The sequence below is a fragment of the Podarcis liolepis genome (genome assembly GCF_965112155.1).
Source record: "Podarcis liolepis genome assembly, chromosome: 10".
NCBI lineage: Eukaryota > Metazoa > Chordata > Lepidosauria > Squamata > Lacertidae > Podarcis > Podarcis liolepis.
In genome coordinates, this window is record NC_139562.1 from 54,196,324 (window position 1) to 54,257,271 (window position 60,948).

Sequence of the window (60,948 nt, forward strand, 5' to 3'; positions counted from 1 at the left end):
AAGCAACCTGAGCAGAGACCTAGGGTATCACTCCATGGCAAGGTGACCTATTGACATCAGCTTGTGCTTTATGATTGTCAAGCCACTGACAAAGAGTTATACTTTTTAGGTAAGGTCTTAGTCAGGCCTTTAAGAGACTTGCTATAATTGTGTTGAAAAACCTGTGATGTAGGCATTTTGCTGGCATTTTTTTGTATATACCAGTGAGGCACAATTTGAATGATGTGCAAACATTTACAAATTAATGCTGAATTAATCACGTTGCCCTGTCTCCCTCCATCTATTTTTAAAGCCTGTAAATTCTCAACTAATATAAATCACTGTAGCTCAACCAAAGTTAACAAGCCTGCTCAGATTTACTCCAGCACAGGCTGGGTCCATAAAGTTTAGAACGGGAACAAACAAGGCTGTAGTGTGCTGGATATGCTTTGCCTTTTCTGGTCTTCACCCAGCCTGAAAAAAATTGGCCAAGATGTGCAGGGATTCCAAAGGCCAAGCAAATGATTGTTATGACAAGCATTCTTTGATAAGAAGTTGACAGAGATAGATTTTCATTCCGTTCCCCATAGGTGCTCAACAAATAAATGAACACACACAGCTTGCACCTGAATTACAGGATCCAAAAGACAATGAGCCTGCAGGAAGCCATGGCTTAATTCTGCCTTCTCTCCATTGTTTGGGGTGGTTTTTTCTGCACAGGAAGCAAATTATTCATATTACTGATGGAGACAAGTGAACATTCAGAGCTCTCAGAGGAGAGACAGGCAATGAGGAGCATTTTTGTAAAGACTCGGAAACATGGGAGGGGCTGTAATCAGGCTTGCAGCACAGTCCGGCCAAGAAACTTCAAAGACTGGGGAGCAGTTCAAGGCTCACAGCTAGATTTGAACCTATGTGCTAGGAACACAGAGAGGTTAGGATTTGGAAGAAAGCTAGAACAGTCATCTTCGGGTGGGTGCTTATATGAAGAATTGCCGACAGCAGCACCTAGGTGGTGATGAACAGAGTCGCCAGCCCAGTCACTGAGACAAGTGGAACTGAAGCAGAGAAACTAGTTCTGTTAATCCCTGCAAATGGATTGTGCTAATAAAAGTGGGGGAGCAGGGATGAACTAGATTTGCCAGTATATTTACTGGCAGAGAGATCTTGCGCCTTTACCATGAGTGGGCAAACAACTGCAGTATTTTTCGCTCTATAAGACGCACTTTTTCCCCTCCAAAAATTAAGGGGAAATGTGTGTGCGTTTTATGGCGCGAATGTAGGCTCCATGGCTTCAGCGATAGCAACGCAAAGCCTCCGAAGAACAGTGGGAGCGCTCCTGCCTCGCTCTGGAGGCTTCGCGTTGCTTTTGCTGAAGCCTGGTGAGCGAGAGGGGTCGGTGCGCACCGACCCCTATCGCTCTCCTGGCTTTGCTTCGCTGGAGAGGCGCTATGCAGAGAGGGAGAGATTTTTTTTTTCTTGTTCTCCCCCTCTAAAACAAGGTGCGTCCTATGGTCGAGTGCATCCTATAGAGCGAAAAATACGGTAAGTAGGGTTAATATGTGCTTTCCACAACAAGCACATGAACTGGGCTAGCTGTGTGCTCTGTGTTAGTGAAAAACCTACTTGTGCTATGCTATCACCCCAAATGCTTTCTGAATGCAAGAGTTTTTCCTGGCATGGGCATTATCTGACTCCCAGATGACATCCAATTTAAATGTTTTACAAGCGTGCTAGATATGCTGGCTATGTCAGTCAAGACCCTGATAAACCTCTTAATTTTTTTTGCTGCCCACCTAGGACTACTAAACAAACAAACAAACAAAAACAGGGCCAGTCAAGCACCTGGAAGCTGGATTCAAATACATGCCTGATAGGCTACACCCAACTGAACAATAATAAATCTGAAGACCTATCTAGTTTAAAATGTATTATTATGCAAGGCTGCCATCTTTGCTTACTGGGAAATAAATCCCAGGAGCTTACTTTTAAGAAGTGATGCATAAGCTGTAAGAGACTAACTGAATTCCTCTAGGAAGCCTACAACAGGCCATTAATTCAACACATTTTTCTGCTGTTTCCCAGCAACTGGTATCCAGTGGCTGTACTGCCTCTGAACCCAGGGGTGCTAAACTACAAGTTGATGGGAATTGCTTGTGGGAAGAGTGCTGTTGTGTTCATGTGCAGCTTACAGGCTTCCCATAGGCATCTGTTTGGCCACTATGAAGACAGGGTGCTGGACTAGATAAGTCTTTGGCATGATCTAGCAGGCTCTTCTTACATTATAATATGGCCACCGAGACTAATAGTTTCAGCTGCTGCTGTCTTTTCTCCTGTATCTTGTGCATCTTCCCCTCTATTGTGTTAAGAAAACTCAATGCGTCCAAGCAGTGCTTTCCCCCCTAGAAAAATAGGTGCCAGTACTCACCATGAAGTCGTTACAGTAAGTGGCACACTTTTTAACAACAACATAAAGAGGTGCTGGTACTGCGTACCATTGAGTTCCCCCTGATAGACAGAAAAAGCACTGCATCCAAGAAACATGCCACTTTATGTACAGAAACCACTGCTAGCATCTGCAGGTTGGGTGGAGTTTCTATGCCACCTTTCTTCAAAAGAGGGTTGCCTCAAGCAAGTATTTTGTTGTCAAAGATTACATAAATGTTACTGGAAAGACAAGCTATGTCTTGTTTCTGAAATCTGTGCATGTACAAAACTAGCCCAGATACATACAGTCACCCCACACATACTCACAAGTTCCAGTCTCCAGAAAGGGCAAAATGCCCTTGGGGAACACAATACAGACACCTCTTACTGGGGTAGGGGACAACCTTTGAGTGTGCAAAAAGACAGCTGGAGGAGAAAGAACTTTCCTACTAGTCCTCTATTCAATACTGCAGTGTCCTGGTGTTGCTTTTGCTAAGTGACTGCCAGGGCAATCCTAAACAAGACTTCTCAGAAATAAGTATCACTGAGTTCAATAAAGTTTATTCCTAGGTAAGAGCATCTAGAGTTGTAGCCTGCATACCATGACTAGTTTGGTCTATCATCTTCTTGCCTTCCAACAGATGCTTATCAACTTATTCAGGGCTGCATGTGAAATACTGGAGCCATGTATGGATGCAGGCAATTTCACACACATACACACAGCACACACACACACACCTTGCAGGAGACTTTGGTACATATGGGACGGGACATCTATGAATCCTGTTTCCACATGGATCCCTCTTGCTAGGTTGCAAACTGATATTAGGAGAGATCAGGAAGTGAAGTATCTTACTGCTCTTACTAGATAAAGCTTCTGCTTTGGGTTTACAAGCACTGAATTTGCATGTATGGATCTGCCCCACCCTTAATTTTAATGTGAAAATTGCCTAGTTGCTTTTTTTTGTGGGGGTGATTTATAAATTCAATAAGAGATGAATAAATAATTGAACCAATGCTCCATCAAGCTAATAGACTCTCTGGTAAATGTCTTTATTAGCTCTGTGATTATGTGCCCCACTTTACAGTATTATTTATGGTCTCTTTGAAGGACTACCTTTATTTGAAAGGCTGCATTGGTCTCCAAGTATGGTTTAAAGGTGAAGAGAGGAGAGCAGAAGAGGCCTCAAAGTTGCCCATTAGCAATAAGCATTTTTGCGTGAAAAAGAAAATGAAACAATGAGACATGGATTTGGGGAATGAAGACAATGTTTATATAAAGTGGTTTTGTTGGGGTGGATTAAGTGACTATTGTTTATATAAAGTGGACAGATAAAAAATCAGAATGTCTTTAACTTATATGTTTTATCTTTTCTATTCTCTCTTTTGTTTTCTATCTCTTTCTTATCATTTTCTCTCATTTTCTCTTCTTTTCCTTTCTCCTCCCTACCTTTTGCTTTTCCTTTTTTCCTCTATGTTTTTATTTTATATAGATTAATATTGGATATATATATATATATGGTATTATGTTTTATATCTCTCTTTATAAACTCTAATAAAATTAGATAATAATAAGCACCTGGACAGCAGAATAACCAAGCATGAAGCTCACCTGGTCATAGGTTTCTCAACTACGGTGAGATGTATTGTATTTCTGTTTATATCATAAATAATATATTATTACTTTTACATTATATTTAATTGTTTCTACATTTCTACAGCTTGGAAGACAAAACTCTGTTTTCAACAGAAAATAAAAGAAAGAAAAATTACAACCCTTGTTTGCAGAATGAGAGCATTCTGGAAATCTGATTTTGTTCCAGGAATGTACTTTGAAAACAAACAACTTGAAAATTCCTGAGCCCTACCCATTGGCTTATTACCCTGGTTCTCCCTCTGCTCAGGCAGACCTGAAGACCCTTTGCTGACATTTAACATCAAACCTTCCTAATCCCAATTTAATGAGTTGAGTCCATTGCTAACTGACAGGTATCGTGAAGAGAAGGCCACACAAAGGATGCATGAGCAAGAACTTCAGTAAAAATGGTTCATGGAGGGAAAGCCATGCGGCAGGCTGCTGCTAGGAATATATAATTGAAGCTAAAAGCACAGTGCCTGAAAGCTGTCAGCAGAGTCACAACACTACACTACACTCCTAGAGGGTTACTAGCACCAGCAAGGGTACACATACCCCTAAACATTTTGTGAATCTAAGTTTGGCCTCATGGAGGAACAGTATTTCAATATGTGTAAGAAAATGAGAATACCCCTAAACATATTTTTTTTTGGGGGGGGGGAGGAGCACTGACTAGCACTGTACTTCAGGAAGTCAAGTGGCAAATTTTCAATTTTGGATTTGTTTTGGCTTGAGAAGCTATAGCACATACAAACACTGTCTTCTAAATAATATTGTTTTCTTAATTTAATATATATGTAAGCCATGCATGCCTTCCCTGCGTTGCATATTTGCAAAAGGCACATTTGGTTTTCCAGATTTTTCTGCATTTCATACTCGGGAAATACTAGTAATGATGTATGTGAGAGAGAGTGGTGGGTGGAGACTGTGCATGTGTAGTGTTCTGGAATCTCTACAGTGCATCAGACATATTATCGCAATAATGCCCTGTGAGGTAGAGGTAAAGGGACCCCTGACCGTTAGGTCCAGTCACGAACGACTCTGAGGTTGCGGCGCTCATCTCGCTTTACTGGCTGAGGAAGCCAGTGTACAGCTTCCAGGCCATGTGGCCAGCATGACTAAGTCGCTTCTGGCGAACCAGAGCAGCACATGGAAACACCATTTACCTTCCCGCCGGAGCAGTACCTATTTATCTACTTGCACTTTGACGTGCTTTCGAACTGTTAGGTTGGCAGGAACAGGGACCGAACAACGGGAGCTCACCCCATTGCAGGAATTCGAACCACTGACCTTCCGATCAGTAAGCCCTAGGCTCTGTTGTTTAGACCACAGCGCCACCCACGTCCCATGCCCTGTGAGATAGGTCAGCATTATTATTTGCATATTGCTGCTTGGAGGCTGAGCCAGTGACATTTCAAAATCAATATAATAGCATGTTCACAGCTGAGGCAAAAATTGAACTAGGGACATGGTACTGTTGTAAGTTGTCATCTGAACAAGTAAAAAAAAAATGAAGCATAAATGGAGTTTTGCCAGTATAGAATATGTCCATTTTAAAGCACTGACATCAGTCAACTTTGCCAGGTTTAGGGCTAATTTACATTACTATTGTTGTTATTAAAAATTATAAATTGCTTGCTCAAGAAATTCTCCAAGAGATGTACAGAAGTAGGTGTGTTGGCTGCATTCTCCATCCATATTCCCTGCAACTGACTGCCAGCCTCTGGGATGAGTTTGCTGCATGTTTTGAGATCTGTATCTCCTTCCTCTTTGCCCCGCAGGGAACAGTTGTGTAAAACAGCAGCAAATGCTCTTGCTACTATGAAGTGTGGATCAACCCTTAGGTAGTTTTTGCACCTGAAGCAGAAAGTCAAAATGATACATCCATTGTTAATGGCAAGCTGAGTCAGAGGCAAGAGACTGGAAAATGTCTGGAATCTGTGTAGCTTACAACCCTCTCTCTTATACGCAAAATCCACACACCAAGCATGACCACCCTGAATGTTGGGAATGTTTAGAGGCAACTATAGATTTTGAAATCACTTATCTCAGGAGCGCTGTTTTGTTTTGTGATACCTGTCTCATCTCGTCTTACCACACCCAATTAATTGCCTGTGGAGGTAAATAAATGCTTTCCACCCTCTTTCACCATTGTGTTGGTCAATTCTATGCAGTTTTTAAAAGATTTATATTACACGGCACCTTGTCATTCCCACTCTACCACCATCCCAGGCAATGCAGAATAAGAAAAAGAAATGCAATTAACAAGTATTGGATTAATAGTCACAGCGTTAGCCAAAGGTTTTGGTTTTCACATTGCTCTGCTGGTTCTCTTTCAGACTCCAGCAGGGAGCTTGAGGGGATTAAAGTACACAGTAATTTCATTAATCTATCAAGTAACCAGCGGAAACACCACCACACAATTAGTGCACACAAACACACACCCCACTGTGTGCATGTTCAGCACATGCCAGAAGTGGCGCTACATGCATTCTGAAATATGCATATATAGCTCCTGCACAAGAGAGCGGGACCTTGGCTAGTCAGGTATGAGCACTACACAGGTATAGCAGTATACATTCAGATCCCCTTCTGACACACACTAAATGCACAGGCAGCAGGGGGCCAGGGCTAACTCAAGCGTCCTCACAACCTCCCCCAAGGAACCCCCTTCTTCCTTTGACATCATGAGATCTTGGCTGTGTACATGCCATATCTTTAAAGCTTGATCGAAACACATTCATTCCCTCCAGGAATTCTGGGCACTGTAGTTTGCCCCTCACAGAGTTAAAACTCCCAGCAACCCCTAACGAACTACAGTGCCCAGAATTCTTTGAGGGAATGAATGTGCTTCAAACGTGCTTTGAAGGTATAGTGTGTTTACTCACCCTATTTCTGTCCACATTTCTGTAAGGATCACAGCTACTGGGTGATGTTTCTAGGCTAGGAGTTAGGCCACAAACTTGAATATGCTTATAGCAGAATATGCTTACTTATACAAACAATTTTTTGTTGACCTTGTGGTTGACCAAGCTCAAAGTATGGCTTTCCCATAGTCTATGGATATGTGTACACAATCAATTTTGTTGTGAGAATTATCTAACTAAGAGATTGAGGTTTTCTGTGCTGAATCTCCACTGAGATGGACTGGAGTAAATTCCGTAATCTAGGTCCAGAATTGCAAAACATCTCCTTGCCTTTATCTGCTGATTGTAAAAGCTGCAGCTTTCTGCAGCCTTGTTTCACTCACCTTCTTCATCAGTTGGAAAGAAGTTGTGTGACAACAGGATGTGGTGCGGCCAAGTTTTACATATTGATTAACATTAACTAACCAGCTCCTTGGGTTTAGGTTTCTGGTGAATTTTACATAAGGTGTCAGTTGATGTAAAAATGTACATTCCACATAAACCAGGGGTGACCAATATGCTAAGATGTTGTTGGGTCCCATCAGTCCCAACCAACATGACCAGTCATAGAACTGTACAGTTGGAAGGAACTCCAAGAATCAAGAAGTCTAGCTCCCTGCAATTCAGGAATCTCAACTAAAGCATCCATGACAGATGGCTATCCAAGCTCTGCTTTAAAAGGAAAGCCCACAACCTCCCTAGGGAGCCCATTCTTACTGCCAGAAAGTTCACCCCGATGTTTAGTTATAAATTGCTTTCTTGTAACTTGAATCCATTGGTTTTAGTCCTACCCTCTGGAGCAGGAGAACACAAGCTTGTAGTCCAGCAACATCTGAATGGCACCATGTTGGCTACACCTGACCTGAAGTACATATATTGCACCTTGCTTCAGAAATAAAGTTAGCAAGTATTTTTAAAGTTTGGAGAAATGCAAACCTAGCAGATGGCTGTGGAACTGGCTTATAACCAGCCTTCTCTTGGAGAGGAGCCTTCCTAATAAAAACAAATGTAATCCTAAACCTTTCAACCAGCTGAGCAGTATGTAGAATCCTTTTTATGTTCAGGGAAGATAGCTGCTTTTTGTATATAAAATACAACAACAGCCTGTGGCTTGCAGATTAAACAGGAACATCCTCTACTTACGGATCAAAGGATAAACGAACTTGACCATTTTTCAATGTGGTTGTGCATTGTTTGGCACCTGACCGGCTCTGACTTGCCCATTTTTCACCAGTTAGGAATTCAGAAATACGACATACAGGTCAAATGAGGGGAATTGGAGGTTGTGAATTCCTGTGTTTTTGTCCCTTAACTTTCCCCACTGGTAAATTAAAGAAGTTGAGATCAAGTGCCAACATACCACTACTGGTTTTAATTGGTCTTCACCACAGAAAGCAAGCAAGCAGCATGACGCAGCCCCACCCCCTCAAATTTCCAAAGCAAATTGCATTAGGATGTAAATTCAGAATTTTGCCTTTAGGTGTGGTTATTCCTCATGCTCCAGAAAAGATCATAGGTGAGATCAGAAGTTGTTATAATTATGAAAATGACAACAAATCTGCTACTGATGCTTGCATTATGTTTCTGCATGAGCTCATACAGAGAAACAAACTCCTTTTTAGTGACTGAACAGGTATTTTACATTGAGAGATTTGCACTCCACACATGCTCAGAATCAGTATGTCATATTTTATAGGGTTGAGGACTACAACTATTATTACCGCTAAATCAAGGGCTAGACACTTTACAGGTCAGAAACATTTATTTCTGCTTAATAAATGCACTTTTAAGTCCTTAGCACTCTTTACAGTAGTTCACACTGAGAGAGGACTTTAGTTGAGGACATAAACTTTGTAACTGTTGCAGAAGATTTAATAGGAAAGTAATCAGACTTGCTTGTTTAGGGGCTGTTTGAATTTGACTGAACATGGAGTCTGATAGATTTCCTCTGAACCAGGAGACAGGGCTAAAATAGCATGCATGTCTGTAGTAAGTTTAGTAAAGTTTAGGTCTACAGACAACTCAGGTAACTGTCAAGCAATCCTATACATGTCTACTCAGAAGTCCCATTGAGCTCAACAAGGTGTACTCCCAGAAAAGTGAGTACAACCTGAATGGAATCAAGTAAGACAAAACTCCCAAATGCATAACTGGGTGATACCTAGAACCAAAATGTTAGTTGGCAAACTCTGGTTGACATCCTAGGGGCCAGGATCCCCATACTTTTGTGTGTGTAGCCACAGAGACTACCAGTGGCAAGGCTAGACCACACAGCCCCACAACCCTTGCGCGCGCCCCGCCATCAGTAACAGGGTGCAAATTCTTTTTTAAAAGGGTACACAACCGTACCCCTGCAGTGCTCGTTCATTTAAATATAATAGAAGTTCAGTCCTCTACATTCTTCTGTCTTCCTAAGAGAATGTCCCCTACAATGCTTCTGTTCTCTACAATGTCCTCTACAATGCTTCTGTCTGCCTCAGAGAATGTACAGTAAAAGAGAGCCTAGAAAATGTTTCTGTCCTTTGTTTTTATACTTGTAGGCTGCTTCGAAACCTATTTTGGCATTGGGCGGTATATAAATTAATAAATAATAATAAAGGGTGGGGGTGACAATACTGAACATGGTTCTCTGGGTATGCGGAGGGACAAGATTATGAAATCCTATTCATAAATGTGCGCAGACAGCGCAAAAAGTAAGTCAGACCCTCTTAAGCAATTCTTAGAGAAGCACTAGCAGATTTTAGTTATTTTTTATGAACACAGAGCCAGATAAGTGAAAAACAGGGTCCTATCTCAGAAGGCTAGCAGTTCTCAGAAGGAAGATAAGGAAGAGATAGGTGCGGAGCCAGAATCGATACAAAAGTCATGTTGATGAAGCAGCGGAGGGTAAGCTGAGGTGAGGTTAAGGAAAAACATTGCTGCTGAAGATAGAAGTTTTAAGGAAAGACTTGAAAGGGAAGCACTAGCAAAGCAGTAGAAACAAGATTGGGGCCTAATCCCCATGCATCTTCACGAGGCTGCTTTTATTTCCATCTGCATCACCTTCATAACTTCCACCTGTTTCAGGCACGTCAAGAAAAAAATTAAGCAGCTGCACAAACTGAGGCCATGAAGACAGAAGAGTAATGCACTTCTAAAGACATTTACTTCTTAAAAGTAAATTCATACAAAGATTTGTTGCCACTCACTTTCAAGTAGGTGCCAGTGGCGTAGGAAGGGGGGTGCGGTGGGTGTGGGTCTGCCCAGGTGTCATCGCTGAGGGGGGGTGACAAAATGGCAAAAATATGTGTTTTTAAAATAAATAAATAAAAAATGGGCTCACGACACTTGTTTTTTAAAAAATAACTCCTACACTCAGCGCACCCCTATTCCTATGCCACTGGTAGCTAGGTGAGGCGGGGGGCACTGGGTGCCTGCAGTGTGCCTGAGCCATGTGTTCCTCCTGAGGGGGAGGCAGTGGGCAGACAGCCTGCAAAGCTCCGCGCTGCTTTTTCAAGCAGCACGGGGTTTGTGTCTGCTCACCGCCTCAGCCACCCTACAGCTGAAGGGGAGGCTGCAGAGGGGCTCCACGCAGTGTGCCCTGCCTTGGCTCACCCCGCCCCCATGGGTGGCTCGCTCCGCCCCCGGCTGCAGGACACGCACATCGCACCAGGCACCAGCTATGCCACTGGTAATTGCAGGGCTTCATATGAGCTGGAGTCTGCCAAAGGTAAGCTGCTGGGCCTGTTTTCAGTGCCGCAGCTCAGCCTCGAACCTAAGAAATAATAAGAGTGCCTCTGAGCACATTTAGAGTGTTTTCCTTACAGCATTTACTAATACAGTCATACCTCGGGTTACAGACGCTTCAGGTTGCACGTTTTCGGGATGCACACCGCGCCGAACCCGGAAGTACTGGAATGGGTTACTTCCAGGTTTTGGCGCTCGTCCATGCGCAAAAGTGCTAAATCGCGCTTTGAGCATGCGCAGAAGTGCCGAATCGTGACTCATGCGTGCGCAGGTGCTGCGCTGCAGGTTGCGAATGTGCCTCCTGCACGGATCATGTTCGCAACCCGAGCGTCCACTGTATATATGTGATAAGAAGCATTTACACTCCCCTGACACTCCCTTTCAGTTTCTTTTCCCGTGAGCCAATGAAGAATAACATGTCGTGCATCTGATGCTGTGGGCTTTAGTCCATGGGAGTTATTTATTTTGTTTAAATGATTTTGGTGCTGCCTTTCAGGATCATAAGATCTTGCCACAGAGAAGCATAGATTTAAAAATTCTGTAAAACCACTACAGCTGACCCCTTGTTCCCAACACATGAGTTTTGGGTGTTGTTGTCGTTGTACTTACCAGGTGTAGTGGTACAGCTGCTGTTTAATCCAATATTTTTAAGAGTGAATCTGTAGCTGATTATCTGCATCTTTGGTCACACATTGCCACAATTAGAGAGTGGGTGTAAGGTTTTCTTTTCCATAGTAATGGTGGGTTATGTCCAAATTGAGAAAAGTACCATAGCTGTAGACATGTAGCCACCTGTTCCTTCAGCCAGTAAATGTTTGAGTTATAACCATGCACAAGGGAATACCCTTTTTGCATATTATTATTATTATTATTATTATTATTATTATTATTATTAGCCTAGTATTCCAGAATTCTAATCTTGCGGGGCTATAGACTAGAAAAGGAACTACGCATTGGCCTGAGTTATGGCAAACCTGGCTATTGTTATGAAACTTTGCTTGCAACTAATGATTACTGCCATGGGCAGTACTTTGACTTGATACTTTGACTTGGGAGTGGGTGGCGCTGTGGTCTAAGCCACTGAGCCTCTTGAGTTTGCAGATCAGAAGGTTGGCAGTTCGAATCTGTGCGACGAGGTGAGCTCCCATTGCTCTGACCCAGCTCCGGCCAAGCTAGCAGTTTGAAAGCACACCTGTGCAAGTAGATAAATAGGTACCGCTGCAGTGGGAAGGTAAACGGAGTTTCCATGCGCTCTTGCTTCCGTCACGGTGATCCGTTGTGCCAGAAGCAGTTTAGTCCTGCTGGCCACATGGCCTGGAAAGCTGTCAGTGGACAAACGCTGGCTCCTTCGGCTTGAAAGTGAGATGAGCGCCACAACCCATTTGACTGGACTTAACTGTTCAGGGGTCCTTTACCTTTACCTTTTACCTGACTTGGTACCATCATCTCAACCTGCCATAGCTCTCCTCCCAAGCTAGACTTACACACTGACAGCTTGCACCGGTCAGAGGGAAGTGCTGAGATGTCCAGAAAAAGCAACAGAGTTGGCACTCTGCCTTATGTCTTCCACCAGAGTGACCAAAGCTGTTTCCGACCCATGGCCAGGTACAGGGCTTTGTTTTTTTCAGCTTGCCAGAGCTCAGTTCCGGCACCTCTCAGGTGGGCTCCATTGCCATTGTAAGAGAAGGAGGTGTTCATGGTGAGTTCCGGCACCTCTTTTTCTAGAAAAATGGCGCTGGGCTGGCCCAGGTGAAATGCCAGTCTGCAATGCACCCGATTGACCAGTACCTTTGAAAAATGCTGGACGTTGCCGTCACTGCCCCCACTACCTCCAGTGGTGACATGGGGTGTGTGACACACACACACCCCCCAAAAAACCCCACATTTTCTCTGAGGTAAGCCCCATTGATTCTGATGGAGTTAACGTCAAAAGAAGCATTGCTTGATATTTCAGCCTGGTTTAAAATTCCCCGTGTGTGTCTAATTTGTCTGCGAAAAAGAAATGTGCTTTCCCTCAGGGGTAACCACAGGGGTCCAGCGATGAAAAGAGGGAATCTGCTTTTGGCGGGAAGCGAAAGAGCGTGCGCAGTCGCCCCTTTAGCGCTGGCCAAGTCTCCCTTTGCAAACGAGGCCCCGAGAAAGGTCGCTCGAGGTGGCCTCCTGGCTTCTCCCAAATGTTGCCTCAGAGGAGAGCGTCGGGTCTGAGCATGCGCGGGAGCCAGGCGGGCACCATCGGGCGCTTTCCAGTGTCTGCCGCTAAGCGCTGCTTTTTTTTCCCACTCCAGCCTCGCTGGTGGCTTACGGGAGCGGCGGCGCAGCTTGCGGTGGGTTTCTCCGGGGCGTGGTCTCGGGCTTTGCCCACTCCACCCAGCGACGCGATCCACGAGCACCCAAGGGTGGGGGAAAGAGGGGGACGTGGAGAGGTGGGGAGGAGGGGGGAGCTCCCCAGCCGCAGCCCAGGAAGACCTTCGGGACCCAGGCTGCCCCAGCGACGATGGGGCTGGAGAAAGAGAAAGCGGACACCAAGATCTTCATGGATGAATACGGCTTCAACCGAAGCAGCAGCCCCGCTCTGTCGGACGCGGAGAAGAGCCTGGAGAAAACCCCGGACAGGGACCCGCGCGGGATTAACACGCATCTGAAGGTGAGCGAGGCCGCCTGACTCGGGTTTGCGTTCCGCATCCACACGTTACCGTGTCCCTCCTCCACCTGTTTCTGCCGCTGCTTTGCATTGCAGCGATCGGGGCTCCCTCCCTGGGCCATGGACTGTTGATTCCATTTAAGGCGATTTCAACCCAGCCAAAGAGTTACAAGTCACCGTATTTTTTATTTTCTCTTTCCGGAGGTTGGAGGGGTAGCATGTCTTGTGGTGGTCCTACTACTACTACTATTATTATTCGTTGGTACTTGTGCCGATCGACTTAAAATGGATCGGAATTGCATTTCCACGTTCTCTGCGGTGCATTAAAAAAAAAACCAACTAGATCCATTTCAGAACATTTGAGTCGAAAGCGTGTGCCTGTTTGATTCAGCAGGATTCTTTCAGAACTGTAACAAAAGCAGCAGTTTAGCTTTGTGTTGGTTGCCCACTCGTCTCCCCCTCCCTTTGCATAACTGTCCTTGTTGCGTTTCAAAACAGAGGCTTATGTCGCTGCTTGCTTGTTGTGTCTCTCGTTCCAGCTGGGATTTGCGGATGTGATTGCGGAGCCGGCGTCCACGCACTCCTTCGACAAAGTCTGGATCTGCAGCCACGCACTCTTCGAGCTCAGCAAATACCTGATCTATAAGATCCTGACGCTCTTCCTTGCGGTCCCCTTGGCCTTTGTGGCAGGGATCCTCTTTGCTGTGCTCAGCTGTCTGCACATCTGGTAAGAACCCAGCTTCCTCTGTCTGCTGACATTTTTGACATTATCCCCTGTATGCCATATAGAAATAACACGGTGGACTTTGGGAATTATGAGGAGCCATCTTTCATGCTTCTCCTAGGAGTCCTACCCCTCACCACCTCTTCAGCTGGTAATTTTAGGGCCACTATTAATTATTTTATGTTAGTTTTGGGTAGCAGTCTGACAGCTTCTGGATCCAATGGGAACTTACTTAAATGTGTGCAAAAGATTGCATTTTTAAAGTCCTCCTTTCCTTTGCACCACAATTGGAGTTGACCTTGCTCAGAAGTAAGACCAGGCCCATCCATTCCCATTGTTTTATTTCTGCACCTGACAGCAGAAATGTGCAGGCTTGACCCACTAAAAAGCATTGCTTTTGATGTGACAGCGGGTGACATGTTCTATCTTTGATGGCCATTTGCACATACAGATTGTTTCAGCTGCAGCCATCAGGTGGTGAGCAGGCACATGTGAGCCAGCCCTGTGTCCTTGCACATAATGGGATGTCAGCGGAATTCTGCATCCTACAGCACATGCCTAATCGTTGCATCACAGTACCTCTCTTAAGAAGGTCACTGTTCTTCCCATTTTACAGATGGGCTTCTGAGGCAAAGAGATAACTTGCCTGGAGCCGTCAGGTAAAGTTGATTCTGACGCAGGCCCGACAGGTTGGGATGCTACAGTGCTTGTTATGCATGTGAGCCCCAATCCTGCAAATAGATATGTATATGTGAGGCAGTAATATGCACATTAAGAGCACCAGCCTCTCCATTCTGGCTTGGAGTGGCTAGGAGCCTGCCCACCTGTCCCCACGCTTCCTGGGCTGCTCCTCCACTGCTCTGGGTGGCAGGGAGGGTGGAACGCTGATACATCTCCTTGCCGTGGGCACAAGGGAGCTTAAGTGTGTGTCTGTGCCAGTCTCACCAATAACTGAAGTGCCAGGAAAAACCGGAGGTGAAACAGGAAGTACTTCATATGAAGAGGCATTATGAGAGTTCCAGGACACATTCCAGCCAGGCAAAAATGCTCAGTTCTGAGTGCCATGTGAAGAGACCCATGGCTGTGTCAGATTCCTGCATCTGAGGCTCCCCACCACCTCTGTGCTAGGTATTTGTCATTCCAGATTTTTGAGCTGCTGTCTCAAGATTTGTGCTGTGCTTCCCGTCTTGATCCCATGAGTCCATTTTAGCTTGCAGCATCCATTGCAGGGTGATACCTGAGCTGACTCAGCGTGTCTGGTACCTGCAAAAGCACCACAATAGCTAAAGAAAACTGAGAGCATCCTGTGTGTTTCTGGCTGAGCTGTGGCCTGTCCCATGCTGACCTAGTTCCTTGCTTGATTATTTGCTCGTTGAAATGTATCGTTTCTTACTTTGATTTGATTTTATGGACCTTGTGGACACATTAAATGGGATTACACTGAATCAAAGTGCTCGGCCCATTGAGCCCTCTGTTGTCTACTCTGGCTGGCAACCGCTGCCCAGGGTCTCAGGCAGCCCTCAATCCCATCATGTTCCACCTGATCCTTTCGCACTGCAATGGGGAACCTGTGGCCCACTGGCAGCATTTGCCATAATTTTGCACAGCTCAAAGAGATGGGGTGGCACAGAGATAGATTGGGGGGTAGAGGGAAAAGAGGAAGAGAGAGTTAGACAATGCTGCAATGCTGCTGACTCCACCCACTTTTGGCTATGGCTCCACCCACCATGAGTTGACTTTTCCCATGGCTCAACAGCCCTTTGTAGGAAAGGATTCCCCGGCCTGCTTTCACTGGAGAAGCTGGAAATGAACATTGGGGACTTTTGCAAGTAATGTGTGTGCTCTACCACTGAAGTACAGCCCCCGCTCCACATAATTGGGACTGCATTTTCTAGTTGTAACCCTCTTTGAAATCGATCACTGTTTTATGTGTCTCCCCACACTGAGAAAGGAATCAAGAGTGCAATATTACAACTGGGGAGATTCATAAATTCATACTGATGCTCTTGTTCACAGTAATCAACATTTGACAGAAAGAATTCGGAGGCACATATTGTCCATATTTTGTAAGAGAGAGGCTTTGGGTCAGGGTTAACAACTATCAGAAATGAAAGCATTGAGCAAAATCGTATGAAAGGGCATCTGTTGCTTATGCCAAGTATTTGCTAAATGAAAACCTATACCCTTGAGAGAAACACCATGTCATTGCTGATGCCCCATCACTTTGGTGCTACCGAAGAGACAATTGAAACAAAATATTTTAAAAGAGCATATTTGAAATCTTATTCAGTTTCATTTCAAAAGGTCACATCCCTCCCACCCAGCCATAACTGTGTACCCAACTATATTGACTATGTTGGAGAAGTTTGGTAATCACTTTGGATGAATGTGTCAACACAACCTTGGTCAAATGGCAGTGTTTAACCCAACTTGCATGCTTGAAACTCCCCCTGCCCATTTTATTCTAACAACAACCCAGTGAGGTAGATTAGGCTGAGAGGCAGTGACTGGCTCAAGGTCGCCCAGGGAACTTGGTGGCTGAGAAGAGGGGACTTGAAACCCTTGGCTTGTCCACACCAGAGTTTACTGTGTGATTGCCACTATTCATCTTCCCATTTAATTTGCATCGTCCCCATGACATTACCCTCAAAACACCACCAATGATTACACTTCCCCCCTGTGAATTTGGGTTTATCCAATAGGGGGATCATCCAATAAATGGGAGGAAATTGGGCTGCACTCAGGGTCACAGGCAATTTGTTTCAGTGTTTTAGGGTGAGTGGCTTTCTGCTTCTCTTTTGATCCCCAAAAACTGTGCAAGGGCTGACATGTGGATGAGACGCTACTTGCTCTTTCCACCGACCACTCCACGTTGGATGATGCTCTGAAGGAGGAGTACGGGCCATACTTGTACTTCTCTGCAGAATCAGGAGCCCTGAAGACACAAGGCCCAACCTTTGCCTAATATGTGGAGCTAGAGGTGTGTGTGGATTGGTGCAGGGTGAGGCCAGGAGGCAATTCCCACCCCCCACCCCTACAGAAGGCTAATATCGGCTGAGAGCAATTTATTAAAAAATGTTTGCTTCAATGTAGTAATTAGTAATAGGCCCAAATTGCTTGCCAGGATCAAATTTGGCTTTTATTACAAAGTACAAAAATTAAGCAAGCATTATTTCATTTTATTGTTAAACACCTTAAAATACATTGAAAAACCTTTCAGGTGGCTTGTGTATGGATCAATCATCCTGATTTGAGAATGGTGGCTATTTACTGATGTGCTGATTTGCTTGAGGGGAGGTTACCCCACACTTTCCAGGGTGTGTTCCCATCACTTTCCTTATTGCAAAAAGTCTGATCTTCTGGGGAAGCAGGTGTGTTGCACAAGGCCTGCCAATCAACTATTGTTGTGCAACCCAAATTTGGTGGTATGCGATTGACTCCTGCTCCCAAATAGCAACAGGCTTGAAGCGCCCTGGAAGAATCCTTGCCTGGTGCCAAAATGAGGTTGGTGCCAGCAAGGTCTCCCTAAGGAGGAAATTCCACAGGTGGAGGGGCCACTACCGAGAAGGCTCTGTCTGTGGTTGCCACTAGATGTGGGAACACTAGGACAAAAGCTTCTGAAGATGACTTGGATACACAGGCAAATTGGGATACATTTGATTGGGGTTCTTTGGTGCATTTGATATACAATTCAAACATCTGAAAAGCTAAAAGAGAAAAGACTTAGATCAATTTATTATTTTTTTCATAACAATGTCACTTAATGTCTTCCTGGTTTTCACCCTACAACGCCCCTGAAGAATGTACTCTCATTTTAGCTGTGCTTGTAAAAAAGAAAAAAAAAATCCTAAAGGTGGAGTCAGGTGGGTGGAAATATTGGGCCATTGTTCTTTTTTCCTGTGGAATCCCTTTGGTTTGGGAGCATGTAATTCTTGCTTGTTTTGAGGGCAGGGTAGTGAATTCCTCTCGAACACTCCCAGTGCCCTTTGGGAAAGAGCCAAAGCAACTCCACTGTGGGGGAGATTGCTAGATACCCTGGGCTTGGCCAGTTCCACAAGAGGCAGTTAATTCCAGCCACAATATTTTGTTTCTTCGGCCTGGAAAAGCGAGACCCTGTTATTAACCTGCCTCAGAACGATGTACGTTGGGAGGAACAACATTCTCCTGTGTGGAGAAGCGTTTTGGAAACCCTCCTTTAGGAAGCATTGCTGAAGTGCCAAGAGAGAGGAGTTGTTGCAGTGTTAGCATGCCAAAAATTTGCACAAGAGCTTGACCTCGCATTCCTTCAGCACCCAGAACTCTCTGTGACTAGAGAAGCAGTTGAGTTGCAGACCCACATTGGAGGGCAGGATGTTTTACCTCTCTGTGGTCTAAATTTTGCACCTCTCTTCATCCACAGACAAGCCTTGTTACATTGGGAACAGAATTACGGTTTTGTTTTGTTTTGTTTTGTTTTTGGGGAAGGATACAATAGCATGCTTTAAAAAATAATAATTAAGTGCTACTGTTACTGTTTTAGCATTCCTTGAACCTTTCCCCTCTGGCAGGTTTAGTTACATTGGTGGCCATAGTTACACTATCTGTTAGGTATGAAAGAACAATCTGAATCTGTGCCAGTACCAACCACCAGTTGAGTGAGCTGTTTGCAGGCTTGTTAAAAGGAAGGTTGCCTCTCCACATTCCTCTGTTGCTTTGAATGGATCTTTCTCCTTTCCTTTTGGCCGTAGACTTAAATCAAGGAAGAAATGTCAAGAAGCACATTACATGTCCTGCATGAGTATTTGCCTATGTGTTGCCTATGTGTTACTTCTGAGTAAACAACGGTAGCAAGCAACTGCAAAGCGAAAATTTCGGGGCTATGAAGATATTGTAGGCATTTGTCTTTTTGTGGATTTCTCTGTAAATCCAGCTTTGTGTTGGAGTGCTAGAATTCAGCCATGCCCAGGATTTCTCAAACCATACCCTGAGCAAACGTGTTGGATCACTTTTGTGCATAATAACAATAATTCTATTTTTTATTTATTTATTTAACAAACCATGAGAATAGTAGAACTTAATGGCTGGTGTTTCAGAAAGTGTCGTTCATTTAAACTTTCTCTTTTCTCTTTTCTAGGATTGTGGTTCCTTTCACAAAGTCCTGCCTTATGGCTTTGCCCTCTGTGCAAGCTGTATGGAAGAGCGTGACAGATGTTTTCATTGCACCGCTATATCACAGCGTAGGAAGGTGCTTTGCATCAGTCGACATACGCCTTGTCCAAGAGTGAACATCTGGGAACTAACGCTACTCTAGTCTTAAACAATGTTAAAACTCCTTGCTGAATAATTCATTCCAAATTACTACTGTTTAAATGGCTGACTTTTTTTTTCCTCTTCTTCCATCAGGGTTGCACTTTTCTGGAAACAAAGCTTGCTTTGGGAATGGGGAAAAATTGTTAAGAAAAAATGATTCCATTTTCTAAATGAAAAATAACAGGCTGCATTTGGCATCACTTTATTTTAATGGTACTATCATTGTGTGGTCCCCACAGATGTGTCATGGGGACTTACATGACCACATCACATATGCCTGCCCAGACATGTATTACTACAATGAATCCTAACTACAATAAGTCACTGTGCACTGTATCAACTAAAACGGTATCTATTGTATTACCCAATTTCTTTGACAGCTAATACCTGGCCTATTTTATGCATGTTTTACTATACAGCTCACTCTCAGAATTCTAAATGTATCCAGAATATTGTTTGTTACTCCTGGGGGGGGGGGAATCTTCATCTGAATCCTAATTTAAGTCTTCTCTTTCAGCAACAGCTAGCACCCTATAAAACAAAGGTAAGGAACATCTGGCCCTCCAGCTGTTGCTGCACTAATCTACAGCTCCCATCATCTCTGACCATTGGTCATTCTAGTTGGGACTGATGGAGTCCAGCACTGTCTGGAGGACCACGGGTTCTGCAAACATGTTCTAGAATCAATCAAGTCTACTTGGCATAAACCTACCAGCAATACTTGTAGTCTCTCAGATCCAGTGGCTTCCAGTGCACTAAGTGCACAGCTCAAGGCCAGATTGAGTCCGTCTGGGTGCCCTTGGTCATTAATGGGATCTAGGGACTTGGGCCATAGTTGGAGTCTCAAAAGCAGCAGGTAGGGAATCCATATTGGTCAGGCAAGGGCCTCGGCTAATGTTTATAGCAACTCATAAGCATTGCCAAATGCAGGGATCAATGCTGCACTTCCCTCCTCCCTTCCATGCTTAAAGAAAACCATTGGATGTCTGAAGACCTATTCCTTAGGAGTTCATTAGTCTCAGACTAATCTCAGACTCAAATAATGAGAATCCCAGTTCAGACACTGGAACCCCTGACAACACGGTGCTCAACCATGTTCCAAGATGCCCATGGAGGAATGCAGGCAACTGCTCCCTTTCGACCCAGTGAATTGAGAAGCTCATACAGCAGCTCTATATTTTGCATACGTGGGGTATGGGGTTCTCAACTGGGGTAACAAATCACACCACCCCTAAAGGGCTTTGCTGAAGATTGCCCTCTTATTGCCTCGGGGTGGTGGGTAACATTTATGTGGCATTTTCTTGATCATAGTGTAACTCTTGGGATTTTATGAGGTTCTTCTGCAGATGTGGACGCGGTTCAGGATCCACAGAATTGTGTGCACAGATTTATACAATACTGTTGCATAAGGGAATTAAGTACTTGCCTACTATGCAAACCCTTAAGAATCAAAAGGAAGGGAGAAAGGTTACTTCAAAATTACGGTAACTGTTTGAAACAAGGTGTTAACTTGGGTAGAAAATCTTGATGCTTTTATTTAATGAAACTCTTTTGCTGTACATATTGTGTTTTTATGTAAATGGTATGTAACGAATTGCCTTGAAGCTTTATTTTTACGGTCTCCATATTCTTGCCAAGCTTTTATTTTAAAGAAGCAGGGTGCTTCAGCCAATCACCTGCTCATCACTCTGTAAGTGCCATGCATACAAGTCCACAAAGGTTTCTTGAAGGGAGGAGCTACTGAACTGCCTTCTCCACAAGAACCTGAAGCAGAATCCTGTTGTGCCTGAGACAGTAGTAGAGCATTCCACATGGAAGTGGGTATTCTCTGCTTCTGATCTCCCCAGATTTCTTTCCAAAGAGGGCTGTGTGTGGTTGTAGATATATGGCCTATGTTCCCCACTTGTGCAGTTTCTGTGCATGGAGATACTAGCATGAAATAATTTTGGGTGCCTGAGAATCTCTAGAGGGAGGCCAATGACCTTTTAAATGAGTGGGGTTTGTTGTCTAGGTTTTGAACTGAAATGAAAATCACTGAAAATTCTGATATGCAATTCATAAATACACCAAATACTCTGTATGATTCCACTTCAAGACCTAAATGCTGTGTTCTAAGCTATGCCAAAGATTCTGAACAAAAACTCTGTATTTTCAAAGTATTTTTATTAAAATGGTATGTTGAACATTTGAGCTTTTCTGCCTTTGTTGTTTAGCAGCAACACTGTTTAATAATTCACATGATAAACATGTTCTCTTGCGGAAGAAAAGAGGTGCATTTAAAAATTCTGTTCTCAAATCTTTGCTGTCCCCAAGCTTATTGACTCTCAGCCATGTTACTTGAAACCCTAATAACAAAGGTTATTTTCCATGCATTTAATGCAGCTTCAATAAATAGTTTTATATGCATGCCCTGACCCAAGCAAATTGTACTTACTTTGAACTAAACTGATGTTGTATGAATAATATATATAAGCACAAAATAGTAGACTAAAATTTATTTGGTGTTCTAAAAGACAAAGGTGCTACTACCGGAAGACATGGATTCCCCCCCCCCCCCAATTAAAAGTAAACACTTTGAGTTCTTCTCCTTGGTCTAAACTAGGGCTGCACCACCATGTGCATCTACCTGCCAGTAAGTCTCATTTAACACAGTGGGGTTTAGCTTGAAGTAAGCATGCCTGGGATTGGGCTTCCCAATTGCAGTTCTACGCCTGTGTCCAGTTCCATATAATTTATTTATTAAATTGCTTTAAAAAATAGAAATGTCTAAACAGTTCATATAAAAACAATTTAACGGGGTTTGCACACACATTCCAAATTATCAAGTGTATTTTAGCAACCATAAATATTTTCAGAGCAGAGCTACTGACTGACTATTTTTCACACCCTTGTTCTCGGATTTCCAGGCAAAATTCAACCTTAAAACATGAAAATGCACAAAGAGCCTTGCTCGGTCAGCCCAGAAGCCCAGCTGGTCCTGTATCCTGTTCTCAGTGACCAACCAGGTGCTTATGGAGACTTTCAAGCTATAAAGCCCATCACAGTTTGGGACTAGGCTTGGGACTAGGCTGCCTGTCTCCACATGTGCCTGCTTGTACAGTGAGATCTTGAACAGATGCCCTCCTTTGAGTGTCCCCACCTTCTGAGTTGTAACAGGAGCCTACCAGAGAAAAGGTTCTTAGAATAATAGAATTGTAGAGTTGGAAGGGACCTGGAGGGTCATTCTGCAGTGCCGGAATCTCAACTAAAGCATACATGGACTGCTCACCCCATGGATGGGGCTTGCTTGGCACCTACATTTTGCTGCCATCTGAAGCCAGTTTTGTCCTTCCAGGCCCATTTATGTGGGGGGTTTTTAATCTCTGCTGAGATTTTATGCTGCCTTTTAAATAGACTGCCTAGACTGACCACATAAGCATCCCCAAAACAGAAGAACCACATCACCAAACAATGAGACAAAGGGGGCACAGATTTGCCTAAGATTTGCATGTGCTAATTGATATGCATAGATGCCATTTTAGAAATAGTTGCCGTCATTTACATAGAAATTCAGTACATCTCACCGGGGTGGGGAATACTGTGGTCTTGTGTGTCTGCCCTGTCTGCTCTTCAGCAGCTAACGGTTGATGAACAACTTGCTCTTCCTGCATGTGGTTCTTTATATTTGAACTGGGTGCAGACCAGACAGCCCTTCTAACAGAAGACACTGTCAGATCGAAAACGGTCCTCTGTAAAGTAGGGCACACAGCCTCCTATACTTTGCTATGTTCAATTTTGCTTTGTATGTTCATGCTTTTTTGCATTTTTATTTATTTAAGGCACTCCTTAACTGCCTATTGAAAATGTATCCCCCCCAAAAAACATGGTGCAAATATAAAGACATCAAAAATTCACAATCTAGGTTGCAACACCCTTTACAACAGGGCTTGGTGGGTATAGAATTGAGGGGAGTGTCCCTCTGCTCAGCTCCACCCAAAAAGGGATGCTAGTGTCCTCCACTAATGTGGAGCATCTCGTTCCACCTGACCAACAGGCAGGCAGGAGGATCCCTGCTAGCGTTAGCTCACAGGAAGCCCCCAAATAGGACATTCCATGGAGATGGTCTGAACATGCCTGGGATCCACTGAATGCTAAACCAGCCCCACTGCTGTCGCTTGATGGCATCAGGCCTGATTGGGGCCTGATTCGTGTTCCCTCTCCAGATTGATGCAGTAGTTTGCCTCTCCCTGTTGTCTTCTGCCCTGGCTGGCACGAACAAGAGTGGAAGATGTGACCGTGTTTTGGCTGTTTCATCACTCCGCACCAGGCAGTGATGAAACAAGAGATATGGACTGTCCTGAAAGATAAATGAAACTGCCAACAGCAGTACAGTACAGCCATTTGATCTCTGGCCCACAATCCTGTTGCAAAATATAAAATCTGAACTCAGCCAAACAACACACAGGCAACAATATTTTGTGTGGTAAGTTGCATTTAGGAAAGTTTTAAGGGTGGGGTAGAAATGGCTAAGGGACGCGGGTGGCGCTTTGGGTTAAACCACAGAGCCTAGGACTCAAATCCCCGTGACGGGTTGAGCTCCTGTTGCTCTGTCCCTGTTCCTGCCAACCTAGCAGTTCGAAAGCATGTCAAAGTGCAAGTAGATAAATAGGTACCACTCCAGCGGGAAGGTAAATGGCGTTTCTGTGCGCTGCTCTGGTTCACCAGAAGCGGCTTAGTCATGCTGGCCACATGACCCGGAAGCTGTACGTCGGCTCCCTCGGCCAATAAAGCGAGATGAGCGCTGCAACCCCAGAGTCGGCCACGACTGGACCTAATAGTCAGGGGTCCCTTTACCCTTTTACTAGAAATGGCTATTTCTATTACCGTACATTGGCATTTTATGAGTGGCAAAATTAATTCCTTTGCACTTGGAAGGATGACAGAGGTGACCAAGCTACCATAGGGTAGAATAAGGTTACCAGATTTTTTCAATGAATCCGGGGACACTTTTCAACTTGAATGGATTTTGTATGGGGACTGATGTGTAAATCCAGGGACTGTCCCCGGGGAAACGGGGATATCTGGTAACCTTAGGGTAGGAAGGTCACCAAAGGGCTGTTTTGACATCTGCTGCTGGGGCTTAAATAACCAGTATACCAAATGAGATGTACACCATGGTAAGTTACCAGATGATAATGGGCCTCTGTGTCTACATCTGTATCCACCCACTCTGTTCATTCTCAACACTAAACTATCTGCAGTGAGTCTGAAAGATCTCAGTGGGACACAGGAAAGGGAGCGGCCTTTAAAGTATGGAACACTGAACCAACAAGATGGAAATATAAAATAATAGGAGTTTTGCAGCATCATTCTTCTTCAGGCTACCTTTTCCACTCTTTTTCTCCCAGATACAACCAGCAGCCACACCCTGGATTCCATGATTCCAACACAAGGAAAATAGCTTGCAGGGGTGTGTGTGTGTGTGTGTGTGTGTGTGTGTGTGTGTGTGGTTCACCTCCATCAACTTTCCTAGAATGTACAATGTAATTTTGGCAAAACAAGGGACAGGACTTGGCCCTTCATGTACATTGTAAAAGCCCAAGCCTTGTTCCTGGTTTTATTATAATTACCGACAAATACAATCCATCCTAGTAAAACAACTTCTTTTTTATCCTGGCACTGCCGATATGTTTGCATCAGCATCAGTAATAATAATAATAATAATAATAATAATAATAATAATAATAATAATAATAATAATAGGGCACACATAATCTGGAGGCTGTTTATTGGCATGCTTTTTTCCTTTTGTCACCCACCTACAGATGACTCCAAACTTCGGAGGCAAAAGCTGCCGCATGGAAGAAAAAAGCTTTTGAAACTGTTACCCTTCGGGTGAATGTAAAAGAAAGCCCCATGAATCCACATGTATTATATTATTCTTTATTTCCATGGCAGAAGCACCAAGGATCCTCGTGATCGCTCATAAACCCTGACTGAATCAGGCTTCTGGTGTTCATGGGGAAACCACGCAAGACACCGGGAGGCGGCGATTGGAAGGAAGCGGGAAAGGCCCTTCTTCTTTCTCCAAACCAAAAAACCCGGACGCGCAAAGTCAACACGGCGTCCGTTTTCTTTAACCAGACACTAACCGCTTGCCCTCGGATAACTCAGGGAATAAGCGTGCACATGTGTGTTCTTTTACGGTCGCTGCAACTGGCAAGGAAACAAGCATCACCTGAGGCTTTTCCAAAAGGAGGGAAATTAGCAGCAGAGCGCAGAGCGCGCGTCCTGTTTGTGTGGATTTTACCCTTTCCAACTCCGCGCTGCTCCTCGAGCCTTGGGGATGTGCCGAGATCTACCAGCCCTGTCCTCCAAGTCTAGAGCTGCAGCGGAGAGAACAAACCCCTGGCGCCCAGCCAGGACTCTAACTTAGAGATACCGCCCACTCGGCAGTCTTCTGTTTGTGTGCGTTGTTGGGGGGGGGGGTTGTGGTGTGTGTGCGTGCGCTGTAGGTTTTTTTTTTCTTCCCCTCTAACAATTCCGGATCTTCCTTCGTCGGATCTTTTAAATTACCGGTCAGTAACGCCCTCCGCAAAGCCTCGAGCAAGCCCAGGACAGCATGTCTGGGAGCAAATACGTAGACTCCGAGGTAGGGCATGCTTTTGCAATGTTTCATTCTTTTCGCGAAGCTGCTTTGCGTTCCTGGCACAGAGTACCTGCTTGCGCCAGCCATCTCTTGAGTGCTCTTGGCTCGTCCCTTATCTCCCTGCTCTCCACGGTGGAGCCCTTTCCAGAGCTGGAACTGCAAAGCCTGTTTTCAGGGCAATCGGGGGTTATTTGTCTGTGTTGTGTTGGTAATCTGATCTCCTGGACGGGCACTTGTTTTTTCTTTCCCCCCCCCTCCCTCCGTGCGCCCTTCGCTCCCAGAGAGAGCCTTCCTGCTTAAACCGCTTCCCCCGCAGCATTTCCAAGGCTGTAGTGGCGCCCACCCAGGCTTAGGGGAAACTCTAGAGTAAGTTGTTGGGTTTTTTCCTTGGGGGGGGGGAGTGTTTTGCAAATATGTTCTCTGTCACTGCCCAGTGCAAAGAAAGGACTGGGGTTTCTCTCTCACTCCCCGCCACTCCACCCCGGTGTCGGTTAATTCTCACAAGGCTGGAGAGGGAATCTACTGGAGAGCGTCTCCAAAGCTAAACTTGTAAGGAGTGTGCAAAAGGCATTTCTTCTTAAGGGGAGCTGCAGTTTGCTAGTCTGGAGAGTGGCGTGGAGTTTGGATTTTCTGAAAACGAAAGCGGCTCGTCTTCGGGCGACGGCGCAACCCAACCGACTTGCGCCAAGAGCATTCAGATTTGAATGGGTTTCGAGAAATCTGTGGGTTGCTGTGGGTCAGGTTGGGACAGCACTCTTTCACCTTAACTTTAGAAAGGTCCTTTTATTTATTTTTATTTTTTAAAAAAAGGAGGAAGCGGAGTGAGGGACGGCTGTCAAGCAAGCGACTCTTTGAATGGGTGGCATTCCAGGGAGGCACGATTAGAGGGACTTTTAGAGCGCCGTACTAACACTTATCGCGGATGAGTTCTGCCTTTAACCGTCTTGCGTCCTCCTCCCCCGTCCATTCAGTGATGAATCCTAACGCATGTGAGGGTTTACTCCTGAATGGACCCAAGGATGAGGTATTTGTTCTGGATTAACGGATCCGGAGTACGAGGGGTGTTAAATCGTATTGGCCTCATTGCAGGAGACGCTTTTTCCCCATCCAGCCTTCCTCCCAAGGCAAGGAGCGCTCTTCCATGCCAACATGTTGGGGTTATTTAGTCAACGGTGCGGGGAGTTGTCCTCTGTCCCATTTACATCCCCGTCTCGTCTCGCCTTTGCCTTCCCTTCTCCTTTTGCTGGGGGCATTCAGGGGGTGCCCTGGGGTGCTTACTAGGGTGCCCACATTTGCCACTGAAAATGCTGGCCGCTGCTGCGATCTTATGCGCTCTTTCTTATGAGCGGGCCTCCTGGAACTTGCTGTCGAATGGAAACGCGCGTGGGATTAGGCTACGCGGTGGCGCGCCGGTTGGCAGGCAGCGCAAGGGCGCAAAATACTCCTTTGCGCGTGAAACGCGAGGCGGGCAAGGTGCCAAGTGTCCCAGCTGATTGGTTGGGGGCAAGGAGTCCCCCCCCCTTTGCTTTATTAAGGGAGAGCTCCCTGCAAGAGGAAACTTGGAGATTCCAAGCTGCGAATTCTCCAAGCGCGTGAACAGGGGCGCGGCGGCTGCGCCTTCCCGGGCTGCAAACCTGCCCAATTCTTGCGCGCGCCAGGAGAGGACCCCTGGCGGCGCGAGCGGGAGTCGCGGCTCTGCCTGGTACCGAGGGGTGTGGTGTCAGATACTTTCTGTCCATTTAAAAAGCCAGCCTCTGGGGCATTCGCTGGATGAAGTTTCCCCAGGCTCCGCGCGCTCTCCCTGACCAGTGCAGCATAGACAGCCGCTCTCTGAACGTCCGATGAGCGAGTGGGATTTTTTGGACGTGCATCCCCTTCCCAGGACCGCGCCGTTCACTTAGTAGTCGCATCGGATTCACTGACCGCTTTCCCACACCCCTCCCTTTCCAGGACTTTCTTTACACAGCGCCCATCACCATCAGGGAGCAAGGCAACATCTACAAGCCCAACAACAAGGTCATGGCAGATGAAATGAACGAGAAGGAGTTCCATGACGTTCACACCAAAGAGATTGACCTGGTCGACCGAGACCCCAAGCATCTCAACGACGATGTGGTCAAGGTAGGAAGTCCAGAACTTTTCTCAAACCCACAAAAAAGGGGGGAACCCATCCGAATCTGATCAGAAGAGATGCTGGGCTGTGGGTGGGGGTGGGAGAGAGAATGAGACTGGTTGGTATGAGATGCTTGAAGGAGGACTGGTTTTGGTTTGGAAAATCAGCCCAAAAAACAGATGGTGCTGGGGGCTTTCTAATGAAACAGATCACATTTGTGATTGCTTTTTAGCTAAACACTTTAATTCTCTGTCCGCTAGAATGTTTGAGAACTCCACACAGTACCTTTGCAAACTTTTAATAAATTAACAGCATGTTCAGAAAATCTCATGAAGGAAGCATATCCTGTTTCAGAAATGGAAGCTTCTTCCTATTTACTTTCTAACGGAGCCTTCATTTGAGGCTATTTACTGGATTTTTCCAGTGTGGTAGGCTTGATAAACATAGTTATGGAAGAGCTGGGTACAAGCTCCACCCCTTTTCATGGAGGGATTATGTACCTTCTGACAAGTCCCTGCTTTTTTCTTTTTTTAAAAAAGTCCCTGCTTTTTAAACTCAGCTGCCCTTCCATAGCCTCGCAGTAATGTGAATGTGAACATGCCATAGATTGCAAAGTACCTTCGTAAGTGAAAAAGAGCAGCAGCAGCAGCTCTTGCATGAAAGCCATTTGTTTAGGTCTCTGTAGGAAAAAGGCTGCAATCCTGTTTACACTTGCCTGGGAATAAACCCCATTAGATACAATTGCCCTTACTTCTTTACTTACTTCCTTACACACACATTGGATTGCACTCTTGGACTGTGATCCTAAACACACATACTAGAGCAGTGTCAGATTTACGTATAAGCTAAGCAAACTATAGCTTAGGGCCCCACTCTCTTGGGGGCCCCCAAAAAAATTAAAGGAAAAAAACAAATAAAATAAAACCTACATACAGCAACAGTGTTTTGTGTTGTGTAGGCTCCTATGATGTAAGTAATGAGCCCCGCCTGCCAGCCTGCTCCCTAAAATATCACTGGTTTGCTCATTTCTATATGGCTTTAGATGCCTATTAGGTCCATAAATTACCATATTATCTATTCGACACAAAAAACAGTGACAACTTATTGTTGACGAAGGACAGCTGGACATATAAAGGGTCCCATTACCTTCAGTAGCTTAGAGCCTCATCAAACTTAAATCTGGCCCTGTACTAGAGACTCAGTCCCATTGGACTTGCTGGGACTTGCTTCTGGGTAAACCTGCTTGGGACTGCACTTCTGATCAATGTTTGCGTTGATTTCTAGGCATGACGGGTAATGTATATTAAAATGACTGCCGCTGTGTCAGCCTATTAACATAAGCAGTGCGTTTTGCTCCCATGCAGGGGTGCCAATAGTAAAATATTGATGGTGCACAAACACCATTTGAATGGCAATGCTCATCAATTGGGGGGGGGGGCTGACCCCCTAAAATATTGTATTGGGGGAGTCAAAGGGGCTTGGCCCCTAGGAGTTGGCTCCTTTGTTTTCATGCACAGCTAGAGTATTACTTGGTCCCAAAACATAACTTCTTCAGGTTGCCTGGCTAAATAGGAAAAAAACATGTTTGTATATTTTTCTCATTAAGTATCAGGCTGCCCACAAGGGTTGGGCTTCAGAAGGCGGGGCTAGGAGCTTTTTTGGGGTTTTTTGAGGAAGGCCGTAATTTGCCACTGGATGCTGAAGAAAGAAGAGAATAATAAACCTGCAATATTTTGTCATGTTTTGGTTATTTATTTAATCTGACAACTTTTTTTTAAAGAAATGCTTGGGGGGGGGGGAAATACTATTGCTTACAACAAAAACCTACAGGTGGCAAACATCCCCTTAGAGACACTATTCCCTTTTCTCGCTCACATAGAAGGGAATGTCAGTTCTAAGATGGTATTACAGCACACAAAGGCATAGTCGGAAAAACAAAACAAAAACCCTGTGAACAATTGCTTACCGTATACAAATGTAGGCAGATTTTGGCTGCAGTCCTATGCACATTTACCTGGGAGTGAACCCAGTGGAACTTTCTTCTGAGTAAGCACAGGATTGTGCTGTTAATTAGTGAATCGATTGATTAAAACTTACGGAGTATATTGTCTGAGATTGATTGTAACATGTCGCAGCCTCAGGGAAGATTGGAGGGCTTAACTGGGGTGCAGACTCGCTGGTTTCATTTTCATGGTGCTCAAATCACACTACTTTGCTCCTCCCTTTGCTAAGCCAGGAATAAACAAATCACAGCTCTGGGTTAATGCTATGTCTCCCAAAGAAGCCATGAGCATCTGCCATGGACACTGATTTGTACATAATGCTAAGCCAGCACTGTGGTCTGTTGCTTTCCAGCTGCACAAAAGGGAGGAATAGGGATGAGCATAATTTGAGCAACAATGGGCCAACCCGCTGCTCATTCATGTTAACCTATAGTTTGTTTCAGACGATGGCTTACCCTGAAGGGCCCAATGTTAATGAACAAGGGGGGGGGGAGTTGGAAATCATTTACAGTGGTACCTCGGGTTACATATGCTTCAGGTCACATACACTTCAGGTTACACACTCCGCTAACCCAGAAATAGTGCTTCAGGTTAAGAACTTTGCTTCAGGATAAGAACAGAAACTGGGCTCCGGCGGCAGCAGGAGGCCCCATTAGCTAAAGTGGTGCTTCAGGTTAAGAACAGTTTCAGGTTAAGTACGGACCTCCAGAACGAATTAAGTACTTAACCCGAGGTACCACTGTATTCCATTTCTCAACTTTAGGGGTGAGTATTAGCACTTATGTAGCCAAAATGGCACCACACCCACTCCAAGATTTAAAGAAATAATTTAAAAACTCATTGCAAAAACAGGGGGACAAAAAAACACCCCCAAAACAAAATCAATGATGACTGAGTATGTTCAGGGGTCATGAAATGCTGGTTGGATGTTTAGGTGTGGAACTGAAAACTGGGAGGGTGGGCAAATGGAATGGAGTCTCCTGGAAAGGGTATAGCTGCATGGCTGGAACCCTGAAACAGGAGAATTGCACTTTTCAATATTTTGTTGCAAGCCTCACTTGTGTGCTTATTCTGTCATATGGACCTGACTTTCCACAGAATCGTTTTTGCAAAAGCATTGCTTTCTTCACAGAGAAGGGAGCACAAAGACAATCTGCCTTACCCAAATGGAGATAAAAGGGGGGCAGGGCAGGGGATCCTTTTTCCAAACTAAAAATGCCAAAAGGAGAAGTCATTAAGTGAATTGGAGCAAAGGCCCTTCTGGATCTCTTGTTAATTTTGTAAATGTCACATTTATACTAGTCCAATGTATCTGGGTCAATGGAAAATACTATCGGGGCCCATCTAGGTCAGGGAAAATCATGGATGTAATCCATTCTTGGCAGAGGCACATCATGCTGCAGATGTGATGGCCAAGGATGGTTTGTAGTCCAAGTTTTGCTGAACTTCTGGAAAAGCATATTTCTGCAACTCACTCATTGTAAGCAATCTGATGTTGCAGTGCTACATCATGAAGCTTCTTGAGTGAGAGAAGAAACCTTTGCATCTAGGATGGGGGGACTTGTTCCCATCCCAGGTGCTGGGTGATTCTCCACTTTCTGTCTCAGATAGATATCTGTAAGGTTCCACCTGCCCAGTGGAGGTATTGTGGAGAAAAATAGTTTATTCTGTTGGCGTAGAGGTAGGAAGTAGCTCCTTTCTATAGGCTGATTAGCAACAGAATGTTTGCTTGCAGAACCAGACCTTCCAAGTTTTCTAAGCCCCATCATTCAATCTAAAGTGTTGAAAGGGCCACAGCTCAGTGGCAGAAGTCCATTGACTTACTTCTGAGCAAACTTGCATAGAACTACACTCTTGATATCTTAGGTTTCTCACTATTAGGCTACTTTGGCCTGCAAAAGTTAAAGAATCATGCAAAACAAAGCACAAGAAAACAGGTTGAATAAATAATATAATCTTTCTCTTTTAGGAAGAGAAAATAAGCCTGAGAAGGGGAGTGTTTGGGGAGTGAGGAGAAAAACATATTTTCTACCTCATTCTTCAGCATCAGCTGAGGTTCCCAAAGCAACAAAACCTTCTGAGGATTAGTGATATGTGCAAGGCTGAAAGGAATCTAGATAGCTCTCAACAACATTACGGAATGAAAAAAAAAGATGGATCCTATTGGGAATAGGAGGCCAATCACTGATGAGGAAAAAGCACATATCTTTAAGGAAATGTTTGCAAGCATCTCTCAAGGGAGAGATCAAAGATGTCAGTTATATCCTGCGTCCCAAAGGAAAATGAGAACATGGGGAACAACTTCAGATAGTGGACCCTCTCAGAAACAAAAGATATTTTCCCCAACTCAAGATTCTTATTTTCATAATTTACGTGCAGCAATTAGTTTTGCAGTTACATATTCAAACTGCTGCTGTAGGGAAATGTCCTTTAGGCGGCTGCAATTGGGGAACAGCAGCAGTAATGCAGTGCTGAAGCCTTGAATCCAGCTGAGGGCTGGTCTGTATGAACAACAGGCCGAACAGAGAAGCTGTGTGTGTGAATTGTCCTTGCTCTACAAAACAAAACAAAAACTCAATCCTGAATGCAGAAAATGAGCATGTCAGGGAAGTGGCTAGACTTCAAACCATTCTTCCACAAAATTAATTTACTGATTCATGTATATTTGTGGGAAGACTCACTCATCCAGATGTATCAGCATCTACCTCTACTCTGAAATGAAACACTCTTGAAGTAACAACCAAGAGACTTGTGGCACCTTTAAGATTAGCAAAGCTATTGTGCCATAAACGTGTGTGGACTAGAGTCCATTTCAACAGATATGATGCCTAGGAACAGTTTTACCACATAATCTGTTTGTGTTGACCAGTGTTTCCTGAAAGTTACAGGGTGGCCATATTTCCAAACCTTTATGGTACTTGGCCTAGAAATGAATAAATCAAGTTCTGTTTTCCAGTGCACAAAGCTAATCCTGAGTTTGTAGCCCTGTTTATTTGACATAGGTTCCCTTCACGCCTCTAGCTAGAAATATGGTACTGAGAACCACAGGGTGGGGAACCAAGGGATGATATAATTGCAACCAGAAGAATATCCCTACAGATAGCCTTAAATGTATAAAACGAGTTACTTGTATTAAACACTAATAAAATAATGCAATTTTATTATAACATTTGGAAACGAGGACCTAGCACATGTCATTTATCCTGTCGGGTTAACTAGGAAGACCACTAAGACATGGAAGCAACAATTCTTTCTTTGTGAGCCACTAGTTACTGTCTTTACATTTTCCCTTATATCACCACAAAGTGAAAGTGCTAGAGACTTGGTGTGTGGGAAAGAGATAAGCTGAACTATCAAGAGCTTGGAATATTTCTGAGGAGAGCAGGTCCATACAGGCCTTTCTGTGGCTACTGCCCTGGTTTCCTGGAATGTGGAGTTCTGGGTAGGCCTAACTTGGTGCAATTTTTCCCCCCAGGTGTGGCAGATGTGAGAATCACTCATGCTTCTGCATACCAACAAAAAGAAAGTAATATATACATCACAAATATTATTATCTCTTAAGGGAGCAGCCTGGCCAGACTGACCGTCAAATAACATTTAAGGAGAAGGTAGACAGCTGATCTCTTGCTTCAAACGACAGCTTCTTTACTCAGGCCTGTCACAGCATGGCTCATGGTATCCCATCACAATTGTCAATTCGGGGCATAGCACCAACGTGTATCAGTAATTAAGGTCCAACAGTCCTCTTTTTGCTATGTGGTTCTGGGGTATTTATCTCAGTGGAAGCCTGAGGGGAGCCCTTGAAGTGTTAATAATAAGGTCACCCTGAAGGTGTATATTCAAGATCCTAGAAATAGATCGATCATCCTCTAAGTGCAAGGCTGGCTCCAGATTTGAGGGAGCTTTGGAAATGTGGGCACCCTTTTAAATCACCGGGCCCTTGGCTGCCATTTTAAATTTCCCACAATGCCCCAGAGCAATGCAGTATCTGGTTCTGCAGTGTAGTATAGGAAATTTAAAATGGCATGTGGCTTCCAGGGCCAGCCCAGGTATCCCAGGGGAGCAGCTGTTTGAGGATGACTGGTGTTGATCCTGACCCTGTGGTCATACAAACAGAATGGTTAAAAACGTGGACATTTCCAGCTTTCAGTGTTGTGACCTTCAGGTGAAATGGCAGTTCTAGCGACTGATAGTATGGAAATTAGGATTAGTCATTTTTCCATATCTGTTAACACAAAATACAAAAGTGCAACCAGGCTAAATTGCCATAATTTATTTATTTTTTTTAAAAAAAACAATATTCAAAGTCTGGTTTTTGCATGTGTCACACCCCTGCTTTAACTTTGAACCCTGCTACCCCACTCACCCCCATTTCTGAGCATTTTAGCTATTTGTTCAGGGCTTTTGCATTTCTTGTCGCTCGCTCCGTGCTGACACCTACACAGCGCCATAAAAGCAAAGCCAACCACAGAAGACAAATGATTAGGCCAGGGACAAGGAATCTGCTCTGTAAGCAGTTCATCAAATGGCTTCAGCATTTATTTATTTTAAAATGCCTCGTAACTCATAAAAAGCAGGGGATGTGCTCCCACGATGTGCGTTGCAAGGTGCTACATAAAAGTCTATTGCACCTGAGGTTCCAAAGCTCAAGACGAATAAGCTTCGAGGCAGAGGTGAGATATGTGCAAGTAAGAGGAAGCCAAACAAGTTTCTGAAAGGATCGTGCTTCCTTTAGCTTGGTAACCACTGCCAGGGCCAGAAGGGAGCTATATCCTTAGGTGAGCCTGTGAATGTGCCGGACGCCATCATCAAGCCACAGAGCCCTCTTCCTGTGTCAGTGGGCCTTAGCAGGCTTAGCTGGTTGCACTGGCAGAATTGGGCAGCTGGCTCTATCCACCTACAATTCCCTAAAATGATGCCTACCCAGGGGCATTGAAGGAAATAGAAGGATGGCTAGATCTATCTACCTGGCGCTCCACAGAGTGCCAGGCTGTAAGAATGGCCCACAGGCAGTGGACTCCAACATGGTTCTGGGGCCCTGGCAGCTGCCCAAAAGTTCCAGGCTGCTATCTCCTGCCCTGGCCACTTTGAATTTGGGGGCATTGCCTGGGTTTTTAGGAGGTTTGGCTTTATTTCCCCTTGCTCCTCCTCGTGTCTCATAGAATAATAATAATACTATTTTTTTTATTTATACCCCACCCTTCCCAGTTCAGAAAACCAGGATCAGGGTGGCTAACAACAAATGTAAAACACTTAATTGATGCAACAAAAAACAGTATAAAATGCAGTATAAAGTGTGAATAACAATAAATTCAGAATTCTAAAATCAATTTTTTTTGGGGGGGGGGGGGAATCCATCCAATAAACATTAGATGATCACCGGGGCTAGCTGACTAAATTAGTCCTATTTGGGCCAGTGAGGAGACCAGGAGAGAATTAGCTGTGGGATCCCAGAGCGGTTAATCTTCATAAAAAGGGGAGAGGAAGGGAAGGAAGGGGAATAAAAGATCAGGCTAAGTTCAAATTGAAAGCCAGGGGGAATAGCTCTGTCTTACAGGCCCTGCGGAAGGAATTTAAATCCTGCAGGGCCCTGGTCTCATGGGACAGAGGATTCCACCAGGTTCGAGCCATCACTGAGAAGGCCCTGGCCCTGGTGGAGGATAATCTGGCTTCCTTAGGGCCCAGGGCCTCTAAACTATGATTATTCATGGACCTTAAGGTCCTCTGAGGGGCATACCAGGAAAGGCGGTCCCGTAAATAAGCAAAATAAATTAGGTGAAATAAGGTAAACATCCAAATGTGCTTGATTTGCACCCTCTCTATAGGTTGCACAAATCTTTAGTTCACTATTTCAGTTACATTTAGTTCACCGTGTTATTTTAATGGGCAGGTGGTGCACATATGGGTATTGTGTCCAGTATGAACTTCACGGTTCTGGTGCTCTCCCATATGCATGTATTTGAAAATTCTGCCCATACCAAAGTAAATAGCAGCTGGGAAGGATCTTTGAATAACCTTATCCCTGACATGCTGTTTCGCATATACAGAGAAAGAACTCCTGAAACATGTACGCATATACACTGCAGTCTGAAGTGGTACAGACTACAGTTTTACCTTCTGACCAGTTTGTTTTTGAAGACTAAGCCAGACCTGAAAATTTTCTTTTTTTACAAAAAAAAAAAAGTCATTCCAATATCCATCGTCGGAGAATTCCATTATTAGGACCAACCAAAATGTTACAAAATAGTGGGCAATTTTCTGATATCTCTGGAACTTCTGCAGAACTTAAAATGATTCATAGCATTGTAGAGTTGGAGGGGACCCTGAAGATCATAGAATCATAGAGTTGGAAGAGACCACAAGGGCCATCGAGTCCAACCCCCTGCCAAGTAGGAAACACCATCAGAGCACTCCTGACATGGTTGTCAAGCCTCTGCTTAAAGACCTCCAAAGAAGGAGACTCCACCACATTCCTTGGCAGCAAATTCCACTGTCGAACAGCTCTTACTGTCAGAAAGTTCTTCCTAATGTTTAGGTGGAATCTTCTTTCTTGTAGTTTGGATCCATTGCTCCGTGTCCGCTTCTCTGGAGCAGCAGAAAACAACCTTTCTCCCTCCTCTATGTGACATCCTTTTATATATTTGAACATGGCTATCATATCACCCCTTAACCTCCTCTTCTCCAGGCTAAACATGCCCAGCTCCCTTAGCCGTTCCTCATAAGGCAGCGTTTCCAGGCCTTTGACTATTTTGGTTGCCCTCCTCTGGACACGTTCCAGTTTGTCAGTGTCCTTCTTGAATTGTGGTGCCCAGAACTGGACACAGTACTCCAGGTGAGGTCTGACCAGAGCAGAATACAGTGGCAGATCATCTAGTCCAACCCCCTGCAATGAAGGAATATGCAGCTGTCCCATTTGGGGATCGAACCTGCAGCCTTGGCATCATCAGCACCATGCTCTGTCCAACTGAGCTCCCTGTTTTGCGGCATTTTAGTTGTTCGTAAGAATGGATGTGTGGAATGGATGCCCAATCATAGATTTTGGGGGGGGGGGCAGATTTTTTTCTTACAACCTACTGTAAATTGCAATCCTACACATATCTAGCCTATTCATAAGTAAGCTCTATTGGGTTCAAGGAACTTACTCCCAAGTAACCGTGGACAGGATTAAAGCCTTAGTTTCCTTTGCCTTTTTACGTTCCTTACAAAATCATAATATATAGTTCCCAGAAGACATGCAAGTTGCTTTAGATATCAGCAGAATAAATACTCACTTATTCTCCTGTTTTTGCCCTTTGATTATAACCCCCAGTGTCAGTGAAAAGGCTTGAAATTTGCATTTTAAAAGCAGAAATTTAAAACAGGCATGATCTGACCCAACACCTGAGGATGGAGAACATAAAAAAACAGAATAAAGTATTGTACAATAAAAGCACAGCACAGCACATAAAGGGTGTGTATCTAGGGGATAGGGAGGAACTGCAAAATCCTTTGCTACTCCAAGACTCTGGTAACAGTGGCTACACATCCTTACATGTACAAAGAATCTGCTAACGCCTGCAGAGTTTATGTGCACCGTTTATATATATTAGGATTTATGCCATAGTCTCTCTGCTTTTCCAATGCTTTCTTGTTCCTTCCCCAAGCACAGCCTCTCCCTACTCCCACACATGGCCTTTCTCTGAATCATTAAATGTAGCCCCGGACGCTTGTTGCCTCTTCGTATCCCTAATCACAGCCAGCTCTAGATTATGCCAGCCTCCTAAAACGATGGGGCAAAGTGAAAGAGGCCCTTGTGTGCTTTCCCTCCGGCAACTCCTACTCACGGTTGCCTGCAACTTGGTGCTTAACTTTGTTTCTGCGTGTTTTGGGTTGTGTTTGTTTTCATAAACTTAGGCTGCAACCCTGTGTTGTACTTACAAGGAAGTTAGGTGAGCACACCCTCCAACATTTCTCCCAAAAAAATAGGGACGTCCCATTCCGTAACAATAAGTTTACTATTTATACCCCACGCATCTTACTGGGTTGCCCCAGCCACTCTGGGCAGATACCAACATATATAAAAACATAATAAAACATTAAACATTGAAAAACTTCCCTGTACAGGATTGCCTTCAGATGGCTCAGGGGTTGGATAACTCCATACCTCCAACATTTCTCCAATGAAAGTAGGGACATCCTAAGGAAAAGTGGGACATTCCTGGATCAAATCAGAAACTGGGATGGCTTCTCTAAATCAGGGACGTCCCTGGAAATAGAGATACTTGGAGGGTCTGGCTCCAGGCATCAGGCTCCAAGGCCCACACCAGACTTCACACATGGATACCGACGATCAAAAACATGTTTCTCAAGTGCAGCTAATTATTTGAGCCATCCACTTAAGCAGCTATTTCAGCAGTGTGGAATTCAACTCGCATCAGGATTAAACATATTCCAGATTCTTCGTCTGGAGATCCACATACCCAATAGGTATGTTGGCATCTGAGAGCGTTGCATTATTTGCACATCCAGGCAGATTTGGAATTTGTGTTTATTTGTGATGACTTAAAATGTCCGAAAGCAAAGTGGATACCTAAGCTGAAACAACAGTTTCTGTCTGTATAACAGCAATTATTACAATTAACCATTTCCAAGAAGACTTTAGACCTTGCAGTTTAGCATTGGCTTATGATGATTGCTATTGCCATGTTGGAATTATGGTTGTTGGGTGTGACCTTCCAGTGTTGATAATCAGCTGTGTAGTGTGGGAAGGGGCCACAGGAGCAGTTGCCCTGGGTGCAAAAGCGTTAGGGGGCACAAAATTTCAACACCCGGTGCTGCCTTAATATAGCTGCATGCTTCCATTGCTGGGTTCTGTTGAAAACGGCTTCTCCATGCAAACCAAGAAGCAACATCTCCAGGCAATGTGGCAACTCTTCTTTTCTTATCTCTGCAGCTGCGATCTCCTGGGTGATGCGGATGCCGTAAGGCAACTGAATGCGCACGTGTACTCCATCCGTTTACCTCCCTCCTACCCACCCCCTCCGCTCAGCCCCAGGCACTGGCAAGCCATGCTACGCTACTGGTTTTCTCCTGTTTTTAGGGGGAATGCTTTAAGAAGCCTGTAAGGATGGCTGAGAAATAGAACATAAGCAGAAATTGTTGAACTGAATCCCCTTTCACACTCCCTTGCTCAGTATAGGGCAGGGGTCTGCAACCCGCGGCTCCGGAGCCGCATGTGGCTCTTTTACACCTTTGCCGTGGCTCCGGGGCGGATACTAGCGAGGGGAGGAGGCGTATTGTGTGCCCACTGTGGCGGGCGCTGTACTGGCTGTGACGTCGCATGGGGGCGGTGCGTGCGTTAGTCACGCACCGTCCCGACGTCACCTTCCCGCCCGCTGTCAGATCGGAGGGCAGCGGCGCGCATGCTTTAAATGCCGCAATGGTTTTGCAGCTCCCAGGTTTATTTCCCTTCGGAAACGGGTCCAAGTGGCTCTTTTTGTCTTAAAGGTTGCAGACCCCTGGTATAGGGTATGTGAGATAATTGCAGCTTCTCTTCTCAATAAAGGTAAAGGGACCCCTGACCGTTAGGTCCAGTCGCGGATGACTCTGGGGTTGCGGCTCTCATCTCGCTTTACTGGCCAAGGGAGCCGGCATACAGCGTCCGGGTCATGTGGCCAGCATGACTAAGCCGCTTCTGGCAAACCAGAGTAGCTCATGGAAACGGCGTTTACCTTCCCCCCGGAGCAGTACCTATTTATCTACTTGCACTTTGACGTGCTTTTGAACTGCTAGGTTGGCAGGAGCTGGGACTGAGCAACGGGAGCTCACCCTGTCGCAGGGATTGGAATGCAGACCTTATCTCTGCAGGAGTTAGCAGAGATTTAAGTAGCTTGAGGCAGTGTACACAGTAGCAGCAGGTGGGGTTGTGTTGCCCTTCTAGCTTCCTAACACCGTGTGCTATTTTACTGAAAGGCAGAGCAGGGCGCTCAGCAAGGAATGACTTTCCCACTGCACCTCCATTGGCTCCCTGCTGCCTTCCCCTTCTGCCTCTCATTAAATAGCAGTGACACACAGTGCTGGGAAGCCCAGAAAGCAACACAACCCCACGTGTGCAGCCCTGCTGGCCCCCACTGTTTCTCATTCTCTCTACCCCCATTTTACCATCACAATGACCCTGTGAGGTAGGCTAGCCCGTGCTTGAAATGCAATCGGTGGACACACCCCTAGCAGGCAAAGTGCTCTGTTATCCTGTAAGAATTGCATGCATCACCTAAAAGGGAAAAGGCGCTGCACTTGGCTTTATAGGCCCTGGATCATGGAATTGTAGAATTGGAGGGACCTTGAGGGTCATCTAGTCCAACCCCCTGCAACATAGAATTGTAGAATTCAAAGAGACCTTCCTGCAATGCGGGAATATGCAGCCATCTCATACGGGGATCGAACCTGCAACCTTGTCGTTCTCAGCACCACGCTCTAACCAGCTGAGCTATCCAGAGTCAGGTTACCACAAGGCCCTGGAGCCTGGACACATACAGAAATCATTTGCACATCCTCTATTGGCACTTCTCCATCGCACACAGAGCCATCGCCTCATGACAGGTTTTGAAGATTGTTTTCAAAATCCACCAACATCTCAGTTTCCCTGTATCAGGCCTTGGCCTAACTCTGACACAGGCTGCGGCTGTGGCCAGTTTCTGGCACCAACAGGCAAGGACCGGAAAGGCTAGAGACAGGCCAGCCAGACAAAGACCAGAGCACCAGGCACAAGTGCAGAGTGGAGCCAAACAGAAGGCCGAATTCCAAGATAGCAGTAGAGGGTTGGACCAGAAGTAGATGCAGGAAGGTGTAGCTCGGCAAATTGACCAGACCGATTCCAGCCAGGCAAATGCACTTAAAGAGGGCGTGGAGCAGAGGCAGAGAGGGGAGTGTGCATTCTCTGAACACACAATTTCCACCCAAAAAAGTGCTTTAGGGCATTGCATGTGTGCATGTCGGTTTTCAAGGTTCTCACATATATTTTAAAAATCAGGTGATTTACTAATGTCCAGACATAGATTTGGAGCTTCAGTTCACAGGCCATATTACAATATATTTCTATTTGTCTTTTTAGCTTTCATAAATCCAAGGATTCCTAAAATCACCTTAGCTCTGCTGACTCATTGATTGATGCAGAGGCCAGATTGGTAATATCTGTGGGCTGCTTGTTTTACTTTGGCACCCTGATAGAAAAGTGAGAATTTTATCTATCTTGGACGTTAAGAATTGTTCCTCAAGGAATGAACCAGCAGCGATGTTGATTAGCATCAAGGACTAATTTTGTTTATGCCTCGGTTTTTTCAGCATAATTGAACCCTTATGTACTGGTTTTCACTTCACTGCCCATGCCCATGAGTCATAACCCCGTAGGAAAATGTTTGCTTGCTATAGCTACGTGTAAACCATGTGCATAAAAGTCAAAACAGCAATTTATTGGGCAAGGCCAATGGCCCACCCAGGACAGTCTCCAAAAATGGCTTGTTGACATCCATCTGTCGAAGCATATGGTACCCATATTTCTGTCCAAGGGGAGTATATGCCACACACCCCTTTAGACATTATGCCAGAAGCCCAGAAAGTAGGTTGGTGTGCTCACACATCTGGTTTTCCCACTACAGCATAACATCCAGATCCAGCTTCAGTATTGGAGTCTGGAAAGCAACATTTAATGCCTGGGCTGTGTCTTGAATTCCAGCATGAAAGCACCTGCCACCAGTATTGGTAAAAAGCCAGACCACCGTTCCACTTCCTGTATGCATGCTTCTGCTCTGAGTATACAAGAGGGAATGGACAAAGATTGTCAGAGAGTTGTGCTCAGAGTAGAGGCTGCTGGGAAGGTCAGAAGAATAGGCATCCCTGATTGGCTTGGGGAGGTTGCAGCTATTCCCGCAGATTCCAGTTTGCTCACCATAGAATTTTCAGCACACATAGGCAAACTAGATTGAGGGCATCCTATATAGTCCTGTTCTCTCAACATGGCATATATAGTCATGCACTAGTTTCCTTCCCCCTGCTCCTCACTTGCCAGTGTGGCGTGGTGGTTAGAGTGTTGGACTAGGACCTGGGAGACCCGTGTTCAAATCCCCACTCAGCCATGAAGCTCACTGGGTGACCTTGGGCCAGGCATTGCCTCTCAGCCCAGCGTAGCTCGCAGGGTTCTTGTGTGGATTAAATGAGGAGCAGGAGAACCATGTACGCCACCTTGAACTCCTTGGAGAAGAAAGGTGGGCTATAAATGCAATAAATAACTAAATAAATGCAGCAAGCCTTCAACCTACACAGGGGTTACGTTCCGGGGATCACGCCTAAAGCCAAAATAGAGTACAGTATAGCCAAAACATGGGTTAGTGGTGTCTGTAACCTGAAGCATATGTAACCCAAGGTACCACTTTATAGCCAAAACATATTGGGTGCAGCGGCAGGTGGGATTACCCATCTTTCCCCCCCTCCCCCTGGCTTCCGCCCCCTTTTTAATTTTTAAAAAATATTTGCCAAGTCCGTAAAGCTGAATGCGCACGAATTCAATGTGTGTAAGTTGCAGACTTGCTGTAGATAAATAAATAAATGTTTTCAAAGGACCTTGGCCCTCTTCTCATATTCTTTTCCATGCACTGATTGAGTGGGAGAGGAGGAATTTCCCCGCATAATGGAAAGAGACAGTGAGGGTCTATGCGTGTCCATTGAGGCAGTGGATGCAATCTGCTCCCTTTTCACACATTCTATCCATGCATGGAAGGGAACATGCCTAAAGGAAAGTTTTATGAGGTCTGCATGTGTGATCTGGGACCAATCAAAAAGCGAGGTCACCACTCACATAGTACGTAGAGTCTGTTTGCACAGCTGTAAGTCAGGATAGGGATGCGGGTGGCGCTGTGGGTTAAACAACAGAGCCTAGGACTTGCCGATCAGAAGCTCAGCGGTTCGAATCCCCGCGACAGGGTGAGCTCCTGTTGCTCGGTCCCTGTTCCTGCCAACCTAGCAGTTCGAAAGCACAAAGTGCAAGTAGATAAATAGGTACCACTCCGGCGGGAAGGTAAATGGCGTTTCTGTACGCTGCTCTGGTTCACCAGAAGCGGCTTAGTCATGCTGGCCACATGACCCGGAAGCTGTACGCCGGCTCCCTCGGCCAGTAAAGCGAGATGAGCACTGCAACCCCTGAGTCGGCCACGACTGGACCTAATGATCAGGGGTCCCTTTACCTTTAAGTCAGGATAGCAGGTGTGATCCCAAATGCAAGCACCTCTCCAAATATTTCGCTGTACATACCATGTTACATTGAAGGAGCATGTGCCTTCCTAGTTTATGGATGTTCTGTGAATGAAAATGGGTACAGAAACAATACACAAGAGAATTCTGCATTTGGACTTTATTTGTGCATGGCTAAAACAAGAACACATGACTGCATTTTTTGTCCGATGCCACTGAAACAGAGATAAACTTGCTAACCTCAAAGTTCTCAGGACCTTCTACCTTCCAGGACATTTCTGTTAATGGCTTTAAACTCTAGACCTCACTTGAGAGACTAATATCTTCTAGGATGTAGGGTTCATGGGTTTCGGATGAATTACATGAAAGATAAATATGGCCCAAAGCTTTGTTTATATCTAGCGCGCTTTCTTAGTTTTCAGCAAAGTGCTGGCTGATAAGTTCAGCTTCTCAAAATAGGAAGGAGGAAAGATTCCATCACAGCTAAAGGTGAAAGTGCTGCATTCTTTGGTTGGTCTGTGCCTGTCAAATGCATACGCTAGGATTTATAAAGGACAGCAACGGAGCTGAAGTTATACCGTATTTTTTGCACCATAACACTCACTTTTTTCCTCCTAGAAAGTAAGGGGAAATGTCTGTGCGTGTTATGGAGGAAATGCCTACAGGTGGCATGCCTACAGATTTTCCTCCTCTAAAAACTATGTGCATGTTATGGTCGGGTGCGTGTTATAGAGCGAAAAATACAGTAAATGTCCCTTTATGCAGCGTGCATTTCAAGCACATGCACATGCCAAAGAATCCTGGGAACTGTAGATCTACAATTTCCCTCACCCTTAACAAACTACAGTCCCGGGTTATTTGGAGAGCTTTAAATGTGTGGTGCGAAGGCAGCCTATGACAAAATGCAATTTGGCTGCACCTTCTTTTAAGTCAGATATCACACCCCCTTCTTCAAATGAAAGAAGACCTTTTTTTGCAAATGACCATAAGGGAAAGTGCTCTTTGATGTCTTGAGTAGGTCAGTCTTCCCCAGCCTAGTTCACGCCAGAGTTTTTCGACTACATCTCCCATCAACCCCAGCCACATGCTGCACCTATGTTGGGGGAAACCAGCATGCGGGATTAAATATTTAGCTAACTACACGCTACTTTAAATGTGCAGTGTGCGGCTTCATCAGGTTCCTGACCCCACATTTAATACTAAGCATGAGACTCCAGGATGCAGGGAAATGTAGATTTAACCCTCCCCTCCCCAAGTGTGATCCCAACGAAAATTGACCCTAGTGCATCCATTAGCACCATTTTCATCCATATTGAAGCTGAGGAGGAAAGAGTTAAACTGCACTGCAGCCTGAATAAAAAGCTGCACTTAACTATTCTTTTAATAAAAAAATAAACGTGGTGAAGCTGCATACTCTGCATTTATCCTAAAGTGTAGGCAAGTCAGCCTTGCCAAACGAATGCCCTCCATCTTGGCTGTGAGTCCTGGAAGACCTGCTCCCTGCTTTGCAGGCCGTTTTCCACCTGGCCTGAGGGGTTGGGGCCCTGAACGACTCCAGCTAGAAAAGCTGAGGCTGTTGGACAAGAATCCTGGATTTGGGATGTCCCTTCTTGATATTTTGTTTATTTGTTATTCTGACTACTTTGACATTGGCCGGGATGTAATTTTTTTTATGTTGTAAGCCACCTCAAGCATGGCTTTAACTTTGGAAAGGCGGCATACAAATGAAACGATAGATTGATAAGTCGGGATTACAACTCCCATCAGCTGCAGCTAGCATTCGCCTTGCCAAAATACAGTGGTACCTCGGGTTACATACACTTTAGGTTATATAAGCTTCAGGTTACAGACTCCGCTAACCCAGAAATAGTGCTTCAGGTTAAGAACTTTGCTTCAGGATGAGAACAGAAATCTTGCTCTGGTCGTGCGGTGGCAGCAGGAGGCCCCATTAGCTAAAGTGGTGCTTCAGGTTAAGAACAGTTTCAGGTTAAGTACAGACCTCTGGAACGAATTAAGTACTTAACCCAAGGTACCACTGTACCTCAATTGTGTGGTTGCGAGACAACACAGATCCACTGGATCTCTGGTTGCTTTTCCCTCTGCAGATGCTTCGGTCCAAAATCAATCCCACATTCTTCTCCTGCACTTGATACCTTTCGTAGATACAGTGGTGCCTCGCAAGATGAAATTAATTCGTTCCGCGAGTTTTTTCGTCTAGCGAATTTTTCGTCTTGCGAAGTACGGTGTCGGAAAAGTTTTGGAAAAGCTTCAAAAATCGCCAAAAACCTCAAAAAAGGCTACCACACCGCGTTCTATGAGTTGCTCCTCAAAGTCAAGTCACAACTGTATTAACGGTGTTAAGAAAAAGGAAACAAACTTGCAAAAAGCCCATAGGGAAATTCGTCTTGCGAAGCAGCTCAAAAACCACAAAACCCTTTCGTCTAGCGAGTTTTTCGTCTTGTGAGGCATTTGTCTTGCGGGGCACCACTGTATGTGGGTGTTGACCTGTTGTGGTTCTCCATCTGCAGCGTTCCTTTGATAAGTTGAACATCCGGATGTCTGCTGGTTATGTGTATGTTCCAAAGGAAGGGGGAAATCTCTGTTCAGAAAAAAACCAGGCTCATTCCAGTACTTGCTCCACAATCTCTGTAGCTTTTGGCACCTCGTGGTAAGGCTCTTTGTTTCCTCTCAGTTCAGGCTTAATTTACAAGGTTCTCCAAATGATCCTTAATGGCTTTGTAATTATAATATAATCACAGAGCCTAAGAAAAAGCCCCCCAACCCACTTCTCCCCTTTTAAGGAAAGTGAATCCATTCGCTGGTGGCATTCCAATTTTGATCTGTCTCCCCTGGCTGCCTGTTCCCTGCAACAAGACTTCCATGACTCATAGCTGTGGTCATTTTATGAGCAATGCATATTTGCTCCAAGTGAATTGTTTCAAAAAGGAAACTGAGCTCTATGGGAACACGAGTGTGATAAAATCTTTCCCTATTGTAATAATCTTATCTGTTTTCAGCCGTACAGTTTGGGTCATTAAGCATGTGAGGATGCATTATTTGCCCTTGAACATGACAGATTTTTATTATTTCCAGAAACAGCAGCATCCTCTGATGGTCCTATTTAACAATGAAGAATTTAAAACACACACAGAGTCATTCAGAGAATGGTGGTGATTATAATGGAAGCCATGGGTGGGGAAACCTTTAGCACTGAATTTTTCCTGGACTACAACTCCCGTCATCCTTGACCATTCGCCGTGCTTTCTGGGGCTGATGGGAGTTAGAGTCCATCTACCTCTGGAGATTCACATGTTCCCCATCTGTGATGTAAATTTAGAGATAAAGGCAGACATCAACAAACGGTATGAATTAATTCACCGATAATCAGAGACCTCAGTGAAACAGGGATTCCTAATATAATTTTAATCAGCACTACTTTCTCTGAAGGGACACGGGTGGTGCTGTGGGCCTAGGGCTTGCCGATCAGAAGGTCGGCGGTTCGAATCCCCGCGACGGGGTGAGCTCCCGTTGCTCGGTCCCTGCTCCTGCCCACCTAGCAGTTCGAAAGCACGTCAAAGTGCAAGTAGATAAATAGGTACCGCTCTGGCGGGAAGGTAAACAGCATTTCTGTGCACTGCTCTGATTCGCCAAAAGCAGCTTAGTCATGCTGGCCACATGACCCGGAAGCTGTACGCCGGCTCCCTCAGCCAATAAAGCGAGATGAGCGCCCCAACCCCAGAATCGGCCACGACTGGACCTAATGGTCTGGGGTCTCTTTACCTTTACCTTATTTCCTCTGAAACTAAGATTAATCATGATGGCATGGTGGAAGATAATATTTTGCAAACATTTAACAGTGCACTCCTGTACACATCTACTCAGGAGTAAGGCCCATTCGGGGCAGAGGGGCTTAATCCCAGGTATATAGGATTGGAGCTTTAAGAAGGATTAATTTCCTCCACCCACCCAGAACCCAGGGAGGCTATTTATCTTTTCTCCATCCAACTTCCAAAAAGGCTAAGGCTCCTCTACTTACTTAGAAAGGGGAAATTGCAGCAGGAGTAAACTTGCATAGCAAGCTTGGTAGTAATATCTAGAACCTAACCGCTAGGAGCAATAGCAGTGTGGTAGAGAGGCAGGACACACCCTTTTTCCTTTGGGATTTTACTTCAGAAATCCCAGTAAGGATTGCTACTTAATTACATTGCAAGGGCACCACTCTGTATATTTTACAAAGATTTCTAAATCCCAACACCTTGAAGACTACAGCTGAATTCAAGAGAGCATGACTAATTGCAACTGCGCAAGAATTCCCAGCATCGAAATATTCCTCTCTTTGACATACCTTCCCTTTTCACTTTATAATGCATAGGCCTGTTGGTCTTCAACAAAAATTCAAACTTTCCTTAAACTTCTGCAGCTTTCTGGTGGATCTTCCCCCCCCCCCCCAAGACTCAGAGGCCTTTATTTTGGCTGCAGTCCTAAACACACTTCTACAGGAGAAAGTTCTATTAAGATCAGAGGGTTTTGCTTCCAATAGAACAATTTTAGGATTGTGCTGCATATTTATTCATTAAAAAAAAAAACCACACACACACACTCAGTCATTTGAGCAATGGGCCCATATGCAAAACTAAGCTTTAATATTTCTTATAACAAACGTGAACAAAAGCTGTTGTACAAGTGGCACTACCAAATTGAATGGTAGGAAGCCAACCAGTATTGAGATCAGGAAATGGGTTGTGGATGAAGAAGAGATGATCATACCGTTTAAAAACCTTGACCCCAGCAAAAGGTTTTTATGGAGTATGTTGTTGTTGTTTACCTTGGTCAATTTAGAGTGAGGAGAGAGAGAGCTTCATTTTCTCCACATTTTCAAGCTGACCAACTTGATTTGCACCCTCTGGATGAATGCACAAACTGGAACACATTCGAATTTCACACTTCTTGAGGTTTTGCGGTACAGTTCTCAGCTTGAAGAATCACCAAAAGGCATTCATAAGTTTATTTTAAGAATAAAACATGTTCAGTAATGCATACATTGATATGCATGTAGATTTTTATATGGACTTTTCAAAAAAAAAGATCACAGACTAATGCAGAAATGGGATGGAAGAGACACGTGCAAAACAGCATTTCAAATGAGTTGTGCTCATTCCGCGACATTTCCTGGAAGCTGTAGAATCAACAAATTCCCCTGTGTACATGTACTATTAAGGAACAGGTGTCTGCCTACCTCTGAGCATGAGCAGCATGCAATTAAGCAGCTATTAAGTTTTTAATAGCTACTTGGAAAATTGATTGGAAATGGAACTCAAAAACGACCAAGCAGAAGTATATGCCATTTCTCTGGAGTGGTGGTTAAAGAACTAGATAAGGAATAGGACTCAGACATGTTGTTGTTGTTGTTGTTGTCATTGTTAGAATTAGAATTTAGAATTGCCTTCCACATATATGCCCCAAGGCAATTAACAGACATAATCTTAAAAACGGTTGAAATACACACACACACACACACACACACACACACACACACACACACCATGAACTACATGGTATATAAAGGAACTAAGTATTTAATACTTCTGTGCCTGGGAACACAATACAGTGGTACCTTGGGTTACAGATGCTTTAGGTTACATACGCTTCAGGTTACAGACTCCGCTAACCCAGAAATAGTACCTCGGGTTAAGAACTTTGCTTCAGGATGAGAACAGAAGCTTCTTTTTACTACTCTCATGTCTTTGACCCATCCAGCTGTTTTGACTGAAATGCTCTGTTCTGCTTTGGATGGTAGAGAACTGAACTAGATCATTGCCTGCAGTTTGACACCACTTATCTAAACTGATGCCAAAAACAGTGACCTACCATATGCATTAAGGATTTGATGACAGGTCCATCAAGCTTTCTTCAGCACGGCCATCATGGAATGATATCATGATGTACAGTATTGGGGTGAGAGGGGGGACCTGACTAACTGCATTGGCTTTGTCCCTCTAGATGAGTTAAGATGTCATTACGATAGCATAAAATGCTTTGAAAGAGGAGGCTTTTTGCAGGACCTCATCCCAGCGCTTAGTAATAATAATCAGCATTTTTACTGAGGTCAACACATGAACCTAGAATGAGTCTTAGCCTACAATACCCTTCCATAGGTCCTCAACCCCTCGAATATATCATCACCGTGACTAAATTTATTGCACACATTTATTCTGCAGTGTACAAACTGAATTTTTGTTTTTTTAAAGCTTGCCACTGGCACTAACTCTGCCTTCACACACATTCGCACACTCTCATACAAATGCAACACACACAATATTTCAGAAGTGGCCTAACATAGTGATGGATTTGTCTACTAGATTTGTCGCTGCTACATGTAGTAGCGGGTATGGTTCACACCTTCAAGACTAACCACTGTGGACATCAACCAAGTTTATACAGACTTTTGAGTCTTTATTGTTGAATCTGCTTATTGGGGAGAAATCAGGTTGCATTCCCACAAAGCCTATTCATCAAATGTCTTGAAGTCTGTAATGCTCAGAAGAAATCATTACCATTCTGTTAGCGATAGAATCCTGTTTCAGAATAACAGGTGGGATATCAAGGTTTATTCTAGATTGCCATGTTTGTTGAAAGGTAAGCGATAAGGGAGGTAAATAATTGTCTAGGACATGTAAGCTGCATTTACCACAGAACTGCTATTCAGCTCCTTCCAGGGCTGTTTTGGGGAAATAGGAAGATCCCCAGCAGAAGCTTTCTGGAACTCTGAGGTCTGAAAGCCCTGCTTTCTGACCTCAGCTGCTGTGAACATGCCTTTAGCTCAGATGGTAGAGCATGAGACTCTTCATTTCAGGGTTGTGGGTTCAAGCCCCATGTTGGGTGAAAGATTCCTGCATAGCAGGGGGTCATTAAATTTTTATTTTATTTTTTTGGCGTGTGTGTGTTGGAGCCTCAATGGAAAGGAGGCAGAAAAGCCTGCATGTTTTCTCTGAATCCATGCACAGTTCAGTGGATCTGAGCCTCTGTGTTTTCTTTTTCTTGACGTACTTCCCCTATTTGGTTATTTTGGCGGCAATAAATATCCTGTGCTGTGGATTATATCAAAAGATGCGTTCGTGCGATATGTGGATGAGCTATTTTGTTTCAAGATGTTTCTGTGAATTTTCTCGCAGAAAGAAATGTTATGACAGACTCTGTAGATATTTTGGCATTTCTGAAATATGTAGTCCTTTGGATACCTTTTTTTCTTTTCTTGGTTAGAAAAAAGGACTCAAGAACCCCTCAAAGGGTAGATCTTCCTAGTGGCCAAACTACATGTAACTTGCAAGTAAGCTGGACCCTGAAGTTTGAAAGGACCAGAACAACAGCCATTTCATGACAGAATACACTGGGGCTATGTACATACCACACCTTTAAAGGACATGCAAAGCACACAGTTTCCCTCAAAGAATTCTGGGAACTGTAGTTTACCCCTCACAGAGTTACAGTTCCCAGCAACTCTTAACATACTACAGTGCCCCAATTCTTTGAGGGAAAGAATGTGCCTCTAATGCGCTTCAACCGCATAGTGTATACACAGCCTACTACTACAATAAATGAAATGAACTATCCAGTGCTTTTTTCTGGGGCGACGCAGGGGTACGCATACCCCCAAACATTTTGTAAATATAAGTTTGGCCTCATCGAGAGGCAGTATTTCAATATGAGTAGGAAAATGAGAGTACTCCTAAACATTTTTTTTAGGAAAAAAAAGCACTGGAACTATCAAATGCACATATACTTTGAACACTTACAGCATGCCACAAGCTGTTTGTATTGAATCCAATACTGCCGGGGTGAGGAATCTCAGGTCCAAGGGCCAGATGTAGTCTTCTAGGCTACTTGCTCTGAGTCTTGGGATTCTCCTTAGGCTGCATCTCCTTTCTTTGGGCCATGCCCCTCACTGCCTCTCTTCTGTGCCCTCCTTGAGTGCTTTGGCCTGGCTGAGGCATAGGCAAACTCGGCCCTCCAGATGCTTTGGGACTACAACTCCCATCATCCCTAGCTAACAGGACCAGTGGTCAGGGATGATGGGAGTTGTAGTCCCAAAATGTCTGGAGGGCCGAGTTTGCCTATGCCTGCCCTGGCTGGCCTGTGTCCTTGGGTGGTGATGATGCCTTTTACTTTCCTGGATGGCAGATGGGAGAGATGAAGGAGCGTCTCCACCCCCACCGTTCTACCTGGACACTGAGGTCCAGCTCCAAGGGCCTTCTGGCAGTTCCCTCCCTGCAAGAAGCCAAGTTACAGGGAACCAGGCAGAGGGCCTTCTTGGTAGTGGCACCCGCCCTGTGGAATGCCCTCCTACCAGATGTTAAAGAGAACAACAACTACCAGACTTTTAGAAGACGTCTTAAGGCAGCCCTGTTTAGGGAAACTTTTAATGTTTGATGCATTACTGTATTTTAATATTTTGTTGGAAGCTGCCCAGAGTGGCTGGAGAAGCCCAGCCAGATGGGCGGGGTATAAATTATTATTATTATTATTATTATTATTATTATTATTATTATTATTATTAGTGCATAGGCCCCTCTGGTTTTGACACGAAGTGGTCACATCCATTGCTATGACTACCTTTTGCTTCTGGCTCCACCCTTCACTGGCATGTGCCCCCTGAAAGAAAAGATTCCTTACCCCTGCGATGCCATAAAAATGCTGGTCATAAAACAGCAACAAATGCTCACTTTAAGCCAAAATAGAAAGCCTAGCCAAGATGCAGTGGTGGTTGATATCCATTGGTGGATTGGTGGTAGTCTCTGTGGGAGTATATTGTATTTAATTATGGGGTATCAGAGTTTTTAGGGGGTTAACCAGGCTGGGATAGCTGGAATAGCAGGCTTGTTGGTTTTGAATGTCTGATGTAGATTTTTTTCAATTTCGTTGTTCTGTATGGGACAACGACAATAAAGATTATTGTATCGTATCATGGAAAGCAGGATGGCCAACTGTAGATGGAGGCAGAGCCAATAACAGGTGGACCAAACTAATTATAACTTTGTCCCCATCCCCATGCTTGCTTGGGGCAAAACAAATTAAGGCAGAGGAAGCAGGCAATCAGAGGCACCCTCTGGACTGGATGCAAGTAAGAAAGCAGATGGAGGAAGAAAGTCTGAGCTTGATGGGGGGCAGCGCTAGTGTTTGGTACAAACGTCAGAAATTGCTCAGATTATGGCTGATTTGTGACTCAAAGCGCAGCAGCTGAAAAAGCAAACTAACTTTCTGCATCCCACCCAGCCACCCACCTCTGCTTGCATATAGGCAAGACAAGATGGTAAGCCATCGTAAAGGCTGCCATGGCGAATCTTTTCCCTAGTGCCAGCACCTCAACTCCATCTCCTGTGCCTCTTTTAAAACACGAGTGCTGTGTTGATATAGGTTACTCTGGATATCAAGTTGCATAGCTGTTACCTTTATTTGTCAGATTTGATGGCTTGAATAGGTGCAGGCTTGGTTGTTGATTTTCGACTTCCCTTCTGAACTTATGTCACCTTTCATCTGCAGATTGACTTCGAAGACGTGATTGCCGAACCTGAGGGAACCCATAGTTTCGATGGGGTCTGGAAGGCAAGCTTCACCACCTTCACTGTGACAAAATACTGGTTTTATCGCTTACTGTCTGCCCTCTTTGGCATCCCCCTGGCTCTCATCTGGGGCATCTACTTTGCCATTCTGTCCTTCCTCCACATCTGGGCAGTGGTCCCCTGCATCAGGAGCTACTTGATTGAGATCCAGTGCATCGGCCGAGTCTATTCTATCTGCATCCACACCTTCTGCGACCCGCTCTACGAGGCTATTGGCAAAGTGTTCAGCTCTATCAGAGCAACAGTACGGAAAGAAGCATAACTGACGTTTCGAGGAGCCTGAAGGGAGGGTCTTCTCCCCTCCCCTCCATATTTTTTTTTTGTGCCAGTCCCAAGGCTACATCAACGATGAACAAAGCAACTGGCACACGTCATCTAATGAAGCAACCAACCTGAGTGCAGCAAAGAATCACTTGCCCAAATCTCCCCCCTACTTAATCTCTCCTGGAATTATATCTTCCCTTCTTTTTTCAGGAGGGATCTGCATTTTTTTTTTTAAAGGCCAAATATAAAAATTGCTGCTCTCCCATTCCTAGCTACCTATTGTTTTGCTGACCCTTTGACGAACTGACTCATGTTCTGCTTACCCTTTCCGTTCATTTGTTGCAAGTTCAGTTCACAGCGCTATAAAATAAAGAACCGAAACATTGCTTTCCAGCGCTATAACGCTGCCCTTGATTTTACTGTGAGCAACAAAAAAAATAAAAAGGATCTAAAAGCTATTGCAGCATAATGGACGTGACAAACTGGCAGATTTTAAAAGAATGTTCTTTTTTTCAGATGTATTGTCTGTCGACTGTAGCGCTTTACTGTAGTGGGCCACATCTAACTGCTACACACAGATAGATCTAAGTAAATAACTAATATATATATATATATATGGTGAAGAGAGAGAGACAGAGAGAGAAAACAGATGCCTTCAGGATAGAGCCTTCAACCCAGGCAGCTGTCCCTGCCCACAAGATGCTACAGCTGTTGCTTCGCCTTTGATTTGTTTTTGTGGTTCCTCCTGACAGATTCATTGCAGATTTTTATCGCATGTCACTAAAAGGAGTACACAAGGAGCCACCTTAGTGCCTTTGAATATGGAACCGTTCGTCTAACCCAATGGCATGAATTCCATATGGGTGGATCTTGCATGTGACACACTAGATCTGCCCGGGATCGAATGTGCAGCTTCGCAAGAATGCACCACACATGCTTCATCATCAAGGTGTGGTTCCAGCCGATGTCAATAGCCAAGGTCAGAATCCAAGCCAGAAATGCATTGTGGATTTGTTTTCTGGAACGGGGTTCCCCATGTAAAACCAGCAAATCTTCTGCAGCGCTGCCTGTACCGAAGGATAATTTATCGCCCAAGCTACTATTAACTGCATGCCAAAGTACTCCTTTCAGCCACACCTGCAAGAAAAGGTTCCAAGAGGATACGGCAACAGTACAGCAGAGGGACGAGGTGTGTCCAGCTCCTGCAGTCATGACAACTACGAACTGGGTTTGGAAGGGTGTTTTGGTTTGGTTTGTTTGTACAAGGGGCTCTCTTTAAAATCCCCTCTTCAGCCAAGGTCAGCATGTTGCTGGTCCATTCACGCTTTGCTTACTTCACACTAATCCACCGCAAGAGTGGCTTTAGCATTATGTACTACATTGTGATCCCGCCCCCCCTTCCCACCCCCACTAAGCTGAGCTGTACACATCAATCAGGAAGTCTTCATGGAGGTAATTTGTGTGAAATTGTCAGTGACCGGAGGGGGGGGGGCAGGGACAGAAATAAAGCCTCTGCAACATGATGTTGTGCTATGACCAGCTTGGAGATTTTGCCCTCGCCCGTGAATGTTAACTGTGGTGAGAAGGTATCTTATTCAGCCTTGCAAGAAATCTGTTTGTTGCTGCTGCTTTTTTAAAAAAAATAGCTGTGAGGTGGAGTTAACTGGGATAAACTTCCTTAAGTATCCAAACTGAGGAATTCTAAAGCCTGAGCTTCTTTTTGCTGGGGGTCATTCCCAGTGAACGGCTTGTTTGCAACCTTGCATAAAGTCTGTAGCAGCTTCCAGATGGCAGCCAAGCATTATTAGTGATAATACCTTGCATAGTTCTCGATGCAATATGAATGCTTCAACATTTTTAAAAAAACAGTACAATCCTAAACATGTTACTTAGAAGTGGGCCCCGTTAAGTTCGTTGGGACCAAGACATTCCACTGCTGAAAGTGGAGTCTGAATCTCACCTCCTGGCCAGCCCTGCTAAGGCCAACTTTTGCTGCAGACACCAGTCCCTGCCTTCGTTTATCCCCCAGCCCAGTGTGTCATTTAGATCAGGTTGCTTTGCTCCTGTGCAAAACTGCACCTGTAGTCATCCAGCGCTGCCCAGCTTGCAATATACAGGCAGCTTTCATCGCTAGGGCTTACTGGAGACCACTCTCAGTTTTCTTTTCTGAAAGTGGTTTCCTCATCATTTTCACAGGGTGTCTACATGCACTTTGCCATGGCAGCCGAAGTCAGGGCAGCCCAGGCTATGCAGCTGATTTCACTGCTCTTCCAGGCGCCATGAAGACTGGACTCTAGTGCACAGATAGTCAACCCAGTGCCCTCCAGATGTTGTCGGATTCCATCTCCCATCAGCCTCGGCCAGTATGGCCAATGGCCAGGGGTGCTGGGAGTTGAAGCCCAGCAACACCATGAAGCAGGGGGGCCAACTTGAATAAAATATTGGGGGGCACAGGTAAGCCCCAACCTGCATAATCAATCACGTGAGATGGTGCACACACATTATTTGAATGGCACTTCCCATCAACTTTGGGGGGAGGGGCTGAAGATCCCACAGCTCCTAGGAGTTGGCTCCTATGTCATGAAGGCACCATGTCAACGATCGTGACTCAGCCAATGTGGCCTTTGTGGTGTCCATTTTATCACACAATGGACGGATCTGTGCATCTTTCCAAAAGGCAAGGATTCCTGCTTGAAGGAAATCACATTTCCCCAGCACTCAACCAGGAATATTCTGTTGCTGGGGAAATGCAGCTCTATCTCAGACAAGCGAGTTTATTGCAGTAAGGGGATGTTCAAGTTTTCTGACAGGAAACACTATTTTAATAGCTTTTTTAAAAGCCTTACATTTCGTTTTCATTTTTACACAACCTCGAGCACGTTCCCTCTGTTATTTAAATAGTGGAATTCACTTTGTCTTTTTAACGTAAAATCAGTGAGTAGTGCACTAGGAAAGGTGCTGTTCCTCCAACAGGTGCAGTGCCATTTCATGGGGTAACCATATTTTGTTCATCACCTGGAAAAGACAGGCTGTAATCTCAACTCTTGTTTTCATGGAAGGAAGCCCCATTGAATTCGATAGGACTTAACTTCTGAGTAGACATGGTCAGGATTGTACTGTTGGTGGTTGGATACTAGGGCTCCAATCCTGTACCTGTTTACTCAGGAGTAACCCCACTGAACTCAGTGGGGTGAACTCAGTGCAACTACTACATGTAGAGGACTGTCCTGTGATGCCCAAGCCAACTTGCATCTGGTTGCAAAGATGCTAAAGCTTCTACATATTTATATGCATTTTGTTCATGAAAGCCCAGGCTGCGCTTGTTTGCCACAGAGAAAATATAGTCAACTTTTACTCAGGATGCAAGTCACTGCCGAAGCTGATGAGAAAATGCCAACGAATTTCCTGTAATACTAAATAACTTATGCAGAGTTGTTTTAACAGGTCTATAAAAATTAGGAAGAAGTTTTGAGGGATCCCTTATTTTTGGCACATAAATTGCAAGCCTAGTAGCTATTTCTCTCTTCTTGCATTTAAAACAAACACTGGTCTGGCTATAGTTTTACATTTTTACTATGTACATAAGCGAGAGTGTACTATTAGATATATATTTTTGCAGTATTGAGACACACCTTTGGTGATAATGAAAACAAGATCTTATTTTGTCTTTACCTAAGGAAAATCACTTTGAAATTGATTGCATAAACTCTGTACCCAGAAAAAGTTCCCAAATGCAAATACATTGCTGATCCAAGATATTTACATAGCTATTGTATGCTTGCAAAGTATAATAACTGACACATTTTTTTTTAATTCTGCATGTTCTACAGCCAAGGCTACAATCTGCACAATAAAAGCCGTTTTAATAGAAACTTTTGCCTGAATACTTATTTCCTCAAAATATCTGCTTGCAAACAAAAGTTTAACATAAAGCCTACTGTGGGAAGGGAAAGCCAATCCATTGAAAACTCCATACAGTGGCGCTACCAAGCTTTGCCCTAGCATTGACAGCTAGTGGTTTAAAACCTCCACAGCCATGTTTTGCCCTCCCCATACAATTCCTCCTGCGAGTGACACAATATCATCCTGTCCCATTTCTCTTAGGGGAGCTTATTCTACATTCATTCAAGGCAAATGGCAGCGAGGAGCTCTGTATCACTGACTATTTCAGAAGCTTTAGAAGCACCTCTTCACCATTTGCAAAACACCAACATTTTTGGGAGTCTACTCTGTTACTGCCAGACTGTTTTATTGGGTACATAAGAGCAGCTGCGTGAGTTCGCCCTGTTCCCCACCCTAATTCTCTCTTGGCAATCCGTCAATCGCTCAAACATTTTGTTTGCTGCTCAAATATTTGTCCTTTATCTTTCATGGTGGTGAATGCAAAGTTAAAAGACATCGCTTTGAGCAGACACCTGAATGATGTGACAAACATCCAGCAGATTCTTTGACTAAGCTAGCTTAACGCTGCTGTGTCTAGAACTTTATTCTTGAACGCACCAACTATAGGGAGTAAACTTCATTGAAAATGAGCAGAATTTAGGGCTTATCCACACTCACCTTTCACCCCTCACTTTCCAAGCAGAGGCCTGCATTTTAACTCTCTATGTATGAGCGTTTGGGGGGATTTTGCCCACAAAAACCCACAATTTAAAGCTGAATTGGAGTACACATCAATTTGGATTTTCCATGGAGAAAAACCTTAGGTATAATTTTGATTTTCACTCATTTTATCTGTTTTCTATCTACCATTCTCCTTCACTGGAAGTTTTTAAGCAGAGCTTAGATGGCCATCTGTCATGGATGCTTTAGCTGAGATTCCTGCATTGCAGGTAGTTGGACTAGACCTTGAGGTCTCTTCCAACTCTACAAATCCATGATCTATGTGTACAGTTTCCTTGGCCCATTGTCTTTTGCCTTCTCCTCCTCAAAAATGTTTATGCTACCTCTACAATGACTGCCCTTGGGTCAGTGTGCAATCAGCTAGATGAAGATCAATTAACTTGGTGTAGGGGAGGACAGAAGATAAACCTGTTCACTGAAAGCAGAGACCAGATGTTAAAATAGCACATCCCATGGGATACAAGGTGAGTCATTTCCCCTAAAGCATGTGTGTGGGGGGGTGGAATTTAAGATGCAGCATGGGCAGAAGAGAGTGCAGAATCCTTCCTATACTTGTATTTTTCCTTCCACAATGTTTCCCCACTACTGCAATGCACTCTACATGGCGCTACCTTTGAAGGTGACCCAGAAACTACAACTAATCCAGAATGTGGCAGCTAAATTGGTGACTGGGAGCGGCCGCCGAGACCATATAACACCGGTCTTGAAAGACCTACACTGGCTCCCAGTACGTTTCCAAGCACAATTCAAAGTGTTGGTGCTGACCTTTAAAGCCCTAAATGGCCTCGGTCCTGTATACCTGAAGGAGCATCTCCACCCCCATCGTTCAGCCCGGACACTGAGGTCCAGCTCCGAGGGCCTTCTGGCAGTTCCGTCCCTGTGAGAAGTGAGGTTACAGGGAACCAGGTAGAGGGCCTTCCTGGTAGTGGCACCCGCCCTGTGGAATGCCCTCCCATCAGATATCAAGGAAATAAACGACTATCTGACTTTTAGAAGACATCTTAAGGCAGCCCTGTTTAGATAAGTTTTTAACGTTTGATGTTTTATCGTGTTTTTAATATAAATTATGTTGGGAGCTGCCCAGAGTGGCTGGGGAAACCCAGCCAGTTGGATGGGGTATAAATAATAAATTTATATTAATTAATTAATTAATAACGGCCATGGGGCCAAGTTAGCAATCCTGCTCTGGTGCAATGTAATAAATGTTGATGTAGCATCTACCTTGGCTCCATTAAAGTCACGAATGCAAATTTTGCGCAGGAATGGGGAAACCATTTGATGTCCGCTCCACCTGCCTTTTAAAAAATATTATTCCTTAATTGTTGTGTGATGACAGCCTGAAACTCATCACTGGAATTATTCCCTCTTTTAGCAATGATCAGGGTTGAGTGCCAATCTTTATGTACCTGAAACAATGCTACCAACATACAAGACGGTGGTGGTATCAGTTTGCTCAGGGAACCCCAACATTTGCAGACGTATAAAAATATTTGGGGAAAAGCCCCAAGTGGCCCAAAACAACAACAACCAGCACCAAACAGCACAAGAGAGCCAGTGTGGCTTAGTGGTTAAGAGCGGTAGTCTCGTAATCTGGTGAACCGGGTTCGCGTCTCCGCTCCTCCACATGCAGCTGCTGGGTGACCTTGGGCTAGTCCCACTTCTCTGACGTCTCTCAGCCCCACTCACCTCACAGAGTGTTTGTTGTGGGGGAGGAAGGGGAAGGAGAATGTTAGCCGCTTTGAGACTCCTTTGGGTAGTGATAAAGCAGGATATCAAATCCAAACTCTTCTTCTTCTTCAATGAGGACTGGGCATGCCCAGTTACTGCAAAATTTTGAGTGTCTGTTGGGAGGGGAGATAGAAATTAGAGAGGCTGAATAGTGTATCCTGAAACAGGGCATGGCTGACCGGACTCTGAACAGGGGTACTCCATGCTGCAAGGCTTTGTGACAGCTATTATTTGTTTTTCTTATTAGTGAATCTTCATATTGAAGAAAATGTCAGTGACTGGATTTTTGCACAGAAGCCATATCAAGAGGGGAATTACTAACCCTAACTTCACCCCTTCAGCAAAGGCAGCAGACCATCTTATACCTAAATGCTCTGATCACAGTTAGATTCCTATAGACACTTTACTTCAATGGGAAATCCCATTGAAGTCAATGGAATTATATGTGAGCACACATATTAGCGGCAACTAATGGAAGTCTCACAGATTTTTTTCTGTTGACTTTAGTTGGATCAGGACCAAACTTATTTCTGGCACGTAGGCTGTTTCATTAAAGAGAGTTATCTTTTTCCATCATATTATGGAAGATACATCTTCTTATTTAATTGTAATTATAACACAGTATTCCCTCTTTTACCTTTCAGTGATATATTCTTCAATTCTATCTGTTCAAGTGAAGCGGAATCTTATCTAAGGGGTCTTATTAATTGACTTTGCAAGTTGAGGTAAATAGATTCCTTTATGAAAGAGGAAGTGTAAGAGGATATAATTTTTTATAATTACCACACTCTTCGCTAGTGGAGACAGAAAGGTAGATAAAGGTGCAGAATATAGCACATTCAGTATTTTTAGAAGCCAATTATGACAGATATCCTAGAGAAAAAGAAGTGCCATCATTTAAAAATAGATCGATAGATAAATACTTAGATAGACACATGAACACACATGAACACACACTATTTGTGCATGAGTGGGGTAATAATGAGATATCACTGAATCTAGACATTTTATAGCAATAGTAACACACATAGGTTATGAGCACAATTCAACAAAAGTTTATTGAAAACAAATCAACTGGAATTAATGGCTCTTGACTTCCCTTTTTCAGACCTTCTTTCAATACATGGCTGACAGGGCGGGGACAAGGGGGCAGATTGAATAAAATATTGAGGGGCCAGGTATGCCACACCCCACATAATCAATCACATGACACAGCACATGCACCATTTGAATGGTAATGCCCATCAATGGGGGGGGGGTGCTTAAATATTTTAGGGGGGAGCTGTAAGGACCTTGGCCCCTAGGAGTTGCCTGCTATGGGGCAGAGGATGAGCTAGTGAGAGCAGAGCTCCACTCCCCTTCTCCAGACAATTGTGATTACAGTTGTGTAATCACACAATTGTAATGATTTAGAACAGTGGTT

The 60,948-nt window shown here is 44.5% G+C and overlaps 2 protein-coding genes across 4 annotated transcripts; both read left to right on the forward strand.

Moving 5' to 3' along the window:
- The first annotated feature begins 12,882 nt into the window (after positions 1–12,882).
- CAV2 (caveolin 2) lies at positions 12,883–21,516 on the forward strand. The gene is made up of 3 exons (XM_083462541.1): positions 12,883–13,318; positions 13,855–14,042; positions 19,153–21,516. The coding sequence occupies exons 1-3, from the start codon at positions 13,169–13,171 to the stop codon at positions 19,301–19,303; spliced, it is 489 nt and encodes a 162-aa protein (XP_083318667.1). The 5' UTR covers positions 12,883–13,168; the 3' UTR covers positions 19,304–21,516.
- Positions 21,517–25,341: 3,825 nt separating this feature from the next.
- Positions 25,342–57,046, forward strand: CAV1 (caveolin 1). Of its 3 annotated transcripts, none has more exons than XM_083463807.1 (3): positions 25,342–25,959; positions 27,907–28,077; positions 52,831–57,046. In XM_083463807.1, exons 1-3 carry the CDS (start codon positions 25,930–25,932, stop codon positions 53,170–53,172), a joined length of 543 nt encoding a protein of 180 aa, XP_083319933.1. In that variant the 5' UTR covers positions 25,342–25,929; the 3' UTR covers positions 53,173–57,046. The 3 variants fall into 3 exon arrangements, with proteins under 3 accessions (XP_083319933.1, XP_083319934.1, XP_083319935.1); XM_083463808.1 differs by having other exon boundaries at positions 25,951–26,322; XM_083463809.1 differs by lacking the exon at positions 25,342–25,959 and adding an exon at positions 26,381–26,697.
- Positions 57,047–60,948: the final 3,902 nt, after the last annotated feature.

Bases quoted from the DNA above. Each gene is read 5' to 3' on its own strand.
- CAV2 (XM_083462541.1), top strand. From the start codon at position 13,169: ATGGGGCTGGAGAAAGAGAAAGCGGACACCAAGATCTTCATGGATGAA. The intron at 13,319-13,854 runs GTGAGCGAGGCC...CTCTCGTTCCAG, and splicing joins GGATTAACACGCATCTGAAG to CTGGGATTTGCGGATGTGAT. The intron at 14,043-19,152 runs GTAAGAACCCAG...TCTCTTTTCTAG, and splicing joins CTCAGCTGTCTGCACATCTG to GATTGTGGTTCCTTTCACAA.
- CAV1 (XM_083463807.1), top strand. From the start codon at position 25,930: ATGTCTGGGAGCAAATACGTAGACTCCGAG. The intron at 25,960-27,906 runs GTAGGGCATGCT...CTCCCTTTCCAG, and splicing joins GCAAATACGTAGACTCCGAG to GACTTTCTTTACACAGCGCC. The intron at 28,078-52,830 runs GTAGGAAGTCCA...TTTCATCTGCAG, and splicing joins TCAACGACGATGTGGTCAAG to ATTGACTTCGAAGACGTGAT.